Source organism: Euprymna scolopes, chromosome 22 (genome assembly GCF_053919585.1).
Source record: "Euprymna scolopes isolate OS-2025 chromosome 22, ASM5391958v1, whole genome shotgun sequence".
NCBI classification, from domain to species: domain Eukaryota; kingdom Metazoa; phylum Mollusca; class Cephalopoda; order Sepiida; family Sepiolidae; genus Euprymna; species Euprymna scolopes.
In genome coordinates, this window is record NC_136503.1 from 12,027,569 (window position 1) to 12,099,657 (window position 72,089).

Genomic DNA, 72,089 nt, shown 5'->3' on the forward strand with positions numbered 1-72,089 from the left:
TATTTAAAATGATATATAAAGTAAGGGTATTATAACGAAAACTTATTTGAAAATACATCATTTGAAATGAAAATAAAAAATTCCGCAAGAACTGTCCTGTCCACCTAATACTAAAGTATCCCCTTTTATGCTTCAGTAAAAATATGTTTATTTTGGTCGAACAACTGTAAAAACCACACCAGATGCATTTCTTTGATCCTTTGGCTAGTGGCAAAGTGTAATATCTGTTCTTATGCTGTATTCAGGTTATTCTGTCGTTGGCCAGTGAAGAAGAAATCCTTCTATATTGAGGGAATTTTTAATTTTGTTCTAAGCTATAATAATTGGGAGCGAGATTAACTGATCTTGTATTCAAAAGAAAGAGTAAAAAGAAACACCGATACACTTTAAGATCGTGTGGAAACTTGCGCGATTAACAAATTAAATTTTATTTCAATCATAAGCAAAACAAACTATCCAACCGAATGATCGACTAAGCCCCCAGCAGAGATGTGAGGTCTCAGCCTCACGATTGACATTAATGTCATATTTTTACGGTTATTTTATGTTCCGTGTCTGCCCCAAATACTTGATTTTCACATCAATCTCAATTCTCTCCATAAAACCTATCGAGAACAAATCGTATATAATGTCTGTCGGTTGAGGTTGAATATGTAGTGTCCAGGTGTAGGTAGTGCAAGAAACGCGGTTTAAGGGGTGGGCTTGGCGAAATGGGCTGGGGTGAGTTTAGACGCTGACGTCATTTTGCATATGAAAGGCTGAAAGCTGTGAAAATGTCTCATTTCTTGGAGGCCGAAAACGTTTCTGTCTTCCGTCGTAAAAGTTTGGGGGGGGGGATTGAGCAACTAAACAAAACAAATATATCTTCGATATATATTCCACTACTCTTTTTCTGTATCTAAAACTAAATGCAAATTCCACGAACAAAATTTCTTCGCTATACCACGAGGCTGCTTCCCAGCTGACTACAACATGGCCATTTTCAAGTTCAATGTAAACAAGTTTTTTTCTGAGCCGACCTTAATCAAATACTACCAAATTTCCACTACTACCGAACATTACGGTGTTGTTCACCGGTCACTCGACACTCAATAATGTTTATCCTTGAGTGGCCTTCGGGCCTTGATAAGTGGAGACTACCTTGTTAGAAAAAAAACTGAATTCAAATCTAGAAATGATTGTTGCCCTGAAACCTACTTTCAAACGCTTCAAATTGCATTCATTTACTAATAAGCGCTACTCCTGATGCTCCTTTCTCGATCAGTTTTGCATACTTTCAAATTGCATACTTTACTCCTGATGCTCCTTTCTCGATCTGTTTATCAGTACAACTGAGGATAGTATCATTCACAAAGGATTTCAATATGATGGGTGAAAACGCCTTTAAAAAATCTATCCACTACATCGGCGCTATAAATAAAGCCCGAGAGGTTATCTTCATCTACAGACTTCTCATCAATACATCATCCTATCCTTGTTTTATCGTCATTTCCATGGCAGGTGCTCGTCTGAACTCCAATCTCTGGTCCGCCCTCGCCAATCTTTCACGAAAAACACCCGTCTAGCTGAATCCACTGTGAAAAATTTCCCCCACTCTTTATCTGTGCCTAAATCAAAACGTGGATTCCATGAACAAAGCTTCTTTCTTAGAACTGCACGCCTGTGGAACTCTGTTCCATCTGTCTGCTTCCCACCTGACTACAACCTGATGTCTTCAAGTCCAACGTTAACAAATTCCTAATGAACCGCCCCCTTAAGTAAACACTTCATCAAATCTCAACACTAACATACTGTACTTGCAATAACCCTTATCCCTGAGTGGCTTCCGGGCCTTGATAAGTGGTGACCACCATGTAAAAAAAAAAAAAAAAATCCATCGATGTATTTCACTGTTTATAGCGTCTTTTTCTCGACCAATACTAGAGTTTGTAATTCAAACATTCTTCGACTTGGATACGTACGACTCCATGTCAAGTGCATGGCGAAGTAGCTTTTCATGTTTACGTTTATTTATGTTTATTATGTGTTTACCTTTTTTTTTTTTACACTTGAAGGAGTTTGCAGATGCGTGGCCAACGTCTTTCCTCGATACATGTTCTTTTACTAAGCATTACAAGTTAATGAAAAATGCAACACAGGAACGATAATGTATTAAAAAAACTATTTCCCTCCTTGTTTTTTTTTTTTAGTCTTGTCCACCTCAAAGAAGACACATTGCCACTTGGAACCTAAGGAGCTTCTATTTGGGATCGTGTCTTACAGCTACCTGTGAGGAGTTGAGCAGGGAAATGTCTGTTCACATTACATTTAAACTTCGGTAGGTTAGTACAGTCGATAAAGCAGAAAACAAGGATGGAATTCCAAAGTGTAACAATAATCCGAGGGAAGAAACTGTTAGAGTAGATTTGTTGGTTAGTTGTTTTTGTTTTACGGCATATCAACCCTTTTCAGGTTATTTAATGCTGAATCCAGTGATTTTGAAGAAACATTTTTTAATAGAATATATATATATATATATATATATATATATATATATATATATATATATATATATATATATATATATATAAAGAAGTGAACCATCGCGTAAATTCAATCAACTAAAATAAGATGGAAAACGGGGTGAGGAAAAGAAAAAAAATAATAATGGGGCAAGTTATATGTACAATTCAATAAAATAAATAAGTCGATTAAAAACAAGATCGTTAAAATACACCCGAAGCGCTTTTCGTTCAGACTAACATTTTCAAGGGTCATAAGTCTGCAAGTGGTATGGAGTAAGAGCGGAGAGGAGGGTAGTCAGGGTTTTTTTAAAAAATTTTTTAAAAATTTTTTTAACCTCCTCTCCGCTCTTACTCCATACCACTACCAAACATTCTAAAAAATAATAATTTTCAGACTTATGACCCTTGAAAATGTTAGTCTGAACGAAAAGCGCTTCGGGTGTATTTTAACCATCTTGTTTTTAATCGATTTATTTATTTTATTGAATTGTACATATAACTTGCCCCATTATTATTATTTTTTTTTTTTTTCCTCACCCCGTTTTCCATCTTATTTTAGTTGATTGAATTTACGCGATGGTTCACTTCTTATATATATATATATATATATATATATATATATATATATATATATATATATATATATATAAGTCGGTTTCTATTTAACCCATAGTTGGGACCTTCGCGGATACTACAACTCCGGGTCAGAGTGGACCTGGGAGCAATGGCAATTAAAGGGTGGCTCCACACTCCTCAAAGCCAGCAAGCTGGGGCCCTCACCATCGAATATAGTTTAAGGTAATATCCAAGACCGGTTAGAGTAGAAGACTTTCTGGCAGCTAAGAACCTCAACAGTGAAGGGGTTGGATTTCGCTGCTTATCGGGTTAGTTGGAGGGGCACAGAAGTGTCACGAGTTCATCAAGCACATTTCATTCAAGTAATTGTGAAACATGCACAGGAGCGCAACATTGCGACGATGGGTCAGAGGTTTGAGCCTGGCCGATAGTGCGAGATCTATTTGAAACTTTTTTTGGACCGTGTCTAAAAGTAAAACTAGTGATATATACACCAGTCCAGACGTGTCCACAATAATCCACGCATAGACGATTTGTAGCTTTGTATGATACGCTCTGATGTGAGTAATTTGCAGCAGGCCTTTTTACGGAAGTCGCCCAAGACGAGGCATTTCATATAAAAATCTAAATACTATCTCAAGGTAAAAAAAAGCTAACGATAGATGCCAATTCAGAAAATAAAACAGCAATTCTTCCCTTTCGTGTGCAGCTAAATATTCAGTTCATATCTGATATCCAAATTTTACACCAGATTTTGGCTTCTATGCAAATTAATTGTTTACTATCTCAGTTGGTCTGCTTGACTTTCAAAGAGCGGTAAAAATTCAGAATAGTTAACACTCAGAAAACTTATAAACAACAACCCCGCGCATAATTTATATAAAACACATTAGAATAAAACCCTCTACCGAATCAGGTTAATTGTAATGTAGGGGATAATTTTTAAACTGTAAAATTGCACATGAGTTAACACTAAAAAGTTCGCAAAAAAGTTGGAAACCTCTAATCTTGAAGCGTGAGAACGGTTTATAAGAATTCCTCAAACGTCAGACAATCTTCCGATCGTTTCCACATATTAAAAAATATTCGTGTTCGACAAAGGTGATTCAATAATAATTATTTATAATTCAAGATATTTTTTTTATAGAACTAAAAGACATTTAACTTATTCTGAGTCTATTATTATTTTCAATAAACCATGACACACATACGTACAAGTAAATTATTAAATATTTCACAACCATTTTTACATTACATTTTAAGAAATCGTTTTAAGGCGACCATTAATACAGAATAATATTTCAATAAGTAATAAAAATAAATTTCCAAAAGAAAAAAACACACGTTTTTTTTTCAAAACATATAGCCCAAAAGCGACATCATTTATTTTTATTTTTTTATATTACGCCCTCGGTGATAGGAGGTTCTATTTATTAAAAAGGGGAATAGCGCAGGGTTGCCAAACTATAATAAATGTAAATGTTTGAAGCAAAATTTTTCATGAAAAAAGGACAAAAAAGGACAAATTCAAAAGCGAAGCCACGTTTTTCAGATAAAAAAGAAAAAAAAAAAAGAAAAAAAAGAAAAGCCAAATTGAAAATTAAAGAAAAATTGATTATATTGAAGTTTTTAACTCCTATATGTCTGCAGTTTTTTCTGTATTCGTTTCGTAGTGTTTTCTTGGCGAAGACGTTACCTATAAAATTGAAACCGAAAAAATATGCCCCGCTCCTCCAAGCAAAGCATATTTTTCGGTTTTAATTTAATAGGGAACGGTTTTGTTTTTAATATTTAGGCAAATAATCTTATTACAATGCATTCTACAGTTTATACATTTTTAAACATTATTCAAGAAAACGTTAAAGAATATTTAGTACTATTTTAATATTAAATAATTTAAGGAAAAGTTGGTAAATTTGTGGATGAGAGCTCTAACGTACCTACCGCCAAATAACGAATAGATCTACTTCTTGTTTTGAGATGATTACGTTTGAATATCTTGAAAAACTTGTGTAAAACAATTATTTTAGAATTTAGAGTTAGAGGCCAGTCTCGCATATAAATGTAACATACGGTGTCCACCCGTTTCTAACAGGATAGCGTATTAAGAGCATATAACCAGAATTTTTCTGCGAAATGAGATAAATTCTGTTTTTGCAAGGTTATTAACTTAAATTATTTAAATATACCATTTTTACATTTTATTCTTTTTTAAATGTCATCCAGTACGATTTAAAAAATTATAGACTTACGTTTCACAGTGTGAATTTATTTAAATATAATTTTTTAATTCACCCCAAAATGATATCAAAGGGGCTACGGTTTCAATTTCATAAAGAAAGTCTTTGCATCCTCACCGTTAAGAAAATAAAATAAATAAAGGAAACACGCAGGCATTTGAGAGTTAACATCTTCAATATATGTGAAAAATGTGTAAAAATACTTTTCATTAATTACCATCACAGATCAGATAGATCGACAAACACTAAAATTATGAGAGAAGGTTTAAATCATTCTGTTTATTTTTAGAAGATATGAAAAGCATCAAAACAAGATAAAAACAAATATCAAATTGAAATGCAACTATACACAGTCCACGAGAATAGAATGTCAGAATAGAATGTCAGAACAGAGATAAATGTGGTAGACAGGTAACAGAAATATAACTTGTCCAGAAAGTTCAGTTGTTTTGATTTTTTTCATATACACATGAAAGATACAGAACTGCAAGTCTGTAGAATCGAAAGTATGTACTAATGTATTAATGGAACATTTTCAAATGGAGTAAAATGACATTATACAGGCTGTCCCAAAAGAAAGTGATGGGTTTTAAATTTGATTAACTTCTTCAATATTTAAGTTATGCTTACCAATTTTAATATGTATGTAGATGAGCCTCTCCTGAGATATAGTAAGATATCATAATCTACTTATTCTAATTTTATTTACACAACTTAATCTAGGGTATGTTTTTTCACAAGGTCTAATTTTAGTTATGAAAAATGATGTTACTACAATGTCCACCATTTTCATTTTCACACTCTTGTGCTCTCTGCAGGACAATGTCCAGCACATCACTTAATGTTTCCGGGATTATGGACCTAATTTCCTCCTCTATATTGTTTTTAAGGGCATTTATTGTGGCTGGTTTTATTGCATTGGGAATAGGGGAATTTCTTGTGTTGGATTTTCGTCAAAATTTTTTTGAGTTTCTGATATTGACTCATTCAACTGAAAATACGACTCTACGATAAATATCCGCTCCTCGGTAGTGTAACGACTCATGATGACCTTCGAAGGGTTACTCTAGATGATCTGAAAAAATAAAAGAAAAATATAAAAAAAATAAGAAAATTATGATTTTTTTTAACCATCAGCTTCTTTTGGGACAGCCTGTATAAAGGGCACACATGAACATATATATTATTCATAAGTGCAAAAGACATTTAAATTTTGTTAATGGTAGCAAAGAGAAACACCATTCTTCCTAAAAATGTCTATAACATGGCAAAGAAATAAAAGGTAATAAGTTGAAAGTTCATGGCCAAGAGTGGAGAACGTCTTCTAAATACTTAATTTCATCATTATTTGTGGTGCTGCTTTCTTCTTTACTATAAAGATTGTCACTGTTGTGTAGCTTTATCATTTTAGTCGTGCATATGAAGTCTTTGCAACAAATACCGTTATATAAAAGGTAAGAACGAACTCTTACAATAGCATCCAGTAATTTACTTTGAATTCTATTACGAGGTTTTGTTCTGATGGCAGTAACTAAAGAAAACATTCTTTCAACGGTTGCATTACTTACAGGAGTTATTATTATTATTAAAGCATATACTGCAAGTTCCTTAAAATTATCATGGTTGGCTACACCTTGCCAGAATTTAAGAGAATCTGGAGGAATGCCATTCGCTGCAAAATATGGTTCTTCACACCATTCTACCAAACACATTTTTCTGTATTCTGCCTTATTTTTCATGATATATGGAAATGGCAAATCTTCAAACTTTGCTCTTAATCTTTGATTAAGAACTTTATCAGAAACGAAAGCCCTTTAAACAGGTTAGGGTTAGGGTTGGCAGCTTCTGAAAGTCTATTTCTACTTGATGTAAGGCTTCTTGCAACATAGCTTGACACCTCAATTTCACTTTTATGTTGTAGTTTTTGCCCACTTGGGCACCAGCAGTTAATGTGAACTTATGGATTTCCTGACCGAAACTGGTACCAACGTCAACATTTTCTAATGTTTCACATGTTCCATCTTTGTTGAAAAGCCTTTCGTACAAACTCTGGTGATGCATTATCAATTGTTTTGACAATTACGGTGGATCACTGTTTTCTTATTGAAATGTTGAATTTATGATTTCAAATTCCTGAATAAAAGGAGTTGCAAACAAAAAATAAAAATAATTAATCCTATCTGCCAACAGAACTTTTAGCAGATGACTTTTGTATTTTGCACTAATGTTGCGTTGTTGTATGATAAAGGGGGTCGTGTGTGATCATGTAGTTTTTCTGTCTATTTGTTCATATGCCGTTGTGTGTGTGTGTGGTACATGTATTTTAAGACATACCTTTCTGCGTCGGATGTTGGTCCATCTGAATTCATCTCGTCTTGGAGGGAGACGGGTACTTGTTTTGGGAACGAAGATTCAATCACTCCAAGAAAAGGAATTGGTTTTATAGTTTATTTCATTTTCGCAGAAGGATGGAAAGTTAATCTCTGGCTTGCGTGGTACACATCAGCATTCACCCAGTGAAGGGGAGAAGACGTCTGTGAAACCGTCCGTCGTCTTCTAAGCCCAAACCAAATCTTCACGATTCAGCTAACCAGATCACGTGACTCACACTCAATCGGTCAACATATCTCAATATAATTTACACACCTCCCTCTCTCTCTCGACCCATTCTCTAATACTAATACTTAATTTTGCTTCACAAGTGCTAAAATAACCTAAAAATTCCGCCCAGTTCATCAAAATATTATATAAAATTTTCCCTCTTACTAGTCATCTTATTTTAGATAAGTTTTGAAATGGTAGAGGAAAATTTCCCCCTTCGTCGTTTTCTTTATCTACAGGGTTCATTATTTAAAATAGATTTTTGAATTCTTCTCGTCTAATGGCCCTTAAGTTTAAAGAAAAGCAACATTAGCAGGCAACGTACGAACAAGTAAATTGCTATTTAGATTAGTCATTTTTTGTTTGTTTTATACGTTCATTATTCTAAACTTTTACGAACACAGCATTTTCAGTCTTCCACGGGTTAGTTTGTAATACCATTATAACTGCTTTCGAATAGGCGAATCTTTACAATGCCATCATATACTTAATTTCATTTGCATGGTTTGCTTTTGTAGTTCTTTAATGTCCAGTGAGTTAAAAAAATATCCGCCCGATTAATTAAACCCAAACAGGATCCGTGGCAATTCCACGGTCACTTTCTTCTTACGTCTATATGTTTTTTTTTTTACTGTTAGTTCATTCCAAACAAGGCACAGTAGCACTTGGACATAAGAAAGACACAATTTACTAAGTTCTAATAATTAATCTTTTAAATTCTATTTTTATTTCTTAATAAACGCTTGCTGGAGTTTATGTATTCATCCAAAGCCATAATAAAGTAAATTAAATCCCATCTCCCCATCCTCTCGTCTCTCTCTCTACAGATGTGCGTGTATATATATATATATATATATATATATATATATATATATATATATATATATATATACACCGTACTTTGGGGTAATTGCACCAACTAAAAAAACTGCTCTCTATATGCGTGGTTGCCAACGGAGCACTTTTAGCCAGTTCGCACAATTACCCAAAGTACGGAGTATATGATGATTGCAACGTCTTGTCAGACGAGTGCCACTCCCTCAGACACTACAAGTCCATTAGCCCCAAAATGACTTTTTTTTAGTCCTACTGATGAATTCACACGCTCAAGCAGGCATGACACTGAAGACTGTCATTGAAATCAATTATTACATGCTTCCACCATTTCAAGCCTCCACGTCACAGGACCATTTTTATAGACAAATGCATGAGAGAGTATCTATACACAGATGATGCCACAGAGTCTTAGCTTTGTACGACAGCTAAGTCTCTCTCTCTGTTCAAAATGTTGAGATCCAGCAACAAGCAAGAACAATATAGCCAGCAACAAGTTAAACTGCAGACCAGCTTAATGCAGGTACTGGTCCCCCGCGTTATGTTTTTTTTAAATTAGAGATTTGCTTCTCCTAGAAAGATTGCCTTCACCACGGTTTACGGGGCCCTCTCCACCCCAACACACACATACATACACACAAGCACACACGGTGCTATATATATATATATATATATATATATATATATATATATATATATATATATATATAATCTTCGGAATACTAGAGAATGTATAATTATTTCCACAGTCGCGGTTCACAAAAGCCATAACCGCCAATAAATAATTATACATTCTCTAACATTCCGAAGATTATATATATAGTAATCCACATACAGTACTGTTTCGCTGTTTCACAGACAAACAAATACTTCAAGCCAGGATCGAAACCCGATCGCTCAAACGACAGGTGGAGATTCTAACCGTTACGCTATTCAGCTGCTGTGCGGGAAATGAATTAACATTGTTTTTACATTGTTCAAATACCTAAGCTCAATTTGTTTACACAAAGAGCATCGCTTCATACGCTAATGGTAATTTGTATTATACTTCCCAATATGCTCACCCCAAGATAGGGAGGATTATAGTAATCCACATACAGTACTGTTTCGCTGTTTCACACACACACACACACACACACACACACACACACACACACACACACACATACGCACATGTATATAATTAATATTTGCGAGGGCGGACATTTTGTATTCGCGAGGAATGACGTCGTAGATAACAACACATTTTAAAAAAAATGTTATTTATCTGTTTCAAAGACACATTTTTAATTAAAAGTGTAAAACTATGCCAGAAAAAGAACATATTTCGTGAGAGATAAGTAATCTTGTAATATGTGTGGTCCAATAAAGAATCTCGTAATTGTTTTGTTTCAGAAGAAAAAAAAAATGGCGATAGTTGAATAAAACGTTTTGACCTCCCAAGAAGCAATCATACTATTTCAGGGGGTAAGAACACAAAAATAAAACATTCTAAACATCCATTGAATAAAAATAACATAAGAAAATTATTTCCATAGTAAAATAGTCTTGAACAGTTATCATAAAAAAGCGTGTTCTATTTTTTTAAAAGAACGTTTTTTTTTAAAATAAATGCGTAGTAAATAAAGATATTTTCAGAATTTTCTTAACTTTATTTTAATTTAACAAATCTTGAGATAATTAAAGTTTTATTTTAATTTATTGCATTGTTTTAGTCTATTAGTTTTGTTTTTACTTAAAAGTTACGCGAAACCCTGACATTTTTGTAGAGAATATTTTTGATTTGTCTCCCCTTAAAAGGAGTTCTTCAAAATGAAAACAAAAAATGTTGTCCAAAATAACAGTAATGCGCATGTCCATAAACATTTTATGATGGTCGCATTTTAAAAATAAGATCAGCTAGTGTTGAATAAGTATAGAGAAATTTGTGGGGAATCTTGTGTCATAGCGCGTAAAAGAAACGTTATTTTTTAAGCCGTCGATAATGTAAACACGATTTTAGTTTCATATTTTTTATTAATTTTATACACTGAAACAGAAAATATAAATTATCAACGCTTTATTTTATGTTACTTCTTTTGAATGATACAAACGTTGTGTAATATAAATCTATCTTAAAGTTACGTCGTATTGAAGCTAGGAAAAAGTTTATGATTTGCTTATGATGCCTCTATTGTTGGTCTAGATTCGGCCGTGCTCTGTTGAATGTTATTAATTATTAAATTCTTGTTTCGAAAGATTGTTACGCTTAAGTCTTGTTGAGAACGACGAAAAATAGTTACGTAACAGAAGAAAAAAAAAGAAGGAAAAGAATTTATAATCCTCTGATTCGAATAAGAGAATATATTTAAAATGGAACTTGTTGTAAGAAGCTAAAATACTTCAAAATCAAAGACAAGGCAACGATAAGTGTTAGGTGGATCGATTTGGACTCAGAAAACAGCAATTCTTCCCCCTCTGTCAGAAAGAACGCTGATGACATGCGAAGACTAAAAGACAAAATCAGCAAAGCGAGAGTTACGAGAAAGTAAACCAAAGTTGGTACTTAAGCAACTTTCTCTTCTGTAAAATATGAAGCGACAAACAATAAACACTTCACGAGAAACAAAAAATACAAAAACAAAAAAACAAAAGAACAAACAAAAAAAAACAAAAAAACAAAACAAGCAAACAAAAAAACAAAAAAAGTCAAACGCAAAATTAAATATGTTAAACAAGAATTATTGTACAACAGGTATAAGGTAGGATAAGGTAAAGACGAAAATAAAGGATATCGTGGATAGGATACTTAGAGATATATAAGGGAACCAAGCGAAAACATAATACAAAATATCGATTAGAGAGAAAGAAACAAATTTGTCATCATCGCTTTTTTTTCTTTTAGAGTTTGTATAATTACTTATCGATCTGGCACGTCATCTCTGCCTTGTGGTCTTTTTTTATTGTGTACAATATTTGCACATATGCCATTTAATTCGTCTCGTCTGTTGTTGTTAGGAACAGTGGTATCCACTGCCCTACCTCGTTGACGTCTGCGGGAACTATGCCCCTATAGTAGTTTTTTTTTCATTTTCTCCTGTGCTCTACTTTTTATTTTTATCCTTGGCAGAAAAACGGGCTTACTGGTTAGGGTTAGGGTTGGCAGAAAAACGGGCTTACTGGCCGTGTTGAACGAGAAGTGAAGGAGGGGGCGCAAGTCGCAAGCATGCGCACTCCGTGCTTGAACACTGTGACTCGGTGTACAAATGACTCAATAATCCTTCCAAAATGTTTACATCTTTAAAATAAAGACGTGAATTGGAGAGGAGTTAGGACCCAACCGTGATTCTCTTTAGTTATTTTAGTTATTCCACTCTTTCTAATCCATTTACTCTCTCCCTCTCTCTCTCTTTCTTTCCATCACCTAAGCCGAGAAGGAATTAAAAAAAAAAATACAAAAAAACAAACAAACAAAAAAACGAAAAAACCAAAAACAAACAAATAAAAAAACAAAACAAAAAACAATACATGTTCTGAATCGGGTTTTCTTTCATTTTATTAAAAAAAAATGATCTAAACAACGTTACAAGACGAACGAGCTGGAATGCGACGTTTGTTGACTTGCATTAATTACTAATGGGAACCTTGGAAATTTTGTGGTGTTTTTCGTACTAAATCTGTATAATTCATCATCATCAACAACAACAATAATTTGAAATAGTAAATGTTTGTCAGCATCAATACTATGTAGAAAAATAATATCCGTTTCCCTCTGTAAAGATAATTGTAATTCCCAGCTAAACATTCGTTAAATAAATAAAACAAATATACCCCTTCTACATTTATATATTTCTTCGAATGTTTTTCTTTTCATCGTAAAAATAAGTATTTGCTCTAAATCAACAAGATATGAGATTTAATTTATTAGCTTCGTCGACAGGACGATATACGTTGATTTTGGAACAATTCATATAAAAATGGGTAAAGTCGGAGTGTTCATCAGTGGAATTAGATTAATTACCAATCAATATTACATCGATTAAAAACTATTAAAAACGAATGCTATTTTACCTCATATTTAAACGCCCCATTCTTGATTTTCTAATCTGTGTTAAAAGTGATAACGTACATACGGAAATGAAATGCCTTAGTCTATTATTGTTAGACTTTAAATTAAGCAATGACAAAATACAGAGTGTTCCAAAAATCTTACACACATTTTGACATTGAATATCTCAAGAATTATTAAGGATATAAAAACGCATCTGGTATATTCAAAAAGCTTGTAATCTCAAGTTTTTCATCGAATCTTCAAAGATGTTCAACGTGGGCACCATTAGTCACACGACACACATCAAACCGATAATCCAATTCTTGTCAAACGCGTCCTAGAATTGCGTTGTCAATGGTTGCAAGAGCTTCTGTTATTCGGGCCTTCAGCTCATACACGACTCTTGGAATTAGAGGCACATAGATTAGTGTCCAATATTTAGCTTTTGCAAATTCAAGCACATAAAAATGTTTTTTCTGGATGAGTGAACGCCATTATTGGCTCTGAAAAGAAATGACCCCCCCCCAAAAAAAAACAATGCAAAAAACAAACAAAGGCACCATTTTCATCTTACTACTATTCATAGTTAAGCAGATATAAGGACGTGAAGTGTTCTCAAGACTTTTGGAATACCCTGTACTTCTAAAATGGCATAAATGCACAACATATAAGAAACCAACGAAATTAGTGCTCAATATTTAATACATTAAATCGAAGTATTTTTTGTTTTAATGAAAAAAATCGATTGATATATTTTGTTATTCATTTAAGGTGAACATATAGTGTTAAAATATTTTGGATCTGTAATTAGGGAATGACTACAAGAGTTTAGACGATCTTATTTATAACTGCAGGTTAAGACAATTAACCAATGAGAAGCCTCCGACCTCATTATAAAAAAGTATCGAATTTTGGATGCAAGTCAGTTCGATGTTAGTCTTCGGCTCGAGACCGTGACTGCATTGATTTTTCGCCGATTTGATTTACTACCGCCATTTATGTTCAACATAATGGCTCAACACTTAACCAGCTATGCGCCCGGCCTTCGACTTTTCTTTGATCAGAATCTAAATTCGAATTGTGGCAAGTGAAATTTCTGGAATATTTAAGGATATGAAAGCTACACAAAGTTATTCAATCTCCAACAGAGAATCCTAACGACCCCGAATTTATCGAAAAGAATGCAACTGTTTTTGCAGAACTGATTCAATGCTTAAACGGCAGAAGTCTCTGATTATAAGAGATGCTTTGGATGATGGACGTAAAGCATTGAACATATTAAGAGAACATTATTTATCAAAAGAAACCCGAAAATTATAGCTCTATATACAGAACTTACGTCTCTAAAACGTAAAGAAGAAAAAGCTATTACTATGTTATAAAAGCAGAACCAACAGCAAATGCATTTTCACTTTCGGGTGAAATAATAAACGATAGCCTATTAATCTCTGTGACACTCAAGGTATTTACAGCCGATTTTAAACCATTTACAACTGTTATAACGCAAAAAGACAAACCCATAACTTTCATTGAATTTAAAGTGGCATTGCGTAGTTATGAAGAGATGAATTAGATGCTTGTGGGCAATAATAACTTTAACAATATCATGAAGTTCAAAAATGCTTCTCGGAAACAGACACAACCAAATTGCACATCTCACCGCAATGTTTTCCCAAAAATATTTTTCACAAAAAAAAAAAGAATAAAATTATCTGCTATAATTGTGGACGATCCAATCACAAACGTTTCCAATGTCGATATAAAAACCTAAAAGTGGACTCCATCAAAAACGTTTAGAACTTTAATGAAGAACATACATTTTTATTCACATGTAAATTTAACAATACCACGAACGGTAAAAATCTTCTTGTAGACTGGCGCTACAGCACACATCATCACCAAAGAATCTGATTTTATTAATTTTGATTCGGACTTTAATTCACAAAGTAATATTGTCAAACTGGCCGACGGTAGTCAAATAAATGATATAGTCTTGAAAAGAGGCGATGCTAAAATATCACTAAAAAATAATAAAGGCGAAATTTGTAACTGAATCCTTTAAAAATCTCTTTCTATACCTATATTTAAGCAATATATATTTTCCGTACAGACAGCCATCAAACTAGACGCGAATATAAAGTTTGGCCATAAAAAAAAAATTGATATACTCAAATGGAACTGTATTTGACATTAAAGAAATTGGCCAACTAGATTATTTAAGAAGTATGGTTCCCTCAAAAACCGTCTGTCACGACTTGGAAACCTGGCATAAATTTCTCGGACGACACCGCAATAATGCTGATATTAAAAACGTTACCAAATGTAGTCGAAGGCATGAAAATAATACCTTCAGACGATCTTCCAAGTTGTGATGTTTGAGCACAGGGAAAAATGGCGAAATATTAAACCAAAACACCAGACAAAAAAGCCACAAAAATTCTCTCACTTGTACCCCGTGACTTGGCAAGCCCGACGGGAAGAGATAACTTCAGGTATGCATTAAATTTTGTTGAAGGTTACTCAGGTTTAATTATAATTTATTTCTTAAAGAAATCCTACATTATCTTCGCCACAAAGAAATATTAAGCTGACATCACCTTACGGCTCGGTAAAATGTATTCGTTCGGACAATGGAACTGAATTTACTAGTAAAGACTTTGAACTTCTATTAATTAACCATCCTATTAAACATGAGAAATCAGCTCCCTATTCCTCATTTCAAAATGGTACCGATGGAAGAGCATGGCGGAGTCTTTTCGAGATGGCAAGACGTCTACTTATAAAGTCGAAATCAGCCTAAAGTTTATGGACATACGCTTTAATGGCGGCGGCATATATCAGAAATAAAAAATATGGAATCTTTGAGAGTTCGCTGTCCGTATCCGCCTTGAAACAAATGAACCAAAACTCGAGATCGTAACTGCGTTGATTCTTACTTGATTAGATTTATTACCGCCATCTTTGTTTAACATAATGGCTCAACACTTAACATATGGATTAAGCACCAAAGTATCGTATTAAAATGTGCTTTCTATTAAAATCAAATTTACTCTTCATCGATCTAAATAAGAATAATGAAACTCATTTACTAGGACAAATTCAAACGGTCGAGTCTTATCACTAATAAATGTCTCCCTTCCCTTAACTAGTGGCTTGAAATTAGACAAACCTGGTATTTGAATTTAAATGCTTTTTGGGAGACTGTGTTTCCAACAAGGAAAATATATAAGTAGGTTTCACTGCTACAACTGTATCAAGATCTCTCAATATACATCTATCTTATATCAGAGCAAAAGCTCAGCATCTAAAAACTTTGCTGCTCTTTCTATATAAAAAAGAAAAATCATAGTAAATAATACAACAATATTGGAATACGAATATAAATAAACTAAAATATAGTCGAGAACACCTACTCGTAGAAACAGAATAAAAATGTTTTAAAATATCTGTAATAATATTCAGATTAGAATCAAAATGTATATCTTTGTTATCCGGAGGCCATACTCCAGTATTACCGCCTCACTTTTATGACCTTCCCCTCGACTAATTTTAGATACGAAAACTTGGTATGTCAAGTTAAATGTTAGGGTGTGTTTCTAAAAATAACATTATAACACAGGTTTCACTTGTACAACTCTAGCAAGACGTCTGATCATGCACCTATCTAATACAAGAGCAAATATCTAACACTTAAAAACTACACATTACTTTCCTTTCTTTAAATACAAAAAAAAAACTAGTATATAATGCAGACCTATTGGAATACGAAAATAATAAACTAAAAATATAGATACGAGAATCGTTACACATAAAATAGAAAAACAAACTATTAATAAAACGTTTAAAATATCTCTAGTAATACGAATGCTCTTTTTATACTTTCATTTATTTCAACGCCCCCACCAAAATCTCCATTAAATATTCTAGGGCTTTCTTTACTTGGTATCTAATTACCCGATGGTAGTTTACGAGCGAACCGTAACTACAAGAGTTCACAACCGCTATAGTTAATATTTATTTTACTAATGGGTCATCACTTATGAAAGTCTGGAGACAACTCGAGGATAAGGGTAAAAGAGATCGCCAGTTCAATGAATATCGCCATCACAATAGAACCGGAAACAATTGGTAGAAAAGAGCAGACGATTATTACAAATATCTGATTATCCAGGAGGACGGTTGAATAAAATATTTGTTGACATCAGACTTGAAGACAAACATCTTGTAGTCCGTTGAAAAACAGAATCGCGCTATCTTTTTCTGTTATATATTGAGTAAAACGATTTATAATTTTGAATTAAAAATCAGTTTCAAAAGGAAAACAAACAAAATCCAATAGATTGCACGATCGTTTCAGAAACCATGTTCATTCTATTTAAATTGACAATGAATATTGACAATTATTTAACAAAAATTTTGTACTTTAATAACAAAGTCTCCTCATCAGCAAAAATAGGGGGGGGGGAGCAGTTATAGACATCAAAATAAAACTAGCATCTTAGTCGTGTGAAAGGCAGATATTCCTGGAAATATTTAAAAATAAAATAAAAACTAAGTTATTAATTTTATGTTGATAAATAAATAAATTAAAATAAAGTAAAATAGAAAATTATGAATACAGTTAAAAGAAAACATTATTTTTTATAAAAAAATATATATACCTTTTTTATCTCCATTATAAAATATGTATGTATATATATATATATATATATATATATATATATATATATATATATATATATATATAGCTACTTAATTTACTCACATAAAATTAATACACGAAAGTATAGGTTTATGCGTAAACTTTAAGTATTTACTTCATAAATGCTCAATACGTAGGTAGAGCTAGTTAGTAATTTATAAAATATATATGTCGATTAAGTTACACTGAATATTCCACGTTTCATCCACTCTAGGACTCTTCAGGCTTATGCGCTTATAAATTACTATATATATATATACTTGGAAAGAAAATTTTAAATAAACATTTCATTCATAATTTTCTTGCAAACACGAGACTAAAACTTTCGCATTTACTCGTATAAATCGATAAACATTAATATATTAGTTTACAGCTTAAAATATTTAAATAAAACCAATCAATAAGAGAAAGAAGATCAAAGTAATCGATTAACAGGAAAAAAATGCATTTATCCTTTAAATAAGGCATTAATGAAACCAAAAGAAAGAAGGAATCAATTCGCTTGAGAAAAACACTGTATCGATAAAGGAAGAAAGAAAAAAGCGGAAACGGGGAAAGGAGAGAGAGAGAGAGAGAGAGAGAGAGAGAGAGAGAGAGAGAGAGAGAGAGAGAGAGAGAGGGGGGGTACATTCATTTATATATTTAAAAATCTATATATAAACAAGACTACCCGTGACCCGTTGGGTCAGTATGTTATATTAGCTATGGAATTCATGTATGAGCGTGACACTTGTGACGTAAAGAAAATAGTTTTTTTTTATATAACAGAAACATTTCTATGAAAGTATTAAAATGAAAAAAGAATATAGATAGATTTCTATGAGTCGTTCTGTTTATTATAATTGATTATTTTTGAAAAAAAAAATTTACAGTTACTGGATTATAAGTGGTTGGCCATACTTATAGGTAAATGTGAACAGATACCATAATACTTATTATAGTTAAATTCAAATTTTGATATAGCTGCCTTTTTTTAAATCATTCATTTCTGTATTACGTTTAAGTTATTTTAAACCCCACTCTTCCCATGTTAAATAATAATTTCGAAATAATAACGTTAATATTTCAGTGCGCAGGTCATGCGCGCATGCGCAACCGGATGTCGTAAACCGGAAAGTGGGTTACATACATCGTTAAAAGGTCATTTGAGTTTTATAACTATATAGATTTATAAATCAACTATTTGCAAAACTACACCCTTCCACTCTACGCTTTTTCACTTACCCTGTATTTCCCATTAACAATGAAATAGAAAGCACTGTCATATCATTTCCATTTATTTTGAGGAGTGTAACATTTCAGTAGATATATAACCTACTAGACTAACCGTGACTCCTTGGATCTGTATGTTATATATTAGCTATGGAATTACTGTATGAGCGTGACACGTGTGACGTAAAGAAAATAGTTTTCTGTGACATAACGGAACTATTTCTGTGAAAGTATATTAAAATGAAAAGATAATATAGTTTACAATTGTTTGTTTTTGACACAAACAAAAAAACTCCCAGCCATTGAATTATAAGTGGTTTGCCATACTTATAGGTAAATTTGTACTGAACAGATACCATAATACTTAAAGTTAAATTCAAATTTTGATATCTTTTTAAAATGAAATTGTTAGTTGAAAGTACAGAATAGTTAAAAACACTCTCCCCATGTTAAGACTGGCTTTTTAAATAGAAAATGAAAATCAAATGTAACTTTTTTCATTTATTTAAATCAAACATCCATGACCATTAGGTCAAATATTTAATTTATATGTTAATAATAAGATCAATAAAACTAATTAAGACAATGCGAAAATGAACGATGTAAAAAAAAGCAAAAAGTATCAACAATTGTTTATTTGGATAATTTAAACGCGAAAAAACCCCAATTGGGACCCTGAAAACGTACATAGTAAAACAATACGTTTTATTGTCGCGTTGATTATTCGCGGTTATTTATTTACGTTGGTAGTGTAGAAAAAATGTATGAATGTTTTTTTTAAGAAAGGTGTATTAAAAAATGGAGAATAAATTAAACAAAAAAGGAAGGCGGTGTTTTATATGTTTATGTACGCATGCGCAACCGTTACATGGTCATTTGAGTTTTATAATTATATAGATAGTATTAACTCAACAAATCAAAACTGCCTATTCGAGATCACATAAGTACCTGTTTTTGGACACGGGCGCGAGGATAAAAAACAAAAAAATAAAACCAAATAAAAAACAAATCGTTAATCCTACTCAAACCAAACTTCTGAACAATAAATATTACTAATTTTATTTCATATTTTATCTTAGTTCTTCTATATTCCGTCCTACCTACTGGTTTATAACTCTTTGTTCCAGATTTCTGTTTCTCAAATCAGAAAATGTGCAACTATTTGCTAGCATTTATTAACCTTGGAAAACGAGTTTGTATATTTTTAAATAGCATTAGAAAAGAAGTCGAAACTCACCCTTCATGTTAAATACAAAGAAAATCAATTACCGGCCGACTAATTGAAAAGAACTTACATGGCCATTTAAGGTCCTTCCCCTTTTTATTACTACTCTGAAATAGATAGGAATCATGATAGATTGATTTTCTGTTTTCAAACTGACTAGTCACTGCAGAAGTGTTGCGCTAATCAGTGCCCTTACATCATCTTTCAAGCCCTAGTATGCATAAAATAAACTGTATTTTGTTCTTAGCGCAAGCTGTTTCTTCTAAGTCAATTAGCATAACAGGAGAAAGAAACGAGCTGTTAATGATGATTGTGCAAGATTGCATTTCTGAATTTGGTGAAGCAGAAATTTGTCTTTGAACAGGAGGGCAGAAGAACTTTATTAAGTAATATACTTAATATATGCAACTTCTTATATGCTATAAATATATCCGTATTGCTATTTTATATCAAATTACTTATACTGGATTTTCGATAGCTTATACCTTACTTCCAGTTATACCTGTATTGAAATGTACTTTCATAGTTATATCGCTACTTAAATCTATAATGTATAGATGTTTAATTGTTTATTTCAAAACTGAGCAAATGGCGTCGCTAACAATGCTATGCATATTCAATTATATCTAATAGATATATTGCCTCCAACACGACTGGTTGTGTCTATTTTTCATGATAAACATTTTCCCAAATTTTATACTCCTAAACTCTATCCCAAAATATGTATATACTAATGTAAGTTATAGTCATCTCTCCTGAAAACTAACCAATTTCTCTTCTTGTCAAGCTGCTAAAAAATCACATACATTGCACGTATGTCTGGAGAGGGGTTTAGCTTTCGGTCCTCAACTTTAACAAGCTGACCGTTTAAAAATCAATACACTAACCATCTATAGATTTCTATTGCTTAGGCATACATTAGCGTATAATCTTATCCTATAGCTTAGCTATAAAATAGATACTTATTATTAGCCACAGTTTCGTACTTAGATTTAAAGTCATGTATTAAATAAAGATCTCTATATCTCTTTTCCTTAGATGGGTGAAAGCAATATATATATATATATATATATATATATATATATATATATATATATATATATATATATATATTGCTAGCATTTCAGCCCGGCGTTGCCCGGGTGTTTGAATCTGTATATTAAGCAAAAAAAAAAAAAGTGGTAGTAGGAAGGCAGACTCGAACCCGTACTGCAAAGGAGGAAAAGAACGGGGTAAAACCTAACGTTTATGCTGTTACGACCACCGCCAAACCGAAAGCGACATTTTTAAAAATTAAGGCTAGACAATCTAAAGGAGAGGATAACTTTTAAAAATATCGGCGAAAAAAGTGACCCCCCTGTAGAAAAGTGCCTAGTTGAAGAGAAAGATATTAATGTTTTAAGCCAATTTTTCAATATTTGTCGTATGAAAGGTTGAACTTTAAAACGGTACTGATATGGGTAAAATCCGTTACCTCTATTGAAAGTTTAAGGCAGACATGCAAACACACATACATACATACATTTATATATTGGTAACTAAAAATTTTCGACCAAAACTGATGAAAAAGTTTGCCCTATCTCTGAATACCCTTTATGTAAAATTTCAAATATTTAGACCAGCAATTGTCTGAGTAATTTGGAAGAGACCGCAGAGCTCAATTTTTTTTTTTTACTTTGACCCATATTATAACCCCTTAAAATGTATTGTTTTGGGCTCAAATCAAGTTATTAAGTAAGATCCATGTCCAAGGAACCTATATCTAAAATTTCAAGTGCGTAGACCCAAAATTGTCGGAGGAGTTTGGTAGAGTTCTCAAAGGTCAAATCGTTGAAATTTTATCCCTTAATCGCCAAATTTCTGGCCAAAAACCAATCACATCGATTTTCCCAAATCTCAGTACCCTGTATATCAAATTTCGAGTCTGTAGACTAAAAATTGACAGAGTTATTGCGTAGGGAAATGTACACAGACACACACAGACACGTTCACTTATATATATATATATGTATATATATATATATGTATATATATATATATGTATATATATATGTATATATATATATATGTATATATATATGTATATATATATATGTATATATATATATGTATATATATATATGTATGTATATATGTATATATATATGTATATATATATATATATATATATATATATATATATATATATATATATATATATATATATATATATATATATATATATATATATATTGCTGAAATGGGTGAAAGCAAGACAAAAATTACCAGAAAAAACTGGGCCGATACTCTTTGTTCTGCAAAATACAATTTCGAATTTTTAACAAAAGGCGAAATTATCTTTCTCTTTTAGAAGTCAGAACTTAAAGAAACATACCCCATATCTACAAGTTCTATATGTTCGTATCTACTGTAAATATGTCCATATTTCTATTTATACTAAATTATACATACTGAATACGCCATAGCTTATACTTTACTTCCAGATATACCTGTGCTGTATTGTGCTCCAAATCATAGATATGTCGCTACTTTAATCTATATTTGAATAGATAAATTTTATTCCGTTCCTAGATGTAAGAAGGCCTTCTACTCTGTTAGTTTTTCCCCCAGAACTGCTAGAATATGGAACTCCCTTTCCGGATTCATGTTTTCACAACTGCACTGACATGCAGAAGTTCAAGTGCGATGTGAACAGGCATCTTGCTGCTCGATTCCCTACATATTATCCCTGCAACTTCTGTCTCCGATAGTAGCCCCTACATCAAAGTGGCATTGTGCCTTATTTCGGGCGAAAATGGAATAAAGAGCATAACTAGTGTCTATAACTGTTCACCTGTATATATAAATGTTCATGTTTTTACGTGTCTATTGACTACATATAACGTGTATATATTTATGAGGTGTCTATGATCGTCTAGTGTTCTTGTGTTTGTACGTATCGATATATTCACAGATACATTTCAATGAACATATAACATTTACAAAAAAAAAAAAAAAAAAAAAGGACAGATGACACTTCCCTGGGAATTTAACATCGACCAATACGGAAACATACCTGATCCATCGTTGGTCTTGTTTTGACGGTCTTGGAAAGTTGAACAAAAAATCACCCTAAAGAAACCAAAAGTCTCGGTTGTATTTTCAGCGACTTTATTCCGACTGTTTTTCCATTGCAAAGGTGCAGGCTCTCTTAAATTCCTTATATTTAATAGGCTTTAGACTCCTCGGTCATCTGACTGCTCCGAGCCATTGCGACCGGTTGGCTCTCTCTCTCTCTCTCAAATTCTGACTCAACTAGAACTTATGTGTACATTTAAACATATTCTCTATTTAATTACGTCACTACCCACGTAATAGAAAAGAATCCAAATCACCTGATGCAAATTGTCCATTTCTTGTTTATCTAAAAATTAAGTGTCAGCTTTTTTTTTTTACATGAGGGTCACCACTTATCAAGGCCCGAAGGCCACTCAGGGATAAGCTAATTTCCTGACATATTTTGTTTTGCAACATTCCTTTCTATTAAAAAAATTTCTCTGAATATTTCCCTCTACATAACATTTAACAATATTAACAATCATAATCGTACAGGATTATCTAACGTTGCCCGGCACGCTAATATACTGCTACAAAAGAGTCAGCCAGCAAACTAGTCATCTGTTCCTTTTTTGTCTCTTCTCGAATTTGTTTGTCGCTTATAATTCTAACAAACGATGTTAAAAGAATGTCGTTTAGTAAATTACGCATAAAAAATCATTTTAATTAATTTTTGTTAATATTTATGAAACTGTTTCATATGTATACAAAATAGGGCAGTATAATTACAAATGCATAACAGCAAACATTAATTTAATACGAACTTCAAAACGCATTATGGAAATTGGGCAATCAAATTGTGATCTTTGGATCATTCATCTGTACTATATATGGAATATTTCCAAATACTACGTTGAATTATTGATTTAACTCGCTTTTGTTCATAATATAGGAGTAATAAATGAATAAAATCACATTTATTCACACACACACACACACACACACACACACACACATATATATATAGATGCTTCCTTTGTTTCAGCTCGTTTGACTCGTGGATCTAGTGGTTTCAATCATTTCGCTGTTTTCATAACTCCTTTTTATACAGCTTCTTATTTCAGTAGCTTCTTTCCAAGAACTGCAAGGTTGTGGAACTCTTTTTCTGCTGACTGTTTTCCTCCCACGTGTAGCCTTGAATTTTTCAATACTTAGGTTAATATGCATCTTATGTCCTTGCGATCATCATTTTTAGTTCTTTTTAGCTATTTATATCAAGTGGCATCACACCTTGTTTGGAACGATTTTCATATATACATACATATATCTTTTTCTCCTTCTCTCTCTCTCCCATTCTCTCTCTCTCTCTCTCTCTCTCTCTCTCTCTATATATATATATATATATATATATATATGTATATATGTATTCGTAAACCTAAGATATTTATGTTTTAGCAATCAATTTCAATTTATGGATACTTTATTCATAGTAAATGATTATCTCTCACTAATCTGATTTTTTTATTCTTTCACCTCCATCCATTGTACTGCTGAGCGACACAACCATAGCACATAAAGTTTGCATGAGAAGATAATATCCATGATGAGATAGCACTAAGAGTGTTAACATCTAGTACTTATATACTTTTATAGTTTTAGACATGTTTTTCCAAAACACCGTTGTTAACTATGTACATGAAAATCTGCAGCGGTATAAGCACAGGACTTTACTGTTGAGGTCCCTAAATGCCAGAAAGTTTTCTATTCTAATAGTTTCTTCTCTCGAACAACTAGACTTTGGAATTCCCTTCCCGCTACCTGCTTCCCTGACTATAATGATATGCAGAAGTTCAAACGTTACGTAATCCAACATATTGTTAATCTTTCCTAGGCATGGTCCCAAACAGCAGCCCCTTACATCCAAGTAGCGATATGCCTTGTTACGAGTGAACGTAAGTAAAACGAAATATGAATACTGCACTGAAAACAAAACAAACAAACAGCATAATATATTTGAAAATATTGACTGACGTCAGACCTTTTTTTTACATAGGCATCGCCACTTATCAAGGCCCAGAGGCCACTCGAGGACAAGGGTTAGACGTCATCAATTTTATCTAATTTTTCTCGGACGTTTGACATGTGTCCCTTTCATAACTAGATAAATATTTTTTTCCTGAAAATAAATTGTATGAACCTTTAATACGAAAGGTTTGATTTTAACAACCATTGAACTTGAGTGATATTTATGTTGAACTTTTAGTGCTTCATAGATAACAGCTCCGCCATTCAGCGCTATACCATCACCAGGAGAAAACATTTCGCAGTTTCAGTTCTTATTTCTCGACGGCTTTTTTGGAGTGGCGGAGCCCCTCTATCAGAAGGTGATTATCTAATACTGGTGTCATCTATCCATAAATTCTATCAGGCCAAAATTTTATTCTTTTCCCAACGGCAGAATGATCCCCCACTGTGTTTTGCACCCTGGGGTTATCTACGACACGTCTTTTTTTTTATTTGGACAAAAGTATGCCAAACAAAGAATTTACCCTAAAAAAAATAAAAAAAAAAAAAACACGCGTCAAGTATCTTTCTACTTTGCCATATCTCAGTTTACACAAGTCAGAACTCTATTCGTTTTGCGGCCATAGTTCTGAGTGAGCAGCAAGTCTTTTCCTGAAGTTATCACTTCAGGATAAACAGTCGAAGAGTGGAGGCCAAAATTGCAAAGTGGTTCTTCATGTTGAGAGTGAAATGCTGGATCTGGTAGGCGAGCTGAAAGTTGCAAAGTGGTAATAGGTCAAATCCTTATTGCTACCTCAGGGAACGACCTGTTGACCACCCAGAAAAATAGAAGGGAGGGTTTCTCACATCCACCTGAATCCATGTAATAGAGTTAATACAATTACGGATGCTAAATTCCAATTTATACCAGGTGCCTTCAATAAGTTTCCAGACTGTTTTGTACAGGCATTTAAATTGTCATAGACTCTTGAAAAATCAGTGTTATTGTAATACATCTTATGAGATGACTGACTAATTTTTAGGATTACAGGTTCAACATCTGGTGAATTTCAAAAAATGAATCTGTTTTAAACTCGAAAATGCCATAGAAACATATGGAATGCTTAAGACTGATTTTGGATCATCTTGCATGAATCGCGCATCAGGTAGTGAGTCTACGAGGGATGATGAGAGGTGTGGGGGAGTAAGGAAGTCAGTTGATTGGTCAAATAAAGAATTTTATGGATAAGGAAGGTCGTGTATCTATAGAGACAATAAATACACAGTTTGATGTCAGTGTGGGAACTGTACACACTATTATTCGCGAAAAATTTCACGAAGTTTGTCCGAAGGGTACTCAAAGAAGATCAGACTATTTGACCAAGATGGGCATCAAAACAATTCCTCACCCTCCCTATAGTCCGGACCTTGCTCCTTGTGACTTTTGATTATCCCCCCAAGCTTAGAGGCTTCGTTATGAGACAATTGAGGAGATGAAAGAGGCTATGACGAGGGTCACTGTCCCTCAGACAAGAGGACTTCTATGGGGCCTACTAGAAGTTGCTGGAACAGTACAACAAGTGCATCGCAGCCGGAGGAGATGACTTAAAAGGAGACTAAAATTTCTTGTGTGTACTATCAATAAAAGTTCGCATACGAAAAAAAAAGTCTAGAAACTTATTTAACACCTTGTACTTTGGCAATCTGTCCAAATGTAAGATTCATAAAAATATTCAATGAAATTAACAATAATATTTAATGAATAAATTCATAATTTCCAAGTTTACTATTGCTTCGCGATTTATTAACTATTCGTAGCTTGAAATATTGAAATATAACTAATCCATAAGACAAAGAAGACAAAACTAATCGATAGGCAAAACTTGCCAATAAGAAAAACGAAGACAAAACTAATCCATAAGAAAAACTAATCCATAAGAAGACAGAACTAATCGATAATTAGAAAAACTAATCGATTAGAATAAAAAAAATCGCTTAACAACAGCAATGTCAATCGATAAGAAAAAGACAAACTAAATCGATAAAAATACAAAATTAATAGGCAAGAAAAAGAAGACAAAACTAATTAATCTATCTATCTATACATCTGTAAAAGTGAAAATGTCTGTATGTGTGTGTGTGTGTGTGTGTGTGTGTGTGTGTGTGGACATTCCCTACCAAATAACTCTGTCATTTTCGGTCTAGAGACTCGAGAGTTGACATAAGGGCTACTAAGATTTGGGAAAATCTTTTTAATCAGTTTTTGGTCAGAAATTTGGCTGTAAAGGGATCAAATTTCAAAGACCTTTGAAAACTCTACCAAACTCCTCCGCAAATTTTGGGTCTAAACACTTGAAATTTAAAATGTAGGTTACTTGGACATCGATCAAACTTTTTACTTTGATTTGAGCCTCAAAAAATTAATGTTAAGGGGTCAAAATTGGGATCAAAGTTAAGAAAAATTTGACCTCTCCGGTTTCTACCAAATTACTCAACCAATTTCTGGTCTAAACATTTGAAATTTTACAGAAAAAGGATTCAGAGATAGGGCAAGCTTTTTAATCTGGTTAGGTTGAAAATTTCAGCTGCCAAGGGGTCAAAGTTCAAAAGATTTGACCTTTGCGGTCTCTAGCAAACTATTCAACTAATTTTGGGTCTAAAAATTTGAAATTTTACATAAAGGGTATTCAGACATACAGCAAGCTTTTTAATCGGTTTTTGGGCGAAAATTTGGCTGCCAAAAGGTCAAAGTTGGAAGAGTTGATCTTTATGGACTCCACAAATCTCCTCCGCAAATTTTGGATCTAAACATTTGAAATTTTAGATGTAGGTTACCTGAACATGAGTCAAACTTTTTAATATATATATATATATATATATATATATATATATATATATATTAAAAAGTTTGACTCATGTCTGTTTTTTTCTCTCTGTGTGTTTATCTCTGTCTCTATACCAGTCTCTGTCTGTCCGTTTTTTTCTTTCTCTTTGTCTTCCTCCCGCGTACATTCACCTTTATTGTATAAGTAACGTGGTTAGCAAAAGAAAAACGAAAAATTCTACATGCGATAAAGTAAAACTATTTGAGTCGTCATGCTATGCTAACTCAGATTGTACGTCAGCTCCACCCCACAAGAGTTTTCAGAAATGAGCAAATTCTTCTGGCTGCCCCGTTCCAGTGTCTGGTCAGAAAGAAACAAGTAAACATTTTTCCGGAAACCACCTTTATCCACCGAGGTTATCTTTTTGAACCTCAAGCAGTCAATCATTCTTTCTTCCTAAACAAAAGGGGTTCGTTATGCAACAATTAACTTCATATACTTACATGATTCTCACAAAACATACATTTTTATTATAAACTAATAATATGGAACTGTTTTGCTGAGACAAATCAGTTCGATTAATTTCACCATTTTGCAAATATATACAGAAAACTTGCGGACATGGGCAATCCATATACACGCAAAGACGCATAACACAAGAACATGAAAATAAACTTTTCAACTTTGTAACAACATCTGGTTAAAAGCAGCAGACAGTGTACGTACAAGGAACCCGATGCACGTAAAGATGAAGCTGTATAACAATGATAATTAATTAGTGTGACTTGTCTTAATATTTTACCGCAGTTTCATGATATATCCAACAAGCAAAAATGTATTGACAAGATATTTATGATCTTTATACATTTGAATACAAACTTTGAATATATATATATATATATATATATATATATATATATATATATATAATATATATATTATATATATATATTATATATATATATTATATATATATATATATATATATTACTAGCTGTACCCTGCCACGCGTTGCTGTGGCTCAAATTGGCGCAATGGAAAAAGTTCCAAAATGAGAAAAAGCATGTTTCTTATAGGTTTAAATTTCCATTTTGCATGGGTACACGGTTTTTGTTGTTCCATTTTCTTAGCTGATATAGAGATTTTCCGGTTTGGTGACTCTTGAATATATAACATAAATTGTCCATGTGAAAAAACAGTCAGTGTGTAACTGTAAGGCCCACAATTGTAAAGATTGTTCCCTGTGCTTTGTTGATGGTTATTGCAAATGACAATAAAATTGGAAAGTGCAATTTGCTAAAGTGTAATGATGTATCCGGTGGAATCATAGGAATGCATGGAATGAAGATATATTCATCTGTGAAAGGTCCTGTTAAGATTGCTGTTTCTATGATATTGTTTGTTATTTTTTTTTACTGCAAGCTATGTGCCATTGCAAAGCTTGGATTGGTTTATATTTCACAACATGATAATTAGTACACCAAATTTCAGTTACAATACATGCGGTGGCATCCCTGGCAAATATAACTGTTGGATAATTAACCACTTTATCTGCTTTCACAACAGTGTCGATGGATTTGTATTTGACTACCTCACTTGGAATTTTACATTTAATTATAGCGTTAAGTTCATGGGCATCTTTGTATTGACCTGCAAGAATAGCTCATTCACTCAGTCAAATGGAATTCTTATATTTTGAATATCTGCAAAAACCTTTTAAACTAACTATTCTTTTGATGAAATAAAATTACAGAAATTACAGAAGTTAAAAGTCAAAGAATTTTGCCCTTAACTCTGATCAGCTGGCACTTTTTCGTACCCAATTTCCCACAAGTGATGCAAAAGTTTTTGTGCGGATCGAACAGTCTGCAACTGTACATGCATATTTTGAGTTAAGTTTAATGTCTTCACGTGGAACAAAAAAGTAGAGTATTTTAGGCAAGCATTTATTTCATCTGCTGGTGTTGATTGAAGAATAACAGGTAACATTTGTCTGAAATCTCCTGCAAGCAATATTACTGCATTCCCAAATGGTCTGACATTGCCACGCAAATCTTGCAAAGATCGACCAAGAGCCTCAAGTGATTTTTTGCGTACCATTGTGCATTCATCCTAAACAATAAGTTTGCATTTCTGCAATATTTTTCCCCATATTGGATGTTTTGGAGATGTTGAAGATGAGATTTTTGAAAAGTTGAATGTTTTAAAGTAGAATAAATAATTCTTCTACTTGGCAGCAAGGTCGCAGGTATTCCTCATGCAGCAAGGGCTAAGGCTATGTTATTTTGTTACCAAATGGCTGCCAAAATCAATTTAATTAGAAAGGTTTTACCAGTTACTTCTGGTGCTGTTCAAGGTAGCAGTAATTTCCAAATAACTTCTATTCTCACAGTCAGTAAATTAGGTGACTAAAATAGGATTTATCCATGTTTTGACAATGCCTTATTCACTGTAATTAATTTAGGAGACTAAAATAGGATGAGGGATTAGAGATGGACAGATAGAGAGGAAGATATATAGATAGAAAAGAGACAGTGAGAGGAAAATAGAGAAAGAGAAGGAGATAGAGAGATAAAGGGATTGATAGATAGACAGAGAGAGAGGTGGAGTGTTAGAAACAGAGAGGGATGAAACAGAGGAAAGGAGAGAGATAGAGGGAGTTAGAGAGAGAAAGGGGCTCAAAGAGAGATGGAGAGGGTGATATAGAGAGAAAGATAGATTGAGAGAAGGAAAGGGAGAGATGGATAGAGAGAGATATTGAGAGAGGGGGAGAGAAACAGAAGGTGAACTACACTTCACCGTTTTTTTCCTCGTTCAGTAGAGAAGAAATCTTTCGAGACTGAGGCAATTTTAATGTTTTGTTATTATCCAGAGTACCCCTTTTTTTTTGGGGGGGGGGGGGGCTAGATTTTCCTCGCATTAGAAACCGACCGGGTTATCTGTACTTTCACTTAACAAATTAATAAAAGAAAAACATAATGTAAAATTTGAATTTAACAGGAAAATACTATTTTAAAAAATAGCACGGTAACATAAGTGCATAAGTGCTACTTTAGGTACTCATTGGGCGTTGAGTTCCATGGCGACCAACATAATTATTTAATGGTCGCTCCCTTAGCCCCCCCTCCTTGTCAAGGCTAATGCATGCGCATGTAACATTTTTTTTATTTACTGACGTTGGCTTAGTAACTAAACGATTTATTGATAATTTCGTAACCCTTAAACGCATGCCGGAAGATTTAAATTGGTTCATTATTGTTGTAATGAAAAAAAAAAGTTTCATTCAACACAAAACCAAAAACACATATTAATGATAAATGATTTATTATTCTATTCATTGAAATTTACTAATTTTTAAATTAAAAATTAAAAAAAAGTTAATAAAAAAATAGTTGCTTATGTGCGCATAAACAACTTGTTTTTTTTTTTTAGATTAGGTCCACCTTATAATCACCCCCCTCCCCAACCTCCTCATATTAAGAACAGCTTCCGGAATAAACACCACTTTTGGAGGGGGGGCTATTTGCAAAATTTAACTGATATTTGTTGTCAGCATTTGTTGTCAGCATACCCACCCGAAAATACTATTAAAAAAAAAGGAGGGGTTCAGTGCCCGTGGCAGAGAAGTAGATTTATTTATCAATAAAAGTTGCGGAGAAGTAAATTTATTTATCAATAAAAGTCGTCATTTAAAAAAGAAAATTGTGGGGGTGGACCTAAATGTTTTGTTTTCGCACTATTCAACAATTTGTTCCTGCGCATGTAAATTAAAAAATATTTGTAAAAGTGAGAAGTTATTAGTAAATGATTTAGTTTTTTTTTAAATTTATTTATTTATTTTTTTTTTTACATTAGATCCACCTCCACAAATGTTAAGAACGGCTTTCAGAATAAACACCCCCAACCTCTCCATGTTAACAACGGATTTCGGAATAAACACCATTAGGGGGGGATATTTAAAAAAAAAGTCGATAAAAGTCGTCATTTAAAAATCAAATGTTTGTAAAAAGTGAGAAATTATTAATAAATGTTTAGTAACATTTTTCGGTGCTAATGCAGAGAGTGATCTGCGCTATTTTTTAAATCGTGTTTTTTTTTTAATCAATTGCAAGGTTAAAGTACAGAATAGGTACAAAACACCCTCCCCATGTTAAGAATGACTTTTTAAATAATAACGTTATTATTTCAGCATGGATCACTCTCTGCATGAGTACCCATTTTTCTTTTAATATTCATAAAAAGTAAAACTTTTTTCAAAATAAATAAATAAATAAATGTTTGTAAATGTGACAGATAATCGTTTAGTTACGGCAACGTCAGTAAATAAAATATGTTACGCGCGGGGTGAGGTGGGAGACTAAGGGAGCGACTATTATTTTTTTCTACTGGTCGCCATGGAACTCAACGCCCAAGGAGTACCAAAATTTAATTTTTTTGTCAAATAAATAAATTTCAAGCAATTTTTGCAATAAATAATAGATAGCAACTTCGTTAATTTTACGACTCGCCCCAGCATATTATAAACACCCTAACTTCCCCATGTTAAGAACGGCTTTCGAGGTTTATGGACGGGCGTTTTTTTTTGTTTTTTTTTAACATGGGGGGGGGGGTTAGGGTGTTTATAATACGTTGAGGCATGTCGTAAAAATGAAACAGTTTAGAAAAAGTTAAAACAAACTTTTTTATGTAAACAATGCCGTGAAAATAAACTAAACAATTAAAACGTAGTGTTTGATGAGTGAAGCCTTAACATGAATAAAATTTAAAAAACATAAGTACATAAATGAATTTAAAGTTTTAAAATATGGGATTATTATTATTTTTGTGTGTGTGTGTGTGTGTGCTAATGCAGAGAGTGATCCGCACTATTTTTTAAAAATCGTTTTCCACGTTTAAAGTTTTATGATATGTTTTTATTCAATTGTAAGGTTAAAGTACAGAATAGGTACAAAACACCCTCCCTTCCCCATGTTAAGAATGACTTTTTAAATAATAAAATTATTATTTCAGCACGGATTACTCTCTGCATGAGTAAGTTTTTTTGTTTTTTTTTTACTTATCGAATTAACAGAAAATGAAATCTTTCGTCAATTCGTGGCTGTGAAATGAATCGAACCGGAAGTTCAGTTTTATCAACAGAACAGATTCGCAGTAAAAAAAAATATATTTATTTTATTTAATATTTTAATTTTAATAAATCGCGAGGTAAATTTATTTCAATAACATAAAAACATACCTCGACTCTAAAGATGGGTTGTCTGAAAATTTCAAATAAATTGGTAACTTAGAAATAGGGTTTTATTTGTTTAGAACGAACCAACTTTACATTTATATATATATATATATATATATATATATATATATATATATATTATATATATATTATATATATATATTATATATATATATATATTATATATAATCTATATATATTATATACATATATTATATATATATTATATATATATATATTATATATATATTATATATATATATTATATACATATTAAGTAATGTGATTGATAATTTAAAATTTAAAAATCAAATTATAATTAAATTAAAAATCCGTTTCATAAGAAGGAACAATAACAAAATCAATTATCTGTACGATCGTTTCGGAAAACAATGCTTTTTATTGTGGTATACATCTTATGAAACGGATTTTTAATTTAATTATAATTTGATTTTTAAATTTTAAATCATCAATCACATTACTTAATATTGAATTAGCTCTAGGACATTTAACTATCGAGCTTATTATATATCTAAATTACAACGAGCACTTTCTATTTCCTGTATTTTAATTAAACTAGTAATTTCACTGTTACATTAAAATACACTCAGCTCTTTAGACTATTGTTCTATTCTCCTTTAAATATATTATATATATTATATATATATATATATATATATATTATATATATATTATATATATATTATATATATTATATATATATTATATATATATTATATATATATATATATATATATAGTAATTTATAAAATATATATGGCGATTAAGCTACACTGAATATTCCTGACGAATCCTAGAGTGGATGAAACGCCGAATATTCAGTGTAGCTTAATCGCCATATATATTTTATAAATTACTAACTGGCTCTGCCTACGTATTGAGCACTTTTGAAGTAAATACTTAAAGTTTACGCATAAATCTATACTTTCGTATATTGATTGTATGTGAGTAAATGAAGTAGTTATATATATATATACATATATACATATATATATGTGTATATATATATATACAAATTTTAACTTTGAGTATATATATCAGGGTGTCCCAATAAAATGTGTACACTCTTTAAATAAAACCAACATTTATCATAAGAAAAGTTTCATACATCAAAATACTGTGAACAAATATAGAAACTAGCTAATAACCGTAAGTGTTCAAATTATTGGCTACTGTGCTTCACGAACAGTGAGAACGTTCACTGATTGAATCAAAGACGTTCCTAATCAGTTTAATTGGCATGTTGACACATCTTCTTTCAGTGGTTGCTTTCAATTCATTCATTGTAGTTTGTTTTATGGTGTGAACCCTGTGTTTTATATGCCTCCCACCTCCGCTCTAAAAAAAGAGAAAAATCCGGGAGGCGGGTCAAATCCGGTAAGCGTGAACAGTACTCGATACTTCCTCTTCGTCCTAACTATCTTTTTCGTAGGTGACTATTAAGATATGCTTTTACGTCATGATGATAGTGCGGAAGTGCTCCATATTGCTGGAAGTGGCATTTTTTATTCCTAAACATCTCTTCGGAACGTGGCATAGCGTATTCATGTAGCAAGTTTAAATAATTTAAAGAGTGTATACATTTTATTGAGACACCCTGTATATATAGTGAATGTCCAGTAAGACTTCTACATTAAGGAAATGTGTTTACACATACAAACACATATGTATATATGCGTATATATTTGAGCAGCATCTTTTTCTTTGATGCATGTTTGATTAAACAAGAATAGCAATATTTGTTACTTTTTTTATTCATCTTTTCAAGTTGGTAGGCTCAATACGAGGGGTATAATAAATGCTCTTGAAACAAGTTTAATCCACTTTCTTAATAAATTCGCCAATTTTTTGCCAAATTTAGTTTCGCCAATTTTAATTTCACTAATATTATTTTCTAAATTTTAATTTCGCTAATGCTATTTTCTAAATTTTAATTTCGCTAATGTTGTTTTGTAAATTTTAATTTCACTAATGTTATTTTCTAAATTTTAATTTCGCTAATGTTATTTTCTAAATTTTAATTTCACTAATGTTATTTTCTAAATTTTAATTTTGCTAATGTTATTTTCTAAATTTTAATTTCACTAATGTTATTTTCTAAATTTTAATTTCGCTAATGTTATTTTCTAAATGTTAATTTCGCGTATGTTATTTTCTAAATTTTAATTCCGTAAATTTTATTTCCGTAACTCATCACATGCCTGTGTAAGACACATGAAAGTCGAAAACGTTTGCAGATATGGCGAGTTCTTGTTAACACTCGAACAGAATGTTATATCATTGGTCCACAAATTTTATTCGTTTTTTTTTCTTCACACAGAAATAGATTTTACTTGCTAATTATAACGGAGATGAAATAAAGATGTATGTTCTGATATTCACCTGTTTCAATGTCAGAGCAATTCATGTGAAGTTAGTTAAAGACATGTCTATCCATGCCCTGAGTCTTGCTTTTGTCTGATTCTTTAATTTATATGGCATTTCTACACTTATTTATTCTGACAATACTCATGTTTTTATAGCCGGTTGTAATATGATTAGAGAGGTATTTGTTTCTGATGAATTTGAGGGAAAATTCAGTTCATACAACATCAAAAATCTAGAATAGCAAAGTATTCGTCTTGGTTTGGAATCGTATGGAAGTGTTATTATTAAGACGGGAAAATCTTGTTTGCAGAAGTTGGTGGGAAAAGAACATCAAACTTGCTTTGAATTATTTACGCTACTATAAGATATTCATTCTTAGATGTTCAGGGGATTATAGACTTGATGTTATTTTTTCAAATGATTTCCTTTTACTTTGTAAAAATTCTGTACTTTTAAACAATAATGATAGTTTCTTTGAAATAAAATTAATTCACGGATCAGATCTTTTAAATAGTTAAGAAAAAAAAAGAGATTTTCATAATTTGTTGCATGAAGAGTATTTACTTAGCTTGAGAGAATAATGTCGTGATCTTTATCAAATTGACATTAAAATATTTTTTAAAACGAATAATGTAGTGCTTATCAAAAATCCTGCATAATCTCGATCTTATTGATTTTTAGGCAGAGTGGTTGAATTATAGTCGGAAATAATATTTGTTGTTGAATTATAGTCGAACATAATATTTGTTGTTGAATGATAGTCGGAAATAATATTTGTTGTTGAATTATAGTCGGAAATAATATTTGTTACTGAATTATAGTCGAACATAATATTTGTTGTTGAATTATAGTCGACCATACTATTTGTTGTTGAATTATAGTCGAACATAATATTTGTTGTTGAATTATAGTCGGAAATAATATTTGTTGTTGAATCATAGTCGGAAATAATATTTGTTGTTGAATTATAGTCGGAAATAATATTTGTTGTTGAATTATAGTCGAACATAATATTTGTTGTGGAATTATAGTCGAACATAATATTTGTTGTTGAATTATAGTCGGAAATAATATTTGTTGTTGAATTATAGTCGAACATAATATTTGTTTTGAATTATAGTCGGAAATAATATTTGTTGTTGAATTATAGTCGGAAATAATATTTGTTGTTGAATTATAGTCGGAAATAATATTTGTTGTTGAATTATAGTCGGAAATAATATTTGTTTTTGAATTATAGTCGAACATAATATTTGCTGTTGAATTATAGTCGGAAATAATATTTGTTGTTGAATTATAGTCGGAAATAATATTTGTTGTTGAATTATAGTCGGGCATAATATTTGTTTGTGAATTATAGTCGGAAATGATATTTGTTGTTGAATTATAGTCGGAAATAATATTTGTTGTTGAATTATAGTCGAACATAATATTTGTTGTTGAATTATAGTCGGAAATAATAGCTGTTGTTGAATTATAGTCGGAAATAATATTTGTTGTTGAATTATAGTCGGAAATAATATTTGTTGTTGAATTATAGTCGGACATAATATTTGTTGTTGAATTATAGTCGAACATAATATTTGTTGTGGAATTATAGTCGGAAATAATATTTGTTGTTGAATTATAGTCGGAAATAATATTTGTTTTGAATTATAGTCGGAAATAATATTTGTTGTTGAATTATAGTCGAACATAATATTTATTGTTGAATTATAGTCGAACATAATATTTGTTGTTGAATTATAGTCGGAAATAATATTTGTTTTTGAATTATAGTCGGAAATAATATTTATTGTTGAATTATAGTCGGAAATAATATTTGTTGGTGAATTATAGTCGGAAATAATATTTGTTGTTGAATTATAGTCGGAAATAATATTTGTTGTTGAATTATAGTCGAACATAATATTTGCTGTTGAATTATAGTCGGAAATAATAGTTGTTGGTGAATTATAGTCGGAAATAATATTTGTTGTTGAATTATAGTCGGACATAATATTTGTTGTTGAATTATAGTCGGAAATAATATTTGTTGTTGAATTATAGTCGAACATAATATTTATTGTTGAATTATAGTCGAACATAATATTTGTTGTTGAATTATAGTCGGAAATAATATTTGTTGTTTAATTATAGTCGAACATAATATTTGTTGTTGAATTATAGTCGAACATAATATTTGTTGTGGAATTATAGTCGGAAATAATATTTGTTGTTGAATTATAGTCGGAAATAATATTTGTTACTGAATTATAGTCGGAAATAATATTTGTTGTTGAATTATAGTCGGAAATAATATTTGTTGTTTAATTATAGTCGACCATAATATTTGTTGTTGAATTATAGTCGGAAATAATATTTGTTGTTGAATTATAGTCGGAAATAATATTTGTTGTTGAATTATAGTCGGAAATAATATTTGCTGGTGAATTATAGTCGGGAATAATATTTGTTGTTTAATTATAGTCGGAAATAATATTTGTTGTTGAATTATAGTCGGAAATAATATTTGTTGTTGAATTATAGTCGAACACAATATTTGTTGTTGAATTATAGTCGGAAATAATATTTGTTGTTGAATTATAGTCGAACATAATATTTATTGTTGAATTATAGTCGAACATAATATTTGTTGTTGAATTATAGTCGGAAATAATATTTGTTGTTGAATTATAGTCGAACATAATATTTGTTGTTGAATTATAGTCGAACATAATATTTGTTTGTGAATTATAGTCGGAAATAATATTTGTTGTTGAATTATAGTCGGAAATAATATTTGTTTTGAATTATAGTCGGAAATAATATTTGTTGTTGAATTATAGTCGGAAATAATATTTGTGGTTTAATTATAGTCGACCATAAGATTTGTTGTTTAATTATAGTCAGAAATAATATTTGTTGTTGAATTATAGTCGGAAATAATATTTGTTGTTGAATTATAGTCGGAAATAATATTTGTTGGTGAATTATAGTCGGGAATAATATTTGTTGTTTAATTATAGTCGGAAATAATATTTGTTGTTGAATTATAGTCGGAAATAATATTTGTTGTTGAATTATAGTCGAACACAATATTTGTTGTTGAATTATAGTCGGAAATAATATTTGTTGTTGAATTATAGTCGAACATAATATTTATTGTTGAATTATAGTCGAACATAATATTTGTTGTTGAATTATAGTCGGAAATAATATTTGTTGTTGAATTATAGTCGAACATAATATTTGTTGTTGAATTATAGTCGAACATAATATTTGTTGTTGAATTATAGTCGAACATAATATTTGTTGTTGAATTATAGTCGGAAATAATATTTGTTGTTGAATTATAGTCGGAAATAATATTTGTTTTGAATTATAGTCGGAAATAATATTTGTTTTGAATTATAGTCGGAAATAATATTTGTTGTTGAATTATAGTCGAACACAATATTTGTTGTTGAATTATAGTCGGAAATAATATTTGTTGTTGAATTATAGTCGAACATAATATTTATTGTTGAATTATAGTCGAACATAATATTTGTTGTTGAATTATAGTCGGAAATAATATTTGTTGTTGAATTATAGTCGAACATAATATTTGTTGTTGAATTATAGTCGAACATAATATTTGTTGTTGAATTATAGTCGAACATAATATTTGTTGTTGAATTATAGTCGGAAATAATATTTGTTGTTGAATTATAGTCGGAAATAATATTTGTTTTGAATTATAGTCGGAAATAATATTTGTTGTTGAATTATAGTCGAAAATAATATTTGTTGTTGAATTATAGTCGACCATAATATTTGTTGTTTAATTATAGTCGGAAATAATATTTGTTGTTGAATTATAGTCGAAAATAATATTTGTTGTTGAATTATAGTCGGAAATAATATTTGTTGAATTATAGTCGAAAATAATATTTGTTGAATTATAGTCGAAAATAATATTTGTTGTTGAATTATAGTCGGAAATAATATTTGTTGTTTAATTATAGTCGAAAATAATATTTGTTGTTTAATTATAGTCGGAAATAATATTTGTTGTTGAATTATAGTCGAAAATAATATTTGTTGTTGAATTATAGTCGGAAATAATATTTGTTGAATTATAGTCGAAAATAATATTTGTTGAATTATAGTCGAAAATAATATTTGTTGTTGAATTATAGTCGGAAATAATATTTGTTGTTTAATTATAGTCGAACATAATATTTGTTGTTTAATTATAGTCGGAAATAATATTTGTTGTTGAATTATAGTCGAAAATAATATTTGTTGTTGAATTATAGTCGGAAATAATATTTGTTGAATTATAGTCGAAAATAATATTTGTTGAATTATAGTCGAACATAATATTTGTTGTTGAATTATAGTCGGAAATAATATTTGTTGTTTAATTATAGTCGAAAATAATATTTGTTGTTTAATTATAGTCGAAAATAATATTTGTTGTTGAATTATAGTCGAACATAATATTTGTTGTTGAATTATAGTCGAAAATAATATTTGTTGTTGAATTATAGTCGAACATAATATTTGTTGTTGAATTATAGTCGGAAATAATATTTGTTGTTTAATTATAGTCGAAAATAATATTTGTTGTTGAATTATAGTCGAACATAATATTTGTTGTTGAATTATAGTCGAAAATAATATTTGTTGTTGAATTATAGTCGAACATAATATTTGTTGTTGAATTATAGTCGGAAATAATATTTGTTGTTTAATTATAGTCGAAAATAATATTTGTTGTTGAATTATAGTCGAAAATAATAACTATATAAGATCTGCTAATATTAAGAAATCAGTGAATAATATTCAGTTGCATTCTCGTAAACATTTGTATTCGTTGGAGTTGTAGATAACTCATTCACACAAAACCAACATCCTCGCCCCCGATGGAAGTTCAACTAGCATGGCGCTTCAGATAATGGAAATGAAGCTTTTGCGAGTAGTTCCAGTGTTAAAACAAATCCAGACCATGGAGAAAAATAAAAAATCTTGTGAATCAATGATGATTATCTTTGGTATTGATGCGCGAATATATGTGTGTACTTTTAAGATATTGTTAATCATGATATGGTCTTTATCTTTGTTTTTATCTAAAATAAAAATCAAGTCTTGATGATATAAAACTTAGGAGAAAATTTTCTTTTTTCTTTTTTTTTTTGTCAGGAGAGTTCCAGAAGTTAATTGTTACATGACCTTATATAATTTAAAACAAAAACCTCAGGATAAAATACATTTTGTAAAATTGCTTTTTTAACTAGATTAATATTTTATTGGATTTGATTTTCAAACAATGACCAGACGATGGTATAACTGGAAATGCCTTCTCAATAATAAAATCATTTCTTTCTGATAGATTCATAAGAGTAGTAGTTGATGGGCAAAAATCAGAAGCTCACAGTATTAATGCTGGAGTCCCTCAGGGGTCCATCCTGGGTCCAACTCTTTTCCTGATCTACATTAATGATCTTCCAAATCACATCCTTACATCATTTGTAGACATTTATGCTGACGACACTACAATTTATGGTAGCACATCTAAGACAGTAAACGACCAAGTTCTCTCCAATTCTCTCTCCTCTGATCCTTAGCACGTGGTACAATGGGGAAAGGAGTGGCTGGTTACTTTTAACACATCTAAAACCAAGCTTCTATCTTTACTTCATCAACGTTCTGATCCACGTCTGGCATCAATTGAAATGAATGACTCTCGTCTTGAGGAGGCCTCAAGTTTTGACAAGCTTCTGGGCTTGACCTTTACTCCTGATCTTAAATGGAACACGTACATCAAATCTGTTGCTAAGGCCACTGGAAAAATGGTGGGATCCTTCTATCGATCCAGTAGATATCTCACTGCTTATGCAATTTCTATCTATATAAGAGCCAGGTACGCCCAAGGATGGAATACTGCTGCCACATCTGGGCAGGAGCTGCTAGAAAGGACTTGTCCTGCCTTGATAGAGTTCAAAATAGACTTCGTAGCCTCGTAGGAGATGTCCGTTTCTCTTCCCTGAAACCTCTATTTTACGGAAGAGATGTTACGAGTTTGCTTCTGCTGTATCGTTATTTTCATGGAAAGTGTTCGACTGAGCTTCAGTCTATGGTCCCCCCTCGCCAAACTTTCACAAGAAACATTCGTGAAAACCAGGCAAGGGGGGAATAGATCGGAGTTCAGACAAGCACTTGCCATAAAATTAATGATAAAGCAGAGACGGACTCGCAACGTCTCTTCTGTGGGAAAGAGATCGCAGGGAAGAGAAAAGGGAACCATCTCACTAGGCTACAAAGTATATTTTGAACTCTGAATCAAAAGGCAGGATAAGCTGATTCTAGCAGCTCCTGCCCAGATGTAGCGACAGTAGTCCATTCTTGGATGTACTTGGTTTTTATAGAAATAAAGAATTGCTAGAACGATCCCACCATTTTCCAGCGATCTTGGCAACGGATTTTATGTACGTGTTCCATCTCAGATCAGGAGTAAAGGTCAGATCCAGTAGCTTGTTAAAACATGGAACCTCCCTAAGACGAGAACAATTCATTTCAGTTGATGTTAGACGGAGTCCGGTTGAAGCTTTTTGAACACTATGATTGGAATGCCGTCAGGGCCAGTTGCTTTGCTAGAATCGAGGTTTTTGATTAGCTTGACAACATCACGCACAGATATTTGTATGTCGCATAGCGTGTTTTCAGACGCAGGAGGGAATAGGGAGGTTGGCAGCCATGATCGCATAGGGTAGAATTAGCTGCACAGTTTTTGGCAAAGAGTTTGGCTTTGTCTGATGCTGAAGAGATGACCTTAGGTCCATTGATGGTGGTTGGGATAGAGCACACACTTCTATTCAGGACCCTGTTTGTTATTTGCTAAAATTGTTGGGAACCAAGCCACTGCTTAGCTACTTTGGACTTGACAGACTGAGCACACAGTTCTTTCGCGTTCTTTATTACTCTTTTACAGTGGTTGTTGGCAGTTCCGAAAGCAGCTTTAGTCTCAGTACATCTATTACGTTGGAAGCAATGGAAATAGTGATTTCTGTGCGCAATGGCAGCAGCATATTCTTGAGAGAACCACGCCTGGATGTTAGGTTTTTGCAGGAATTCTTTTGAGGGTACAAAGCGGTCTATACCTACAATTAACCATTCCGTCAGGTTTGACATTATGGAGACGCACTCTTTTTAAACATGGAACGCAGAGGTAGATCTGATATAAATGTACTAAAACTATCCCAGTCAGCCATAGAGTATCGATATACTGTATGGTGGATAGGTATGCCAGGAAATTATTACATTTTGCTTTTATCTTAACTGAGACAACCGAGTGGTCGGAATATACTAGTGGGGACAGAACGGAAGATGAACATAGCTCATGGCAAATTATGAGAAGAAGGCATAGGAGACTTGCATACTGACCATCAGTGTCGGGCATACGGGTCGGTTCGTGAACAATCTGTTTTAGGTCATAAGCAATGGAGAAATCATGACAGAACCTTCAGATATCATCTGTCTTGTTTGAGTGGGTTTACCATTCCACATTGTGAAAATTGAAATATACACAGACGTGAATATTAGCCGAAGAATGAGCAGACAGGTAAATTTTCTCAGATATACTCTTAAAGAAAGTAACTCTGCTGTTATGAGGGCGATAGAGGGCAAAAATAAACGCAGTGGTGTGAGCAAGTGCAATTTGAAATCACATTTAGGCTATTCTCTGGAGATGTCCCTACAACATAAAAAACATCTCTAATCTAGACACATATTCCATGTCTATGGCGAACTTGGGGATCAGATTTGGATGTTAAATTTAAATATCCTTTAATTACGAACTTATCTAGGGAAATAGTCGGTCCAATGCCAGTGTCGCTTAGGAAGAATAGGTCTGGTTTGGTCTCCCGTAATTGGATTTCAACTTCCAGAAGGTTGGAACATAGATTCCTGATGTTGGAGAAGGAGACATGTTAATGAGGGGGTCTATGTTGGAAGTTGGAGTTTTGGGTTTAATCGTGTATTTTTTCCGGAGACTTTTCATGATGGAGTTTTAGGACTTGTAGAAACGGTCGACAGACTTGGTTAGAGCAGGACATAGAGGGAAAGTAAGAGATAAAAAGAAGTGAATATATATATATATATATATATATATATATATATATATATATATATATATATATATATATATATATGTAATTTTTGGTTCGTTATAAGTGAATAAAACCATATTTCTACGTTACCAATTTATTTGAAATTTTCAGGCAACCCATCTTTAGAGTCGAGAGATGTTTTTATGTTATCAAAATAAATTTACTTTTCGAATTATTAAAATATTAAATAAAATAAATATATTTTCGTAACCGTTAGTGCGAACCTGTTTTGTTGATAAAACTGAACTTCCGGTTCGATTCATTTCACAGCCACGAATTGACGAAACGAAGTAGATTTCACTTTCTGTTTACTCGATAAGTAAAAAAAACAAACAAAAAAAACATAATTCATTTGTTTATCTTCCAAATTTTTTAATTTAAACATTTTTTCTTTATTATGTAAGGCAAAAAAAAAGTTTGTCGCTTGCTTTTTGAGTTTTTTTGTTTTTTTTTGTTTTTCGATATAAGATTGGTTGGTAAAAATACAGTTTTTTTTGGCGGATTGGTAACTTGCTTAAATAATATTTGGTGCTAATGCAAAGAGTTGTCCGCGCTATTTTTTAAATCGTATTTCCAGGTTTAATTAAAGTTTTATTATATGTTTTTTTTATTCAATTGTAAGGTTAAAATACAGATTAGGTACAAAACACCCTCCCCTCCCCATGTTAAGAATGGCTTTTTAAATAATAACGTTATTATTTCAACACGGATCACTCTCTGCATGAGTACTGTACTTTCACCTAACAATTTAATAAACAAAACATGGTACTTATGCAGAGAAAGTACCATAATAGAATAATAACGTTATTTAGAAAGCCATTCTTAACATGGGGAGGACGTTTTGTTACTATTCTATACTTTCACCTAACAATTTAATAAACAAAAGATGGTACTTATGCAGAGAAGGTACCGTGCTAAAATAATGCTATTAAGAAAGCCATTCTTAACATGGGAAAGGGAGAGTGTTCTGCAACTATTTTATATTTTCACCTAACAATTTAATAAACAAAAGATAGTACTTATGCAGAGAAGGTACCGTGCTGAAATAATACCGTTATTTAGAAAGCTATTCTTAACATGGGGAGGGAGTTTTGCATCTATTCTAAAATATGAATGCTTTTTCTATATTAAAGAAATTGGGTACTCGTGCACTTATTGATCTGTGCTGAAATAATAACATTATTATTTAAAACGCCATTCTTAACATTGGGAGAAGAGGGTGTTTTGTAACTATTCTGGACTTTCACCTAACAATTTAATAAACAAAAATTAAACTTAAGCAGACAAGGAACAGTACTGAAGCATTAACATTATTTAGAAAGCCATTCTTAACATGGGGAGGGAGGATGTTTTCTAACTATTCTGTACTTTCGGAGCTAATGCAGAGAGTGATTCGCGCTATTTTTTAAATCATATTTCCACGTTTAATTAAAGTTTTATGATATGTGTTTTATTCAATTGTAAGGTTAAAGTACAGATTAGGTACAAACCCCCTCCCCTCCCCATGTTAAGAATGGCTTTTTAAATAATAACGTTATTATTTCAGCACGGATCACTCTCTGCATGAATACTGATTAACGTTTTGTTCTTTGCTTTTTTTTGCCGTATTTTTTTGTTTTTTTCAAGAAAACCTTTTTTAACAAAGATTGAAAGTGCACGTTTTTTTTTTTACAGAAGTTGTTTTTATATAAGAAAATATGAACGCTTTTAAAGAAATTGGGTACTCGTGCACTTATTGATCCGTGCTGAAATAATAACGTTATTATTTAAAAAGCCATTCTTAACATTGGGAGAAGAGGGTGTTTTGTACCTATTCTGTACTTTAACCTTACAATTGAATGAAAAAAAAAACGGTAAATTTTTAGATTAGGTCCACCTCCACAATTTTCTTTTAAATGACGACTTTTGTAGGTTTTCGACTATGCTGAATACGGAAATCGCATTGAAATTTTGCAGAAATAAGTAGTTATCGAGATATTAAAAATTTGTATAATGCATTGTAATCTCTGGCAGCCGTCTTTTTTACACGCTTTCACGCGTCATAAACAAATCTACGCGCGTAACAAAGATGGCCGCCAAAGAATACAATTCATAAAATAACTATCTATATCTCGATAACTACTATTTCTGCAAAATTTTAATGCGATTTCTGTATTCAGCATAGTCGGAAACCTTTAAAAGTCGTCATTTAAAAGAAAATTGTGGAGGTGGACCTAATCTAAAAAAAAATACCAAAAAAACAAAAAACTTTAATTAAACTTGGAAATACGATTTAAAAAAATAGCGCGGATCAGTAAGTGCATTAGCATCCATTAATCGACTCACGTGACCTTATTGCCAAATAAGGTCCGGCTACAATGTTGAACGCGCCGTTCACATTGTTTTTTTTTTTTTAAGTTAAATTCAACTTTCACAATATCTTTTTATTTTTTTTATAATTTCACAATATCTTTTTTTAATAATAAGTTGTTTGTTACAGAATAGTTACAAAACACCATCCCCTCTCTATGGTAAGAATGGCTGAAAAAAATATTAGGTACTCATGTAGAGGGTGATCCGTGCTGAAATAATAACGTTATTATTTAAAAAGCCATTCTTAACATGGGGAGGGGAGGTTGTTTTGTATCTATTCTGTACTTTAACCTTACAATTGAATAAAAAAACATATCATAAAACTTTAATTAAACTTGGAAATTCGATTTAAAAAATAGCGCGGATCAGTAAGTTCATTAGCACCAGAAATTGTTAGGTGAGATACAAAAAAGTTTCTACCAAGAAAACTAGTATTTTTTTTTTGCTATTCTTACCAAGGGGAGGATGATGTTTTGTCACTATTCTGTGCTTTTAACTAACAATTTATTAAAAAAACAAAAGGTAACTTTCACATTAGGTCCACCTCCACAATTTTTAACATGGGTAGGTTGGGGGTGTTTATTCTGAAAGCCGTTCTTAACATGGGGAGAATGGTGGTATTTATTCCAAAAGCCGTTTTTAAAAGACGAAAGACTGGTAAAAGGTTAAAACATGTGGTTAGGCATGGGTGTTGTTTATTCCGAAAGCCGTTCTTAATATGGGGAGGTTGGGAGTGTTTATTCATGGCCGTCAGTGAATTATAGTGCATAGTACAGGTCTTTATATCTCGAAAACTAATGGCCTCTGCAAATTTTAAATGAGATTTTCTTATTCAGCATAGTCGAAAATTGTGGAGGTGGACCTAATGTAAAAAAAATACCCCCCCCCCAAAAAGATATCGTGAAATTTAAATTTAAGCGCGGTAACAAAAATAAAATTAGACAGAAAAATACACCTTTGGGTTTGTACTTGTACAAAGACTTGAAAAAGTTGTCAACAAAAACAAATATATAACAAGTAAATATTTTCAAAGGCAAGATAAGTTACTTTTCTACCTAATTGGATAATTTTTAGTGTTTTTATTGGGTTTGTACTACTGTACATATAGATGCGAAAAAAGTTGTCAAAAAATAAATGCATAACAAATATTATCAAAGGCAACATATATTACTTTATTACCGAAATGGATTTTTTTTTGTTTTTTTAATGCAAAATTTTTATTCGGCTCAAAAAACACAGCGTTTACTGTTATATTTGAAAATTACAAATGGCGGCAGACTGTGTTAACACATTAGGTTTGGGAAAATGAGTTAAAACTAAAAAAAACTATACAAATACTGTTAAAAACCACTGAATACATGTCTGCCTATGTCACAGTAACATATATTGAGTGAGTTCCTGACAGTATTTTGTATAGTTTTTTTAGTTTTAACTCATTTTCCCAAAATTAATGTGTTCAACAGTCTACCGCCATTTGTATTTTTCAAATATACAGATAAACACTACATTTTTTCAAACCGATTAAACATTTTACACTAAATAAAAACACTAAAATCTTATCCAGTTAGGTAGAAAAGTAACTTATCTTACCTTTGATAACATTTATTTGTCAACAACTTTTTCGTTTCTGTGTTTAGTAATACAAACCCGTTTTATTTACTATAACGTTTAGTCGGCTCGAAGAACAGTGTTTATCAGTGTATTTGAAAAATACAAACGGTGATGGACACTGTTGATGATGTTAAGTTTGAGAAAATGATTTAAAACTAAAAAACTATACAAAATACTATCAGAAACCCACCGAATATGTCAGCCCATGTCACAATAACATATAATCAGTAGGTGACTGACATTGTTTTGTATAGTTTTTAACTGATTTTCCCAAACTTAACATATTCAACAGAGTCCGCGACCATTCGTCTTTTTCAAATACATAGATAAACACTGCGTTTTTGAGCCGATAAAACATTTTACATTAAATAAAAACACTAAAAAATTATCCAGTTAGATAGAAACGTAATTTACCTTACCTTTGCTTTCATTTATTCGTTTTTGAACAACTTTTTCGAATCTGTGTATAGTAACACCCCCCTTACCCAAATATTAATTAAAAACTCACATTTTTGAATACAATAAAAAAGAAAACTATTTAGCGTTTCAATGGTTTAGCAACTTTCGGCTTAATCCACTGAATGTTGGTCGAGCCCAATCCATGATTGATGCTAACTCCCGAGGATCCGGATCCAATTCTGCAAGAGTACCATATTTTTTTCATTTTCGCCTTTTTTTCTTTTGACTTTTTGGAGTGGATTGCTGTACTAAGAATATAAGAAACATGCATTTTCTCTTTTTATTAGAATTTTCCATTACACGAAATTAAGCCACAGCAACGCGTGGCAGGGTACAGCTAGTATATATATATATATATATATATATATATATATATATATGTATATATATATATATATATATATATATATATATATATATATATGAAGACCAGACCAAATATGGCAACGGGAAGCCCCATCAGAAGTTACTGCATGGTCAAGAATCGATTTACCAAATGGCAATACAGCAGCCCCAGTACTTTGCACCTGCTGATAGGACGGCCTCCTTAGTTGTTAGTCCAACGTTTTGGTTCCTGACTATCAGGCAGATAACGTCAGCTCAGTAAAATGTTTACCTTCAGCACCCTTATTAGTGACATAGTTACAAGGATAGAAATAGAAACAGAAAATTTCCGATATCTCAGACGACTGCTCACGCAAAAATCCTGCCGACCTAGAATCTTTATTCAATTATGATATTAGTTCATTATTGTGTTGTTCCACTATTCTATTAGTTCGTTATTCTATCATTCTTTTATTCTATTAGTTCGTTACGCTGTTATTCTGTTTGTTATTAAATTATTCTATCAGTTCGTTATTCTATTATATACTCTATTAATGCATTATTCTATTATTCTACTATTCTATATGTTCGTTATCGTTAATCTAGTACCTATTTACTATGCCTCCCCACGGGACAGAGTTAGACACAAGGGTCGTTTTTTAACGTGGAGAAAAGGTACAAAAATAAAAAATTGTCTCAGTCGTGAAGGATTTCTCCTCCACTGAAAGAGAACAAGAAATGGAAGTGCAGCATCCGAAGAACAGATACTACACTTTGATCTTAGTAGTTCATTATTAATTCGTTATTCTGTTATTTTGTTATTCTATTAGTTTGTTATTCTATATTCTGTTATTATGTTCGTTGTTATGTAATTCTAGTTCGTTTTTCTTTTATTCTGTTATTCTATTAGTTTTATTCTGTTATTCTATTAGCTCGCTATTCTGTTATTCTATTAGTTTGTTATTATGTTATTCTTTTAATTTTCTCGAAAATTAGTTCATTAGATTTCCATAAAAGTTTACATAAATTTATATGATTATGCATACATAAAACTAACGGATTTAAATTTCTTAGTAGAGAAACTGGTTTGTTTCTTAGGAAGATAAAATGCCATTAAATATAAAGAAAAAAAAAGGAAGTCTTTTATGAATGTGTAGAAGTCTCTTCGTTAGTTTTTTTTTGTTACAATTGACCAAATGTAAGCATACATGGTTATTTACATGAGAGAGCGCTTGCTGATCTCTGAAACGATTGAAAACCAACCACATCGTAATTTAACATAGAAATCTGAAAATACACAAAATTAGTTTGTTTTTAAATCCGAATAAAAACACCGATTAGTGGTTGTTTATATTATTCATGTTGTGGCGATTGCAGATGCAAGCAACTCATGTTTTAATTGCTTGATTGCTGCAATATGGCATCTGATAGACTATTCTAGACATAGAGGTGTTTATTGACTGCCATATGCTCTCAGGCATAGATTTTATTTGCCCATAAAAAATACGGAGTAATAATTTCTTTATAAGTCAATAACTGAGCTATTATCACATCGACAAGACAAAATAAACTAATATTACAGGTTTTTAAGGTACATCTATTTGCCAGAAAAAAATCTCTCTCTCATAGCATAATGAGGTTAGGGTTAGGATTATGGTTAACATTAGAGATAAATTGCTTATATCATAACGAAGCGCAACGTTCTTGATTAGCTTGGCGACCTCACGTACAGATATTTGTATGTTGCATAGCGTGTTGTCTGTTATAGGAGGAAATGCAGGGAGTTGATGGACATTGTCGCATAGGGTAGAATTAGCTGCAAAGTTCTTGGCGAATAGTCTGGCCTTGTCTGATGCTGACGAGATGACCTCAGGTCCATTGATGATAGTTGGGATAGAACGCATGCTTCTGTTCAGGATCCTGTTTGCTATCTGCCAGAACTGGTGGGAACCAAGCCGCTGCTCAGCTACTTTGGATTTAATGGACTGAACATATAGCTTTCTTGCATTTTTATTACCCTTTTACAGTGGTTGCTGGCAGTCCTGAAAGCAGCTTTAGTCTCATTACATCTATTACGTCGGTAGCTATGGAAAAAGTGATTTCTGTGCATGATGGCAGCAGCACATTCAGGGGAGAACCATGGCTGGCTGTTAGGTTTTTGTTGGAATTTTTTGGATGGTATTAATCGGTCTATGCCTACAATTAACCATTCGGTTAGGTCTGATACTATAGAGGACACATCCTTTTTAAACATGGAATGCAGAGGTAGGTCAGATATGAATGTACGGAAGCTATCCCAGTCAGCCATAGAGTATCGATATACAGTACGGTGGAGAGGTACGTCTGAAGACTTATTACATTTCATTTTTATCTTAACTGCTACAACAGAGTGGTCAGAGGATCCCAGAGGAGATAGAACGGAGCATGAACACAGCCCAAGGGAAGTTGTGAGGAAAAGGTCTAGATATTGACCGGATATATCGGGCACACGGGTGGGTTCGTGAACAATCTGAGTGAGGTCATAGGCAATGACAAAATGATGACAAAACTTCCCCTCGTCATCGGTTTTATTTGAGTGGGTCAGCCATTCTACATTATGGACATTGAAGTCACCGCAAATGTGAATGTTAGCCGGAGGATGAGCAGACAGGATGTGGTCAATTTTCTCAGATATGCTCTTAAAGATAGTAACCCCACTGTTGTGGGGGCGATAGAGGGCAAATATAAATGCAGTGGTGTAAGTTAGGGTCTTCTCTGGAGATATCCCTACCACATGGAAAGCCATCTTTGATGTAGGCACATATTCCATGCCCATGGCGCATCTTGGGGGTCAGATTTAGATGTTGAGTTAGAGTATCCTTTAATTATGAATTCGTCTAGAGAAGTGGTTGGCCCTATGCCAGTTTCACTTAGAAAGAATATGTCCGGTTTCGTCTCCTGTAATTGTGTTTCAACCTCTGGAAGGTTGGAACGTAGACCCCTGATGTTGGAGAAGGAGACCTGGTAGTAGGGGTCTACGTTGGCGGATTGGGTTCTAGATTTATTTGTGTTTCTTTTTTGGAGATTTGTCATGATTGTTGAGGTTTTGGGGTTTGTGGAGCAGGTCGGTAGACTTGGTTGGAGCAGGACAGAGAGGGAAAATAAGAGAGAAAAAAGACAAGATTTTTTTTTTGGTAGCAGATGATAAGGTAAAGCCGTAACAATTACCCACTAGTATCGCATCGAGAGGCCCTACCAGAAACTACTGTATGGCCCAGAATCCACTCACCAAATGGCAATACAGCAGCCCCGGTACTTTGCACCTGCTGATAGGACAGCCTCCTTGGTGATTAATCCAAGGTTCGGATCCTTGACTATCAGGCGGGTAATGTCAGCCCAGATGAAACGTTTACCTCCAGCACCCTTACTAGTGACATGACCACAAGGATAGACATAGAAACAGAAAATTTCCGACATCTCAGGCTACTCTTTACAAAGTACTACCGACCTAGAAAGCAGCTTTTCTTCACCTTTTGTCAGAAAAATCATTCATTGGAAATGGGGACTGAAGGACAAAAAAAAAAAAAAGAGAAGCGAGAGTTACTGGAGCTGCCGATAACACATCCACATGCATTATCTACTCTCCATTGAGAAAATAAAATAAAATAAAATAAAATATAAAAGGTGAGAAGGACTTATTAATATCTACTTAGTAGAAGTCCGTTGTCCCATTCCCGGCTGAGGGTAGTACTTGAAGATAGTCTCCCCATCCATGTTAATGCATGGATACTTTTTGCCTTTATATAGGTCGAGCTGGGATGTTAAACCGTTCCAGCTCCACCCCATAATAAATATGCTTTAATGGAAATTTTATCAAATTGAAAAATCTGGTTATTTTTAACTCGTTTAAAAAGCTGGTTAAAAAGTAATACTTTAGGGTTATGTATTAACTTTAGCTCGAAGTAATGCATACTTTAGAAGAAAAAAGCCGCGTGTTTTTGAGTTCAGATAATATGCAAATATAATTTGGGAAATGTTTAATTTCATGGGAGACTATTTTTTTTTCTCGTTTTAAATATAAGAAAAAGTATTGGTTAATAATAGTATTTTTGACAAAGATTTAGGAGAAAGATAAGAAAACAAGACAAATATTCAGGATTAAAGTCAAACCTGTGATAAAGAAAAAGAGAACAAATAAAGTAAACATGTTAGTGTTTTTAGATTAGTAGGCTGCAAAAGTTACGAATAGAAAAGTTTCTTAGCTTTTGGGACCGTAGAGTTCGACTTAGCTTGGAGTCGATAGCTTAAAGAGGAGGAATGCCAGCCAGTCAGCCTGCTTTTATGCCGATATTTAAAGGATATGTTGGGTGGCGGTGGTCAGGGGGGGATCTTGGTGAGTATTGTATTTTTATTTATTTCTTTTAAATTCAACATTGAATTATCTATCTAATGCCAGAATGTTCGACCACCCCATAATAAATATGCTATAATGGAAATTTTATCAAATTGAAAAAATCTGGTTATTTTTAACTCGTTTAAAAAGCTGGTTAAGAAGTAATACCTTTAGGGTTATGTATTAACTTTAGCTAGAAGTAATGCATACTTTAGGAGAAAAAAAGCCGCGTGTTTTTGAGTTCAGATAATATGCAAATATAATTTGTGAAATGTTCAATTTCATGAGAGACTTTTTTTTTGTATTTATCATAAAGAACCCAGGAGCCACCAAAGTGGTATGAGAGGAACGTGTTCATAGCATGCGTTAAACATGGCTTGAATGTCTCCCTTAAGTCTTTGAAACCAGTGGTATTCATAGGACTGGTTGATTCCATTTAGTTCTGAAATAGGGGTGATTTGTACCGCACAACAATTATTTATTATTTTTTTGTTTCTTTTTCATCCAATTTTTTCCCATTTCATTCCGATCATAATTCTCCATTCCTGACCGAATGATCATCCTCCTCCTCCTCTATCATCATCATCATCATCATCATCATCATCATCATCATCATCATCATCATCATCTCCTGTATTTTTTAAACGGACGAAAACTTTGGTTCATAACTAATCCAAACTTTCACCGCCCGTTAACAAATCTTAACCGAATTCCAAACTACTGAAATTCCATCCATTCCTCTGCATTTCCTCACTAGTTAATAATTAATGATTGCATCTTTTATCTTTGCATTTCCATTAAAAATATTTACAGATACAGCAACACATTTTCTGCCGCGAAATTGAATCAGCTCAGCAGTTGGTTGCTTTTCGCAGTAGAAACATTTGAAGATGAAAAATTTCGTTTAATTCTTTCATTCTAAAATTTGTGTGTCAGGAGTGAAATACTCTCTTTTCTTAGTTCATTTTATTTTACTTGTTCGTTTGCACCGTCCTCGAAATATAGAAATAAACACTATTTCACATAAATGTAAGAATTCCATATTTTTATTCATTCATTCAAGTGGTGCCCTGTCTGGCTCAGGCATTGACGGCTATGACTCTCCATCTATCTCTTTCCTTTGAGTCATTCGTGAATTCATTGTTGCTCATCATTCCCATCCCTATTCATGCTGTTTTCTTGAAAGTTTCTGACGTATTGCCGCAGCTTTCTTTGCAGTTGTACAGAAAGTAGGTTGCAGTTTCTTTCTGTCCGAGCAATGCCCATAATAAGCGATTGTCTTGACCATTGTACCCAAAGGGATCTTCTGCCCAGCACAACGAGATATGAAATAATGAACAGGATTATTCCTCATTGCTTCCGTATTACGTCAGTCACCAGCTTTCCATGACCTCACGTTGCCTTGATCAGGAGGCTATAGTGAATTCCCAACCTTGCCCATTGGTCTTTCACCGACTTAGCGGAGGGAAGTAGGCGTCTTTTCTTTTAACAGCAGTGCTGCCTCCCACCACCCTAATATAATATAATTTTATATCATTGCAAATTATTCCCGCACGTTCAAAACAATAAACTTAACGAGCCTGTGTGAAATACCAATTTCTGATAAAAGGAGTAGCGCGACATTGCTCCTCAAACAGAGGCAAACAGCTTTAGAAATAACCCAATGCTTTTCAAGGCCAGAGAAAACAAGCAAACGACTACACACCTTGCAAACACACGCATTCATTAACAAAGATCAACATATACACACACTGACGCAAGACAATTGAATGCTCAACTCACGTACACCGAACTTCACACATTCATGCACTGACAAAGGCCGCATACGCACAAATGTCAGTTGAACCAACACCACCAAAACACAAAACCTATTAACTGATAAATGACGTCATGCATATGTCATATATTGTAATGATTCGTGTCAAAATAAAAGCGGCTAAAGTTTATTTAAAAAAGAAAAAAATATGTAAGGAATCAATACGAATAGAAACCTTTTTCTACAGCATGTGTAAATATTTTGTAGCCAATGGCGACCCCTATCATTCAAACCTGACCCGGCAGCCACTGCGGGCAATATACCGTTAGCACAACCCCCCTTTCCTTCTTTCAAACACACTCTCTCCCTTCTCTCTCTGAAAGGTATGACGCGAGAAAAAAAAGATCGTTTATTAGTGGGTAACAAATAAAGGAACTCAGTCATTGATCAACGAGAAGAGAAAGAAGAAAAAGGTCTGACTGGAAAATCAAGGAAGCTGGGAGAAAACAAGATTTATAAAGCCTTTTGGATTGAGGCTACCGTTGGGACAAAACGTCCTAACATTGCTCCATAATCCCACACGACATTAATAGGGCCTTACGGCACCTCTGTACTCTAAGCCATGATTCATGCGGGATGATAAGAAAAGCAGGACTGTTATAAAGGCGGAATAAATCCTGCAGCATTATTTACTTTGAGAGAGAGAAAGAGAGAGAGAGAGAGAGAGAGAGAGAGAGAGAGAGAGAGAGAGAGAGAGAGAGAGAGAGTTGATCCCACTGAAGAGGACATGTCTCGCTAATCAAACCAGGACTTGAATTCATAGCGAAATGACAGAAAAAATGGCTACGCGCCCGGATCAACCCAACGGAGATGTCTACACATGAGAAGGTCTTACGCGCCGACAGATTTTCCAACGCAACAGAAAAGGGCCAATCCTTGAAAATATCTACGCATTGATTAAAAACTGGAATATATTAAAGTGTATTTGTATAAATATAGATATCTACACCGGCGAATGGCGAATACACCTACAGATTATTCAATGTGGCAGAAAATGACGAATCCCGGAAAATACCTACGCCTTGATTAATAGCCGAAATACATGTAATACGAGTTTTCCACATTCCAAAGACCAACAGATTACTATCGCATGTTAACCTCATTCCAAATTCTAAAATTCGATTAATATTTTTACTGAACATAATTTGAAAACAACTTTTACATACTTATTCAATTAAAAACAAGTAAAAAGAAAAGAAAAAAAACAACGGCATTTATACAGGGTGTCCCAATAAAATATATACACTCTTTAAATTATCTTAACTTGCGACATACATACGCTATGCCACGTTCCGAAGAGATGTTTAGGAATAAAGAATGCCACTTCCAGCAGGATGGAACACTTCTACTATCATCATGACGTAAGAGCATATCTTGATAGTCACCTACGAAACAGATAATTAGGACGAAGAGGAAGTATCGAGTACTGTTCACGCTCACCGGATTTGACCCCCTCCCAATGAATTTTTTTCTCTTTTTGGGGGGTGGGTGGAGGCATGTTAAACATAGGGTTCACACCACAAAACGAGCTACAATGAATGAGTTGAAAGCAACCATTGAAAGAAGATGTGTCAACATACCAATTTAATTGATTGGGAATGTTTTCGATTTAATCAGTGAGCATTGTTAGCTGTTCATGGACCACAATATCCAATTATTTGGACACTCATAAATAATTGGATGATTTCTATGTTTGTCTACAGTATTTTGATGTATGAAATTGTTCTTTCTTATAATAAATGTTGTTTTTATGGTAATTTAAAGAGTTTTATTGTGACACCATAATTCAGCCTTGCCTCGACAGTCGAGCTGTTTAATTTTTTTTACGCACATTTTATCTTTCTTTTAATAATATATTGGAAGTCTTTCCCTTTTCCTTGTACCTATTTGTGAATTATTCCATGGATTTCTGCCTTTTGGATTACTTTGGATCATCTTCTATTTACGCGATTCTCTTGGATTTTACTTGTGCGAATGGAAATTTAACTAATTTCTTGGATTCTGCATCTTTGGATTTTACCGCCATTGGATACTTTACCCTTACCAGACTGTCCATTCACGTGAAATCACTTTTTTATTCACCTTATTCCCTCTGCTTCACATTTTGTTATCAAGTAAGATCTATAACTTACTTGCAGTTTTATGTAATACTTTTGCAACCAAAATCCGATCCCGCATTTTGCTAAATCCTACCCTCTGATGAGAAGGAAAGTATTTCTTCGAAACTCCGCAGATTAAGGACTATCCACTTAGTTAATGTTTCCTTTTTAAAATTAAATATGTTTTTAACTCTTTTTCAAAGTGTTTTTTAACATGTTTTATTAACTACTTGTTCTTATTATAAGCTCTATCTCCTATTTGGTTTTATCGAGCTTTTACATCTGGTTGAGATTACTTTATAAATATTAATTCTTTAATATTTATAATTTACTTTAGTTTTGCCATCTTGGATCATTTTGGTAAACTTAACTGTAATTCTTATATATATATATATATATATATATATATATATATATATATATATATATATATATATATATATATACTAGCAAACCTCCTGGCATTGCCCGATAGTAAATATGCTTAAATTTTTTTATTTCGATGAATGTAGATTTCGTATTTATAAGTATATTATATTGGACACAATATGTTATAATGATTTAAAAAGTGAAAAGATGACTCATGTGCCACCACCGAGAATCGAAACCAAAACGTTTAGCTTACGATTTACTTTTTCCTTTGACGTTAATGCCTGACCTATACAGATATGTTTGGTGTAAGGCTAAAAATTATAACATGAACCAATAGCTATTATGTTACGCATTCATATTCATAATGCCATTGTTCGACACTCATCTGGCAAATTCTATTTTTTTAATTCTCACACGTTTGCACCGATTTTCCCCGGCTAAAACCAAGTTTCGCGTGGGTTCGAATACCCTATATTTACATTAAGTTTTATGTCTGACAAAGGAATTTGGTAGGCAAACATTTTTAAACAAATATATACACATATATAAATATATATGGAAAGAGGCTTGTGTTTACTGTAATGTTTTTATGCAAATATTACGCAAATATTAATCATGTAGAATATCTTCATGAATACAATTACACATAATAGTTAACTAAAGATAATCATCCTATAAGAAAACCGAAAAAATTGTTGGGAAAAATTAAAATCAATGTTTAAAAGAATGTGAAAATTAGCTAGATCTTTTGTAGTTGAATGCAGTTCCAGGACCCCTATATAACAAAGTTGTATTTTCTTTTTAAATAAATAGAAAAAAGGGTTTTTAATATGAAAAAAACAAACAAATCTATAGAAGTATATATATGTGTGTGTAGGGGGTATGTTGATATGTGTGCGTATATACGAGGATCCTTCAATAATTTCCAGATTTTTTTCGTATGGGCACTTTTATTAATAGTACGAACATGAAACTCTAGTCCAATTCGAAGTAATTTTCTTCGGCTGTAATATACTTGCTCTACCGTTCCTACACCTTTTGAAAAGCCCCATGGAAGCCCTTTTATGCGAGCGTGTAAATGACCTCCGTCAACTCCTCTTGTAGCGCCTTAATTGTTGCATAACGACAGCTTCTAAAGTTTTTCTGGGCTTAAGGAATAACCAAAAGTCACAGGGAGCAAGGTCTGAAATTAGAGAGGGTGATGCCCATCTTCGTCAAATAGTCTGCGTCAAGGATGGAGTTGTGAACTGGGGCATTGTCCTGGTGGAAATGGTTTGACCTTTACTTCTGATCTGAAATGGAACACGTACATCAAGTCTGTTGGCGAGGTCGCTAGGAAGATGGTAGGATCTTCTACCGCTCCAGAAGATATCTCACTACTGATGCAATTCTCTATCTGTATAAAAGCCAAGTACGTCCAAGGATGGAGTACTGCTGCCACATCTGGACAGGAGCTGCTAAAAACAGCCTATCCTGCCTTGACCGAGTACAAAATAGACTTCGTGGCTTAGTGGGGGATACTCTTTTCTCTTCCCTGCAACTTCTCTCCCACAGAAGAGATGTTGCAAGCCTGTCTTTGTTTTACCGTTATTTCCATCGCAAGTGCTCGTCTGAGCTCCAATCTCTGCCCCCCCCGGCCAATCTTTTACGATGAACACTCGTCTAGCTGAAACCACTGTCATTAATTTCCCCACTCTTTATCTGCGCCTAAATCAAAGCATAGATTCCATGAGCAAACCTTCTTTCTTAGAAGTGCACACCTGTGGAACTCTCTTCCGTTTGCCTGTTTCCCACCTGACTACAACTTGGATGTCTTCAAGTCCAACATAAACAAATTCCTGATGAACCTCCCCCTTAAGTAAGACACTTTATCAAATATCCAATACTAACGATTACTACGATACTATCCCATTGGTTACTGTACATGCAATAACCCTTATCCTGAGTGGCTTCCGGGCCTTGATAAGTGGTGACCTCAGAGTAAAAAAAATGCCACTGACCCGATTTGAAGAGTGCTGGCTACTTCCGACGGAATTTCTTCCAGAACACCTTTAAAATCTAAGCATATCAGCATAGTATTCCTTGTTGACTGTCTGACCAGTGAAAAACCAGTGTATATAGATCATATGCATGCTGTCAAAAAAAAAAAAAAAAAAAAGTAAAAGGGGATCATAAGTTTCTGGGTGGATAGCTCTGTCTGGCATTCTTGGGTCTGAAAGGGCCAGCATGCTTCCACAGGGAACTCTGTCTCTTGGTCTGGATCATAGCAGTAGATTCAGCTTTCATCGAAGGTTACCAGAGCATCAAGAACTGCAGGATCTGAATTGATCGGCTCGACCATCTCACTGTTGTCTTGACAACGTCTTTCTTTCTGATCTTCTCTGAACACCTCTTGGGAAAACTTTGCACACATCTTCTGCATCTTCAGTTCCTCGCGAATAATTGTGTATACAATTCCCGCACTTGCATCAAACTGTGCACTTATTTTCTGCATAGATACACGACGGTCCTTATACATGAAATTCTTTATTTGACCAATCAACTCTGATGTTCTGACTTCCTCCTCCTCCTCCTATACCTCTCATAATCTATTACAGACTGCCTGCCTTCCTTGAATCTCCTATACCATTCAAAAACTGATTCTCGATTAATGCAAGATGGCACAAACGCAGTCTGTAGCAATCTAAACGTTTTTGTGGCACGTTTTCCAAGTTAAAACAATCTTATTGCATATTATTCTTCTAAAGTGTCCTCACGTCCAGCTTGCATTTTTGAAAGTCACCAACTGTAACAATCATGCTTTAGTAGGGTGTATTTCACTTCCTGTCGGAGCTGTTCATTTGAACCTGAAATCATAAAAATTAGTCAGCCATCTCATGAGCTGTATAGCAACAACATACTGAGTTTTCAAGAGTCTAAGACAATTTTTAATGCTTGTACAAAACATTCTAGTAATTTACTGAAGGCACCCTATGTACTATTAATAACTTTATGTGCATATGTATAAATATATTATAATGTTTGACTCATGTCAAAGTAACCTACATCTAAAATTTCAAGTGCTTAAACCCAAAATTGACGGACGAGTTTGGTAGAGTCTTCAAATATAAACTATTTCAACTTTGACCTCTTGGCAGTCAAAATTTCACCCCAAAAACTGATAAAAAAGCTTACTGCATGTCTGAATATCCTTTATGTAACATTTCAAATGTTTAGACCCAAAATTTGTTGAATAATTTACTAGAGACCGCAAAGGTCAAATATTTTGAACTTTGACCCTTTGCAACCAAATTTTCGGCCATAAACCAATTAAAAAGCTTGCCCCATGTCCGAATACACTTTATGTAAACTTTTGAATGTTTAAACCCAAAATTGGTTGATTAAATTGTTAGAGAAACCGCAGAGGTCTCAATTAAAAAAAAATTTGACCTCCAATTTTGACTCCTTAACATTTATTGTTTTGGGCTCAAATCAAAGTAAAAAGTTTGATCCATGTCCAAGTAACCTACATCTGCATTTCAAGTGTTTAGACCAAAAATTGACGGAGGCGTTTGGTAGAGTTTTTCAAAGGTCAAATCGTTGAACTTTGACACGTTAACAGCCACATTTCTGGCCGAAAACCGAGAAGATTTTTCCAAATCTCAATACCCTTTATGTCAAACCTCGAGTCTGTAGACTGAAATTTGACAGAGTAGTTTGATAGGACAATGTACACACACAGACAAACAATTACACTTATATAAGTGTGTGTGCATTTATATATAAATTTCACTTATATATATATGTGTATATATATATATATGCATATATGTTTGTATATACATATATGTGTGTGTGTATTTATATAAATATGCGTGTGTATATATATATATATATATATATTTCTATATTGCTCTGTAATTACATTGAGCTTCTTAGATAAGGATCGGTATATTATAAGAAAATATATTTCTACATAAATATATATATATATATTTATATATATATATATATATATATATATATATATATATATATATATGTGTGTGTGTGTGTGTGTGTGTGCGTGTGTGTGTGTGTGTGTGTACAGCCTTGGTCAAAATTATGTAGCACCAATGAAAAATCGAAATTATGATCCAAACTTATATATTTAAATGTAAAGAATAGAGTCAACATAAATAAATCTATTTTAACAACAATAAATATTTGTCCTCCGTTTTTCTTTGTACCAGCTTTTATTCTTTTATTCTTTTATTCTTTTATTCTTTTTTATATATTATTGGCTAAATTGTTTCAGAGGCTAGGATCTATTTTCTTTAGATTTATTTATTGCTACACTTTATGAAATTTGGCCTCTAATGCTTTTTTTGATGAACTTTTGTGCATTTTCACTTTTTCTCTAGATGTCCACAAAGTTTCAATGGGATTTATGTCTGGATATTGAGGGGGCCACTTCATCATTGTAATCCTTTTTTTTCTCAAGCCAACCCATTAAAACTTTTGTAGCATGGCATGGTTCATTGTCTTGTGTGAAGATTACATCACTTGAAATATTATTATTAAATATTTTAGTCAACGAGGTTTTGTAAACCTGGTAAAGAACGTTAGTATAAATTATAGAGTTCATTCTGCCCTCGCATGTGCACAACATTGAAGTGCCCGAAGGAGCCATGCAGCCCCAAATTAAATCAGCTTCCCGTTCCGAATTTGACAATTGAAACCACACAATCAGGATGACATGTCTCTCCTTCCCTACGGCAAACATAAACCGCTTCAGGAGTGCCAAAAATCGGATGAAAAAAAAATTAGAATTTGCCACAATTTTTGAATAGATGTTATAGATGTGTATTCACATAAAAAGTTTAATTGATCCTTTCAAAACTTATGAAATAGAAGTTGTTAACGTACCTCAAAGTTACTGTCGTCAGACCAAACAATTTTGTCTCAATCACCAGGTGCCCAATTTTCTTGTGTTTTTTTTTTTTTTTTGCAAATTCCAGCCATTTTTTCTTGTTGGCCTGAGACAATATGGCTTTTTCCTTGCTTTTCATCTTTTTTGTTGGGGATGCACCCCTACTACTTGGAATAATGAACTATTTCCTGACGTCACTTCTGTTCATGACATCACTTCCGGGTAACGAGAACCGTTTTATCAGAGGAGTCAGAAACAGACACGCGGAGAGTATGGTCGTCACAACTAGTCCAGCAGTGAGCAAAGATATTGTTCCATTACCTCTTTTATGTATTTTTGTTAATACATATTTAATTGTTGCTGTGTATTTCTCATCGATTATTCAAAAACTAACACCACAAAACTGACGAGCGAGGATTTCAAACTTACACAAGAAACCCCAAAAACACTTTGGCAACGAAAAAATCCGTATTTACCCAAGTATTCAACAATTAACACCACAACACTTTTATTCCTGCTTCTCCCTGGTAAACTATGATTTTGTTAGACATTTATTTTGAAGTGTCTAACAAAAAGCATAGTTTACCAGGCTACAATATTTGCCAACAAAAACCGAATATCAAGAAATATTACGTAGGCATGACCTCCTTAGATTTCAAAACCAGATATTATGACCATAAAAATACGTTAAAAAGCAAACAAAAAACAAACAAAAACAAAATGCCGAATGAAAACGTCACTAGCAAACCAATACTGGAAACTTAAAGAAAGTTGAATGGAAAATAGTTAGACAAGCAAGTACATGTAGATCATGCCTGAATGAAAAATTCGATATCCTATTTTTAAAGAACCCCAACATCTATTAAACTGTAAGAGAGAAATAGCGAACAACTGTGTGTACAGGATAAACTTTACTCTAAGGTAGCGATACGGAATAATCTTAAAATTTACAATAACAATGGAAAATAAATGAATAAATATAAAATAAAAATAAAAATGAATAAAATAAAGAAAAAAAATAAAAGAAAAAAATAAAATAAACATACATATTCATAAATAATTTATATATGTTATATAAATAATTTATATATCCGAAATATAAAATAAAACACAAAATAACATATCTACCTACACTTAGGTTTAAAGTAGGTCAACTTACCCAACAAAGAATATCTGCCTTTCCCATAAAACACACAAAGGAGATGGGTGAACCTGATGACAACTATTCCTTTGTCCTGTAAGTACCCTCCCATTGGCTGATTAGGATGGGCGTGGCTGCAACTAGAAAGCTGATTGGCTAACTAGAAAATTTAATAGCATACGCGTATATAAAAAGGCGTGCTAACCAAAACTTTCGCATAAGCCTGACGAATTCTCACGAGAATGAAACGTGGAATATTCTGTGTAGCTTAATTGCCATATATATTTTCATAACTTACTACCTATATCTACGTATGTATCGAACACTGTTGAAGTAAATACTGGAAATTTACGCATAAAATTTTATCTTTGTCTATTAATTTCTGTGATTAAATGTAATGTATATATATATACATATATATATATATATATATATATTAAGTAATGTGATCTATAATTTAAAAGTTTTAAAAAATTTTTTAATTTAAAAATCAAAATTTAATTAAATTAAAAATCAGTTTCATAAGAAGGAACAACAACAAAGTCAATTATCTGTACGATCGTTTCGGAAATCCGTGCTTTTTATTTGTGGTATACATGAAGTCACGTAGAACAATTATACATAGTTTTTTTGGTAAGCACGGTCTCCTCATCAGCAAATTTAGGAGGATTTCTATTGAATTGAAAAGACACCAAAAATAAACCTAGCATTAACGGAAACAATTTACTGCACGAGCGTCGCCCTTTTTAAAATTCATCATTCAATAAAATAAAAAGCTATAGCAAACATCTAAATGACTACTTTAAATACAGTTCCTGATTTCAAAAAAAGAAAAACCAAAAGGTAATTATATATCTATATATTTTTAAATCAAATTTATTATGTAAATTCAAAAAAAATATATATTTTTTCTACTCATTTCTCTCTCTAACCTATACCAATTTTCTTATTAATTTTCTTATAAATTTTAAATCCAAACCTTTTACTTCAATTTTTCAGATTCATCTGCCTTACTGTTAATGCTAGGTTTATTTTTGGTGTCTTTTCAATTCAATAGAAATCCTCCTAAATTTGCTGATGAGGAGACCGTGCTTACCAAAAAAACTATGTATAATTGTTCTACGTGACTTCATGTATACCACAAATAAAAAGCACGGATTTCCGAAACGATCGTACAGATAATTGACTTTGTTGTTGTTCCTTCTTATGAAACTGATTTTTAATTTAATTAAATTTTGATTTTTAAATTAAAAATTTTTTTAAAACTTTTAAATTATAGATCACATTACTTAATATTGAATTAGCTCTAGGACATTTAACTATCGAGCTTATTATATATCTAAATTACAACGAGCATTTCCTGTATTTTAATTAAACTAGTAATTTCACTATTACATTAAAATACACTTAGCTCTTTAGACTATTATTCTAATCTCCTTTAAATTATTAGCTCCCTATAACAGGTTGAGTTTATATACGTAATTGTAGATATGTTTCATAAGAAGGACATACAATTATCAACTAAATGCATCCCCATACCCCCTAAAGACACCTTTATAACTAGCTTAATTACAAGTATAAATACATTTATAAGGAACTTGAGATGGAAAGCCTACCATTTTGATAATTACCAAAGTGAAACCACAGAACCAATACACCACCAACCTGGAGAAATAAAAGAAACCATCCTCAGACAAGACAATGAAGAAAGAAAAGCAGCGAAATACTACAGACTAAAAACATACAAAAACCCTAAGAGAAACATAGACACTGAAAATTTTGAAAATGACTTAATCAACCTAATTAAAAATATTAAGTTTAAGAAAAATAAAAAATATATCACTCCAACACTTAAAAAAATAAATAAATTTTCAAAATCTATTTCTACAAGCCACCAAAATAAACTCATAGTACCGGCAGATAAAACTGGAAATTTCTACACAATGGACTATATACAATATAAAAATCTAATATATAAAGAACTTAATAAAAATTATAAAACTACTAATAAATCAGCACTAAATAAAATAAATAATGATGCAAAAAACATTTTAACTAAACTTAAAATAGATAAATACACAGAAATAACGGTACCAGGTACCCCGAGATTTACTTTAAAAGACCACAAACACAGCTTCAATATTAACCCTACTATTAGACTCATTTGCCCCTCGAAATCAGATATAGGACTGGTTAGTAAAAAAATATTAGATAGAATTATCCCCAAAATTAAATCCATAATAAAATACCCACTATGGCAATCTTCAAACCAAGTAATCGACTGGTTTTCTAATATTCAAAATAAAAATAATATTAAATTTCTTTCTTTTGACATTGAATCATATTACCAATCTATATCACCTATCCTACTTAATAAATCTCTATTAATGGCACGAAAATAAACTAATATAACTCAAGACGAAATTAAACTAATACTTATAGCTAGACAGTCTTTAATAACATTTGATAATAAATATTGGACCAGGAAAAATACCCCTAACCACTTCAACATTTTAATGGGATCGACGGACTCGACTCAGGTCACTGATCTAGTTGGCCTTTTCCTTTTAAATGAAATACATTGTATACTCCATAAACAATTCAAACTTGAAGGAGGGCTATATAGAGATGATGCACTTTTCATAACGAATTCTACTAATAAAAATTATGAAAATGCAATTAAAGCTCTACATAAATTATTTAAAAATTATGGACTTAGTATAAAAATCGACCCTAATAAAAAAAGTGTTAATTTCTTAGACATAACCTTAAATCTTGAAAATTCTACCTTTGAACCATACCATAAACCTAACCAATCACTTCTATATGTCCACAATCAATCAAACCACCCTAAATCAATATTAAAATCAATAGTTCCCAATATCGCTCTAAGAATTTCTAGACTGTCTTCTACTAAATCAATATTTACCAAAAATGAAAAATACTATAATGAAGCCCTTAAAAACTCTGGATATAATTCACAAATTAAATTCATAAATGAAAATGATAGAAGCATAAACTGCATTAAAAATAAACCTATTAAGAGCGTAATAACATATAATATGGCAATGTCTTCCCGTATACGAGTTAAGAAAAATAACCAGGAGACAAAAAAAGATAAAACCAAACTAAAAATATTAGATAATAATATAAATAAACAACAAACTAAAACCCGCAAACGTAAGAATAGACACAAGGAGATCCTATGGTTCAACCCCCCGTATTCCAAAAACCTAGAAACAAACATAGCTAGAGAATTTTTTAAAATATTAGATAAGAACTTTAAAGCCCCCCATAGATATAATAAGATTTTCAATAAGAACACAATTAAAGTCTCTTACTCTGCTATGCCCAACCTTCATCAGAAAATAATTAGCTCTAATAATAATAAAATTAATAAACTACAAAATGCAACTATACAAAATACATCGGACTGTAACTGTAGAAGAAAAAATAAATGTCCCCTACAAGGCTCATGTAAAATTAAAAATGTTATCTATAGCTGCACAGTATCAAAAACTCCAAATATACAAGAACCTATCAACAGCCATAACTCAACTACCAGATTAAATAATAACACCAACTTAAATCAATCTACCGATCAATTATTAACCAACCCACCACATTATAATCCAACAATAGACCTAACGGAAAATAATCATAATAATCAAGAGGTAATATATATTGGTTCCACATCTGGCCCAATAAAACATAGAATTTCAACGCACAAACATTCTTTTAAAAATAACTCTCTATCAAACCAAACTACTCTATCCAACTATATTTGGCAACTAAAAAATAGCAATATTTCTTTCAACTTAAAATGGCAAATAATTGAGACTTGCAAATCATATAAACCAGGAGATAAATTTTGTACATTATGTACAAAAGAAACCCTAAAAATTTTAAAATATGAAGATATAAAAATCACAACCAAACTAGTAAATTCAAGACACGAGATTCTATCGTGTAATCATAAACGTTGGTTTAAATTTAATAAATATAAACCACCTTAAATCATTAAAAATTACTCATTAGTAAAAATAGATTTTTTTTTTCTAATAAATTAAGTTAAACCAATTACCGCCCTTAGACTCGTAAATCAAATAATAAATAAAGCCATGACAATTATCTCCCCTTAAAAACTTGCAAAAAAAAAAAAAAAAATAAAAATAAAAAATAAAAAAAAATACTCTCTCTCTATAGATATTAACTGTAGCGTCTCTAAATCAAAATACGCTAACGGAAACAATTTACTGCACGAGCGTCGCCCTTTTTAAAATTCATCATTCAATAAAATAAAAAGCTATAGCAAACATCTAAATGACTACTTTAAATACAGTTCCTGATTTCAAAAAAAGAAAAACCAAAAGGTAATTATATATCTATATATTTTTAAATCAAATTTATTATGTAAATTCAAAAAAAATATATATTTTTTCTACTCATTTCTATCTCTAACCTATACCAATTTTCTTATTAATTTTCTTATAAATTTTAAATCCAAACCTTTTACTTCAATTTTTCAGATTCATCTGCCTTACTGTTAATGCTAGGTTTATTTTTGGTGTCTTTTCAATTCAATAGAAATCCTCCTAAATTTGCTGATGAGGAGACCGTGCTTACCAAAAAAACTATGTATAATTGTTCTACGTGACTTCATGTATACCACAAATAAAAAGCACGGATTTCCGAAACGATCGTACAGATAATTGACTTTGTTGTTGTTCCTTCTTATGAAACTGATTTTTAATTTAATTAAATTTTGATTTTTAAATTAAAAATTTTTTTAAAACTTTTAAATTATAGATCACATTACTTAATATTGAATTAGCTCTAGGACATTTAACTATCGAGCTTATTATATATCTAAATTACAACGAGCATTTCTTGTATTTTAATTAAACTAGTAATTTCACTATTACATTAAAATACACTTAGCTCTTTAGACTATTATTCTAATCTCCTTTAAATTATATATATATATATATATATATACATATATATATATATATATATATATATATATATATATATATATATATATATATATATATATATATATATATATATCAACGCTCTGATCTCCGCCTGGCATCAACTGAAATGAATGGCTCTCATCTCGGAGAGGCTCCATGTTTTGACAAGCTTCTGGGTCTGACCTTTACTTCTGATCTGAGATGGAACACGTACATCAAATCTGTTGCCAAGGCTGCTGGAAAAATGGTGGGATCATTCTACCGCTACAATAGATACTTCACTGTTGATGCAATTCTCTATCTGTATAAGAATCAAGTACGTCCAAGAATGGAGTACTGTTGCCACAAGCACCTTATGTCTGATAGCGTTCAATATAGACTTCTTAACCTAGTGGGTGATGCCCTTTTCTCTTAATGATTATAGCCGTGTTTTTTTTCCGACAAGACTAATTCTGGTCTCCTTGCTTCAATCACATTATCACATTGGATATTCATACCCCATAATAATATCATATTATCACTCTTTACCGCCCCTTTCTGGAAAATGCTGGTAACATTTTTCACTGCATCTCAACGTTCTTTTCTTGCGTATATCCCAGTGTATCTTTCTCGCAATATTGTCATGCTCTCTCTTGTATTCCTTTGGAGCTAACTTCTCACAACTACTGAGGAGGTCTTGTAAATTCTCACCTTTCTATTCACGCAAATTATTATTATTATTATTATTATTATTATTATTATTATTATTATTATTATTATTATTATTATTATTATTATAATCTATATATTAATACGGTCGTACTTTTAACGTAGCACGTAGTGTGTCACAGTTTTAAGATTATAAATTATTCGATCGGGATATCCTATTTATTAAAAAGGAAGATAAAATATAATGACATGTAACAAAAATGATTTATTAATTTAATGTTCGTAGTATTTTAATTTCTATCATCCGCCCGATGAACGATGACGTAATGAAATAAATAAATAAATAAATAAAATAAATCATGTCGCTTTTGGCGGCACGCGAAACTAAAAATACTTTCTCGGTCTTCTGCATAGAATCCAAAGTTAGTATCTGTTCTATTTAAAGATGGTATAATGATATCGTGGAGTTTCCATTCGCGTCGGGCGTCCATGCAATAGAAACATCTCACAAATTCCTATATATATAATGATATTGGAAATAAATCGTAATAACCAGATATATTCTGACGCTACATTAACTAGATTAATTATATAAATACTTTTACGGTTTTAACATTCCTTCTTGGCCTTTTGGTAAAGATCAAAGTGTACTATCTGTTCTTCAGATGCTGCACTTCATTTTCTTGTTCTCTTTCGGTGGAGGAGAAATCCTTCACGACTGAGACAATTTTTATTTTTGTACCTTTTCTCCACGTTAAAAAACGACCCTGGTGTCTAACTCTGTCCCGTGGGGAGGCATAGTAAATAGGTACAATAATATCGCGGGGCCTTCATTCACGCCGAATGTCCACAGAATGGCCAGCAGCAATATATTACATCCGTAAGATGCCGCTGTGGAATTTCCACAGGTCCTGGTAATTATTATTATTATTATTATTATTATTATTATTATTATTATTATTATTATTATTATTATTATTATTATTATTATTATAATAAAATGTTGTTATAAAATGTTGTCTGAAAATATTGCTATCTCCGAGACAATCGGATTTGGAAGGCATGAATTATGCACGTGTCTATGTTGATTCCAGATCTAACGTATTTGACATAGGATTTAATGGAATCCGCGAGGTCGGATCAAGAGGTGATTGGAGATTAAAGTTCGGTTGACCGGCCAGGTCAGTTGATGGGACAAGAGTCTAACATTTTGAAAGTGTCTAATTATTATTTATTTATTATTATTTATTGGTGTCGTACACGAATCAAACAGGCGTCTCATCTAAACATATAATTATAAAGAAAACAAAAAATGCGACTCGTTTCCAGTGTTGTGATTTTTGTTTTGATCTGCTTTCATGAACTACGGCAAAAAATAATCCTTTAAACTTATATACACGCGTCATTCAATAAATCATTTTCTACGGTGTTCATCTACATTGGATTTGTTTGCTTGCGACGTTTGTGTTCTCAGTAATGAGTCACGCCATCTGTCGCCAGATTCAATGAATAAAGTGGATTTCAAACACCATTCCTCACTTTTATTTTAAATTGCCCCGTCACTCCCGGATTAATTTCTCTTAGAAGAATTTTATTCACTCCCAAACTTTACTCCTACTTAATTTTTTTCCCACTGAAGTTCCACTCCCACGTAAAGATCAGCCTCTTCGTTTTTGCCCGGTTGTAAAATATGCTTAAATACGATATTTGTAGTCATGCAGATTTCGTATTTATTATTATAGAGACAATTTTCAAATTATTATTATTATTATTATTATTATTATTATTATTATTATTATTGTTGTTGTTGTTGTTGTTGTTGTATCAAATATATAGTTGTGATTTCAGAAGCTAAAAAAAAAAAAATGATTTTGATACCATTAGCTAGAATCGAAACCAAAACATTTAGCTTCCCAGCAGTATTCGCTGCCAAGGAAACGTGCATATCAAAACTTTCAAGATTAAGGCAGTTAAACGTATAAATATATATTTGTGTATGCGTAGAGGATACACAGTAAACCGATTTATCCCTGCCAAAGTCTCACTTGTCAAATTTGATCGCTTAGAAATTCCCTTTTCCGGCCCAAACTTAAATCGAATTAGTTTCACACGTCCGGAAATCCTACATATCCAGTTTTAAGTCTGCATACTAAAAATTGACAGAGTATTTCGCTCACACCAGATAAGGTCAATTTGTCTCTTTGTCTTTCATATTGTCTATTAGCACACCCTTTCATTTTATTATACATTCTATAATTAATTACTATATGAAAGACAAAGGGGAAAATATAATTAAACACACGAAGAAATAAAAACCAAACGAAAGATTTAACCGGGTTGATAAGGATCAAGGAATGCCTCCATAGAAAATAAAGATTAAAAAAATTTTTTTTATCGAATTGTGATTTTTAATGTTAATGTTTTGTTTGACATCTACTAGTACGTAATGGTGCTGTGAAAGAAACATATTGGAAGCAAAAAATCCAAACAAAAAACAAAAATAAACAAATCTCCTTCGTCTTAGAAACGATCGTACACCAGGAGGTTTTATTATTGTTTAATTTATGGGACTGATATAAATGATATGTCATAAATTATTTATTTCATTTTACTATACAATAGCTCTGTTTCATCTGAAATTTCCGACATTGAGTTGATTTGATATCTCTAAGATTTTGAGTAATTTTTTTATAAATTTGATTTAACCGCGTTTATTTGTAATGGTGGGTTTATACTTATTGATTTACACTGCACTTAAATCTTTCCTTTTAACTGCCTAACCAAGAATATATATATATATATATATATATATATATATATATATATATATATATATATATATATATAGTCTTTGAAGTTTTTAACCTTTAAAACTATACAAAAAATATTTTTTATCATTCGTTAGAAAACCATCTAGTCAGTAAGTCATTTAATCCCCTACAATCACTGCATCAATTCGCTCTCGAATTTACTATAGTACTAATAATTTATTTTTCAAGGGATCATCAGTTGTTTACCATGAAACACTGTTTCGGGGATTTAAAAACAAAACAGTATATTACATCATGGCTCCACAGCAGTGTTGATCAAACGCCACCTCCCTTAATCTTAGGAAGAAGACATGTTACAAACATTTGATCTAATTTCCTATTCTTAATTGGAATTACTAACCTTTTCATACTATAAAAATGAATTTCTTACCTGTGTGATTCATCAATTTTCACATTTAAAATGGATATATTTTTTTAATTTATCAGTCTTGTATTTATAAGATTAGGATTAATCCATTTAACTACTTATCATCCCCACTATGATTAGTATTTAGTATATTTAGATTCTTATTTAAAATTAGATATATAAAGGTTAAAATATTTTTACATATATACATTTATATATATATATATATATATATATATATATATATATATATATATATATATATATATATATATATATATATATATATCCGAACAATGAGAT